This window comes from Sorghum bicolor, chromosome 10, assembly GCF_000003195.3.
Source record: "Sorghum bicolor cultivar BTx623 chromosome 10, Sorghum_bicolor_NCBIv3, whole genome shotgun sequence".
Taxonomy (NCBI): Eukaryota; Viridiplantae; Streptophyta; class Magnoliopsida; order Poales; family Poaceae; genus Sorghum; species Sorghum bicolor.
The window spans coordinates 14430019-14502107 of record NC_012879.2 but is presented as its reverse complement, the minus strand read 5'-3'; the positions used below and the strand labels follow the sequence as shown (position 1 = coordinate 14502107).

At 43.2% G+C, this 72089-nt stretch overlaps 5 protein-coding genes across 9 annotated transcripts; 1 reads left to right on the top strand and 4 right to left on the bottom strand.

Annotated features, from left to right (window-relative positions):
• On the bottom strand, positions 24536-26568 carry LOC110431099. The gene is made up of 3 exons (XM_021449797.1): positions 26311-26568; positions 26047-26098; positions 24536-24944 (listed from the first exon to the last, which is right to left on the bottom strand). The coding sequence occupies exons 1-3, from the start codon at positions 26566-26568 to the stop codon at positions 24901-24903; spliced, it is 354 nt and encodes a 117-aa protein (XP_021305472.1). The 3' UTR covers positions 24536-24900.
• LOC8072810 (nucleotide-sugar uncharacterized transporter 2) lies at positions 38041-41967 on the top strand. Of its 5 annotated transcripts, none has more exons than XM_021449534.1 (8): positions 38041-38305; positions 39332-39483; positions 39568-39776; positions 39877-39970; positions 40093-40259; positions 40413-40512; positions 41294-41325; positions 41425-41967. In XM_021449534.1, the coding sequence occupies exons 1-8, from the start codon at positions 38227-38229 to the stop codon at positions 41474-41476; spliced, it is 885 nt and encodes a 294-aa protein (XP_021305209.1). In that variant the 5' UTR covers positions 38041-38226; the 3' UTR covers positions 41477-41967. The 5 variants fall into 5 exon arrangements, with proteins under 5 accessions (XP_021305209.1, XP_021305206.1, XP_021305208.1 ...); XM_021449531.1 differs by having other exon boundaries at positions 38042-38305; positions 41396-41967; XM_021449533.1 differs by having other exon boundaries at positions 38044-38305; positions 40342-40512; positions 41396-41600.
• LOC8072809 lies at positions 43107-44744 on the bottom strand. The gene has a single exon (XM_021449796.1). It carries the CDS (start codon positions 44742-44744, stop codon positions 43107-43109), a length of 1638 nt encoding a protein of 545 aa, XP_021305471.1.
• Positions 44811-45923, bottom strand: LOC110431027. Its single transcript, XM_021449535.1, has one exon. It carries the CDS (start codon positions 45902-45904, stop codon positions 44840-44842), a length of 1065 nt encoding a protein of 354 aa, XP_021305210.1. The 5' UTR covers positions 45905-45923; the 3' UTR covers positions 44811-44839.
• On the bottom strand, positions 49704-54625 carry LOC8072808. Its single transcript, XM_002436856.2, has one exon. It carries the CDS (start codon positions 52612-52614, stop codon positions 49786-49788), a length of 2829 nt encoding a protein of 942 aa, XP_002436901.1. The 5' UTR covers positions 52615-54625; the 3' UTR covers positions 49704-49785.

The window sequence follows — 72089 nt, the reverse complement described above, 5'->3', positions numbered from 1 at the left end:
GCACTGGTGTACTCGAGCCAGTAGCCGATCGACAGCAACCACAGCTGTCCAATGGACGGACAACAACCAGGGCCGTGCCGACAAAATCTAACGGTTGCTGCACAAACTCTGACAAACTTCATGGAGCAACTTTACAAAAAATTGGAGTTTGTGGAGTATCTCTTTAGGTGCTCTCACAACTCCATCTTTTTTCCTCGAACTGAGTGTGTCGAGCTGAAACCATTTGGCTAAAAAACGTAGAGCGGAGCTGAAAAACATAGAGCAGAGCAGTCCCAAAAAGACCCTGTTCTAAACTTTAAAATAGGCCCATTAAAAAATAAAATACTAATAATATATATACAAGCTAAAATATATTACTTTTTCTAAAAAAATGTATAGCCTATGCTGCATATCCAGTACTATAGATGTACACGAACTAATGAACCTTTAACATTTAATAATAAGTAAGTACCAAAAGAAATAATTCTACCAATAATTATACTACTCTCTCTGTTCTCAACTATAAAAGACTATCTCCAACAATCGTCACCCAAAATACAAGACTCATTTGTTCTTTGGTAGCGCTACAGGTAAAAGGTTCCATACCTATTTTTAGTCTTCTCCAACAACAAGACCTAAAAGACAACACTCACTGCAAATGGGTCTCGAGGAGAAAGGATACCCAAATCTGGGTTATGCCTCTCCTGATACCCAAAATAGGTCTTCTGTATAGGTACTCTGTTGGAGGCTATAGATATTATGTCAGAGACCCATTTTAGGTTTGAGTTCCCAAATGAGTCTCGTGTTTGAGACAGCCTAAGATGTTTTTTAGCTTTTTAAGAGTATATTGCTTTTATTATGTACATAGATCTGTATATCTAAGTGCTTAGCCAAACTGTATATCTAGAAAAAAAAGTATCTTAAATGAAAGCAGTACAAGAGTATAAGACGTAGAGTTACAAATAATATAGTATAGTATGAGACAGCACAGAAGACATCTCAAAATTCACATGCATCAGCTCATTAGCGCTTCAGCACTACCATAAATCAATGGACTTTGATATTCCCTTGCCTGGCGAATCACCGAGTTTGAGCAGGTCTCTATGGAGTCAGATGAATGGAGACGTGCAGAGATGAACTGTGGAACAAGAAGCTGCGACACGGGTGACCAAGACTCGAGCTTGCATTTGCTTGTTATAGACTTAGTACATGCACATACGTTAATTGCCCCAAGATTTAAGACTATTGGGTATTAAATCTCACCTGATAGGCTGTTATTTTTGAGGCCCCTAAGAATCTGAGGCACTGTTTGGTCGCACGAATTGCACGCCCCCGTGCACGGCCCTGACAAGCTACAGGCTATTTGACCCAGCTCTGTTCCAACTCCCTAGTCCACGAAAGCACCAATGATCATCAGGAATCCAACCGCCCACATTCATTTCGGTGACATGGCCCATGCCTCCTCCCGCTGACGCCTGTGGCTCTCTTGTCTTTAGACTCCTCGGCAACCTCTTAGGTACACTTGAGAAAATATTGTGGCGCTTCTTTCTCATTCAAGTTGACCTGACTCAATAAATTATCGACTTCTAAAGTCAGTTTATCAAAACCATCATCTAAGTGTTGAAGATCATGCCAACCTTTCCGGCATATGCATTATAAAACTTGTATGCGTCTTCCTCCGAAGTAAAGATCATGCCATACTTTGGCACAAGTTCAGTTGAGAAAGTTTGTTCATTACCCTACTTACACCAAAGCGGCATATCCCATATCAATTACTTTTGCTGAGAGTATCTTTCATAGAAAATTACTCCACAAATATAGAAATATCTCACTAGCCTCCAAACGTGTTGCAGCAATTTCTTCCAATTTCTCGTTGTCAGTGGTGAAATATCTATCACCTTCCTCAAAGTTAGGACAAGAGATTTTGCCCAAACAGTCAGTTGCAACATATGGTCAGAAGATAGACATGTCAACTTTCAGCATATATGTCACATATGCACATAATAAATTACTTAGTCAAATAGAAATGTGTACCTCGCTCACCTCAAAATCTGCATTTTCTTTAATTTTCTCAACATCTTCATTCTCAACACCGGGATAAAAACTTTCACTCATATCACCATGGCCAGCTGGTTGCAACTTTAGAGCAAACCTACCGGTGATAGCTTGTGCGATGGCCCTCGGCTCCTCGACCACGGAAGACACAGGGAAACAAGAACTTGATGGCAAACTTGTGCTCGCCATCGCAGCAACATCTCCTATCCTTGCCTCCAATCCATCCCAGCTACGCATATAACAAGTGCCTGACGCTTGTTCCACCGCCGCCGTAGTCCAGGAACAGGTTGTTCAAAATTTGAGATTGTTGAGATATACGTGTCATTTGAGGAGCAAGGTCCTCCGTGATGAAGGAAGGACCGGCAATGACGCATGGACTAGGCATTTCTGTTCTTTTTAATTCCGATGAATATCGCATGATTAGAAAATCTTAGTTTCTTTCTTTTAATTGTGAGAAATTTTACATAAGAAATCCTTTCTTATTCTTTATTTTTTTCATCCTTCCACCTCCACGTTAATATATTTTTCTCTCTTATATATTTGCATCAGGAATCCTTACTTATTCTTTATTTTATTTCACACTCTTCCACCTCTATTGGGTCGAGCACGGGATCGCAGGAGAGGGGCGGACCGACGGAACGAAACAAAATCGCACGATGAAATAGTCTTACTTTTATTCTTTTCAGCTGTAGAAGATTAAGAATTCTCATTTGAGAATTATGGAAGCATTGCAATGCCTATGTCTTTGAAGGAGCTATTCCATATATGTAGTTTGTGCTTGTAGCTAACGAGGTTGTTCTTTGGTGCATGGCAGGAACCTCTGCTCTAAAGCAAATGCTTCTTTAGCTAAGCATAGAAATAGGAGTGATGTTTTAGTGTACCGAGGTGCAAGTTTGGGTTTGGGAGTTTTACTCCTTTGTTTGTAGGAGTAGACTCTTATCTCTCCAAACTTTTATTTCTTCTTAATAAAATAACACGCAACCTTCAAACGTTGTTTAAGAAAAAAGTTATATCTTACTATTTATTCTTCCGACGTCCTTCCACCTCAGATTCGCACGTCAATATATGCATATATTTTCACGCAATTGGATCGATTTTCCCAAGTGTGGAAAGAATTTTTTTAATGTTCACATATATGAAAACATTAGAACTAGAGTACATAGATTTGGAAAATAAATTCCCAATTACATTGGTGGAAACCACCGAGCGGTGCAGAAGAGAGCTATGCCTACTTCAAAAAAAATTGCATCCTAAGAGAAGAAGCTAAGCAAATAAATTTGAATATGTTCTCCAAATTTAAATCTTCCAAAGATGTCGGAAGGTCTTTTGAATGCCCCTTTGAGAAAACGGTGAACACTATCACGGGGCAATGGTGACAAAGACCACCGAGGGCCTCCCTTATGCATTCTAGCTCTAGAGGTTAGAAGTTGAGTTGAAGATACAAAGTTAGCAACATGAAAGCCCTAGTTTAGTTTTGGATAATTGATGGAACCCAAGTACTAACCTTCATGCTAAGTGTGTGAATTAGATGAGGTTGGTACAAGCCAAGTGATGGAGCAAGAGATGATCATGGTGATGATGGTGATGACCACAAGATGATCAAGTGCTCAACTTGGAAAAGAAGAAAGAGAAAAACAAAACTCTTTGGAGCTCAAGGCAAAGGTATTGCTGAAAGGTCCTTGTTTGGTTTTGGTAATTGAGTGACAACTTAGGTGGACTAATAGTGTTTATGTGAGATACACAGGAGATTAGTCCACAGGTGATGATGTGATGATGAAGGAGCTCATTGCATATGAGACATGACATGGAGTCATGTGACCAAGGTGGAGAAGATCAAGATGAGGCTTGGCTCGATGGACCGGTTGCAAGAGTGAATGGCAAGTCGAAGGCTTTGAAGCGAGGGACCGCGTGTGACGGTGAAGCTTGAGCAAAACTTTGCGTTGATGGACCGAGGCAACGGTGAAGAGCAAGTGTGGTCAAGATCGATGAACCAATACGGTCACGTGATGATATGAAGTGGATCATATCATTTGGTGATTGGTTGGTGCATGTGTTGCATCAACATTGGAGGAGATGAAATGGAAAGCGCAAGGCAAAGGTATAACCTAGGGGTATTTCTATTTCACCGGTCATAGGTGTGTAGAGAAGTTTATGACCGGATTTAGGATAGATGGCCGTACTATCAAGAGGGGCAAACTTGTTTGCATATCGATCATCTAGTGCCACTTGAGCGATCTAACTTTGCATACGTGTTAGGATCGAGTGGCGTGGCAAGTTGAGAGGCTAACTCCTTTGGGAATTTGTTTGTGAAAATTGTAACACACTTGCACGTGGTGGTGTACACTTGGTGGTGTTGGCACATTTGCAAAGGAGAAGGTGTTGGAGTTGATTTTGATCAACTTGGAGAAGAGAGAGTAGTCTTTTGGTGTTCTCCGGACATTAGGATGGCTTTCAGATTGGAATACTGCTTTGATCCATTTTGATTTGGATTGAGTATTCATTTAGATTGGATAGCACTCTAAGTAAGCTTTCTAAAATATCCAAGATCATCGAATTCGAAGTTCGGAGCTAGAAGTTAGCAACCTAACAAGATGAACTGCAGACACAGGACGCTGCGAGTCCGGTGCGCACAGGACGAGTCCGGTGCGCACAGGACGAGTCCGGTGTACACAGGACGCTGTGAGTCTGGTGTTGCTGCAAGTTTGTGTTGCTCTCTGTGTATGCGTCCGGTGCGCACAGGACGCGTCCGATGTGAAGCAGCAGAGCGTCCGGTGCTACTGTTCCAGGCGCGTGTGCGTGTTAGCCGTTGGCAGGAACGGTTGAGTTCAAATGGCTAGTGACATGTGGCTGTCTCTGGAGCACCGGACGCACTGTTCCAACGTCCGGTGGCTCCATGAAGTGAGTCCGGTGCCCTCGTGTTTTGCCCAGTGAAAGGGCAACAACTAGTTTAGCCCTTGGGGCTATAAATAGAAGTGGTGGCCGACCTTGGCTTGTGATGAGCACCCTTGGGACTTAGTGTCCATGCTTGGGGAGTGATAGGAAAGCCTCTAACTTACTTGTGCTTGCAAGAGTGCGAATCAATAGCGAGTGAGTGATTCTAGTGCGTTGCATTGAGAGATTGCATCGAGTGGTACTAGGTGTTCATGTTGCAAGCCAGTGGTGCTTGTTACTCTTGGAGGTTGCCACCTCCTAGACGGCTTGGTGGCTTGTGTCTCCGTCGAAGCACGCAAGGAGATTGTGTGGTGCTCTAGAGAAGAGATTGTGAGGGGTACGGTGCTCACCCCACGGGGATCGCGAAGAGCAACTCTAGTTGAGCGAGACATGAAGAGCGATAAGTGGTCCGGCCAAATCAAGTGCTAGAGCTTGTGGTAAGCACTCCATGTGGGAGAGTGTGACTTGCAGGTCACCACTAGCAAGAGGACCGGCGACAACCTTGGAGCTTGTCTCAACAGGGACGTAGCTTGGTGGCAACCAAGTGAACCTCGGGAGAAAATCATCGTGTCAACATTGTTCTTCCCGTTGGTTTGCAAGTCCCTAACACAAGCTTGTTCTTACATTCATATACTTGTGTTTGTGTAGTTGCTCTTGTAATTAGTTAGCTTGTGTAGCTTGCTAAGTTACCTTCTTGCTTGTGTAGCTAGAAGTAGTTCCCTTGCGTGACTAATTTGGTTTGTGTAACGTTGCTAGTCACATTGCTTAGTTTGTGTAGCTAAGTAATTTGCGCTCTCTAATTTGGCATTGGTTGCCTTGTTATTGAGCATTGCTAGTGAGCTTAGGAGCTTTGTGCTTTTGCTTACTAGTTGTGTGGGAGCTCCCCGGTCTTGCAAAGTACTAGTGGCATAGGTTTGTGTGACCTTGCTCCTAGAATTGGTTAGGTGAGCTCTTGCTAAGGTAGCACCTTGCTTGCTTGTTTAGGATCTTTTCAAGGTGCTAGAGAACTTAGATAGAGGGGTGCAGTCTTGGCTAGACCGATAGTTTTAATTCCGCACTTATTTCGGTTAGCCGGTGCGATAAGTTTTAGAAGGGACTATTCACCCCCCTCTAGTCCGCCATCTCGATCCTTCAAGTGGTATCAGAGCTAGGTCTCTCATTTGTGGTCTTTACCGACCCGAGTTGATGGCGGCTTATGGGCTAGATGTTGAGTGTCCACACATTTTTGATGGCACACACTTTGCACAATGGAGAAATTGGATGCAATGCAATTTTAAGTTTATTTCTCCTCAAATGTGGTGGATTATAGATGTGGGCTTTTCTTGTGCAATTGATAAAAAGGTTGCAACTCAAGCGCAAAAGAAATGCCTACATCTCGATTGCCAAGCTACTAACATCTTCTACTCATCCATGAAAGATAATATATTTGGTGAGATCATGGACATGAAGTCCGCCCATGAGATTTGGGTATTTCTCAATAAGAAATATGGGGTGATCTCCAAAGAAGATGTTGTGCCAAATGTGGAGGCACATGAGGATGTTGAGCATGACCACAACACCGTGGTTGTGGAGGATTGCTCCACCTCATGGTCAAGTGAAGATGATGATGATCATTCTACAAGATCACTTGACAAGGATGATGATGATGCCACAAGTGATGCAAATGATGATGCTACCTCATGCACACTTGATAATGAAGATGATGGCTATGAGAGTGATGCTTCCACAAGCTCATCACCACATTGCTTCATGTCACATGGTGACACTAAGGTATCTATTGGTGATGTGATTATTGATTGTGATGGTCCAAATTTTGAGCTTGTATGCAAACTCTCAAAAGCTTTAAGAAATGAGTTAGCAAAAACAAATAATTTGAAAATTGAAAACTCATTTCTAAAGACCGCATGTGAACAACAAAAACATCTACTTTATGTTACTAATTGTTCATATGAGGAGCTAAAATTGGTTCATGAGGAACTTTGTGTTGCTCATGATAACTTGGTACAAAATCATGCTTTTCTCACTAAGAAGCTTTCTAATGAAGAAATTAAAACTAGTGAGAGCTCATCACTTGGGTCAAATGATCAATCACATATTGTTACTAACCCTTGTGATGTAGGCAAGAAGCATGTATCCACCTCTTGTGATGATTTACTAGCTATACCATGTTCTTCACATACAAATGCTTGTTCTACTTCTTTGTCTTGTGAGACTAACCTTTTGAAGGAGAACAATGAGCTCAAAAGTGAAGTGAAGAATTTGAGCAACAAGTTAGAGAGGTGCTACTACTAAAAAGTCACCTTTGAGCATATATTGAAGACTCAAAGAAATTATGGTGACAAATGTGGCCTTGGCTTCAAGAAGAAGATGACAAAGGGCAAAAGAAAGCAAGAATAGAGGACGAAGAAGCTACTTCAAAAGAAGCTTTCTCACACCATGTGCTATCGGTGCCATGAAGCGAGACACCTTGCAAATGGTTGCCCAAACATTGAGAAGCTCAAGAAGATGAAGGAAGAAGAGAGGCTAAAGCATGTTAAGTGCTTCAAGTGTCGCACTTGGGGTCATCTCACCTCAATGTGCCCAACCAAGCAATTGGTGAGGCATCAAGCGAAGCCTCAACAAAAGCCACAAGTTGAGCATGAAAAGAAGCCCCAAGCTCAAGTCAAGATCTACCATGAAGATGGTGGTGACATGGGGATGATGAAGAAGAAGACAAGAAGGGGAGGTAGACAATCAAGATCATCAAAAGACCTCTCCCACATCAAATGCTTTGAGTGCAAGAATGATGGACACTTTGCCTTGAAGTGTCCTACCAAGCTTGAGAAGAAGGCTCAAGCAACTTTCAAGAGGCAAGGCAATGAGAAGCAACACATGAGCAAGGAAGAACAGGCTCAATCAAAGAGAAGTTGCTACTTATGCCGGGAAAGGGGACACATGGCTCATTCATGTCCCTAGGTAATAGTTCTAAGCCTATCTAAATTGATAATCATAATATGCTTAGAAAGGATTGTGATGGTACCTCTATGGTTACTATTGCAAAACATCCCGCTACTCATACTAAGGCATCGCCTAAGTATGTTGCTCCTAACTTGAGAGGACCCAAATTAGTTTGGGTACCATCAAAAAGTGGATGAATATGTGTAGGTACCATCGGCATTGGAGGCTTGATTCAATTGATCCTATAATTGTTCATCATATGATTGAGTCAAGTATTGAAGCTTAGTGCACATCCAAACCCAATGCCATGACAAGATAGTGAAGTCCAAATGTGCTACAACATACAAGTGTCATATTCAAGTTGTGGTATTTTATTGGATCATTTGATGGCTTGCAAATACATGAGTTTAAGCTTGCAAATTAGATGATCATGAGCTAACCAAGGTATATCTTTTTTTGATCACATTCATTTGGGTGCATATAAGTTGATTGAATTGGATATATATATGCAATGTTGCTTGCTATAAGATGATTGAATGGATAAAATGGTTAGTAATCAAGTTTGGATTGATTTGAGTTGGATAACTTCATAAGATGATACTTAGTAAGTGGATTGGATATATGTCTTGTGAATGCATTCAATCAAGTTGATTGCAAGTTTGATTCAAATTGAAGAAGTATAGCTCAATTGCTTGAAATCTGTCCAACATTGAGAATCTGAGCTAGCTAAGATCAAGTCTGAGTTTGAGTGATAAAATCTATTTGGAATGGCTTGAAATTTTGGTATGCATACTGTGAACTTATCATAGAAGATTCTGTAGAAATTTCATGAGAATTGGATAAGGGATACTCTAGTTTTGGAGTGGATCTTATCAGCTATAGTGCAGCAGTTTTCAGCATGTAGCAGTGGTGGAAGAATTGAAATCTGGTAGCAATCTAGAAATCAAATGAAGATCAAATTTTTACAGCTGCTAGATAACTCAGTGAATCACATCTTCTCCAAATTTCGTGGTATTTGGATCTGTACATTGTGAGATATGAATATTTCTTTAAAGGGTACAAAATCTGCCAGAAAAGTGACAATTATTAGATTGATCTAGAGTCACTTTAATTAAAAGGTCCTCAAGTTGGAAACATGATTATAAGTATTTGAGGCACATAAGTTTGGTTTTGAAGTTGATCTAGAATCATGACAAGTATTGAGTACAATGCTATTTGATTGTGGAGTGTACTTGGTGTGCACATTTTAGTACTCAAATTGAAGATCAAGATCAAACTCAAGATGAAGATGAAGTTTAAGTTCTAGTGACCATTGAAGATTATTTGGTAGAAAGAAAAGGACTTAAACAAGTAGAAAGAAAAGGACTTAAAGAAGGATTCATGGTTACTCATCATATTAAGTCCATCACTTGAATCAATCAATCAAAGGTAATTCAAGTGAGTGTCAAGAATGGTTCTTTGGAGAGAGGTCACTTCTCCCTATGTGAGGGGCGTGCCGCCCGAGGAGTGGGTAAACCAAGTGTGGTGCTTGGAAGGCTAACATGGAAGTGGTTGTCCGAAGGACATTTGAGATGCTTAGTTGAAGCAACCAAAAGGATTGATCAAGAGAGCAAGCAACACCCAAAAGAGAGCTAGTCATGCTATTTCAAGTTTTATTCTTATTAGTTCCCTCATGCAAGCAATGATCAAAAGAAGAAGCAAGCCAACCACAACAAAAGATAGTGCACTTGATTGTAAGTGGTTCTCAAATTCATGTGGGTGAAGATTTGATCTATCAATTGGTATCTATGATTGGTCTTCACCAAGCTTATCAATTGGACTTCACATTGCTATTGAAGAAATGAATTGGAATCTATGTGACTATCCTCTTCTCCAACATAGCAAAGGTATCATTGTAATGTGCATCATCATTTCATTCCTTACTAGTATGCGGTTAGTGCATATAGTACATGCTTAATAGGATCATGCATGAGAAATGAAAAGTTTTAAATTCATAACCTACCACTATTGCTTGAATGACTAGTTGATCTAGTGGTATGTATATGAGTTTGTTCATGAGCTAGTGAACCCAAGTACTTGATCTATTCTTGATTGTTCACAAGTGACAAGTACAACATTGACAAGATAACCCTAAATGTGAGGTGTGAAAAAGCTTGTCATTGGTTCAAACTGGACTTGGAAGCTTAGGCAAATCAACATAGCTCAAGTCAACAATTAGAAGCTCATGATGCTGAGAGTACAAGAACAAGACAACAATACAAATGGGTATCTAAATTCAATTGTTTCTTCAATTGGTATCCAACAAATGGTACTCATGATGATAATAGCAAATGTTCAAGATAGCAAACATGTGGTTCCATACTAGAAGACCTTAATTGGTAGAAGAATCCCATATGGTATCGGACAAGATATTTCAAGTGATATCACATTTATACATATGGTATCTATCATACAAGAAGGTGGTTTCACAAGTGATCCTCAACTTTAAGTGATCATCAAGCAAAGAAAGTTCCCTCACCAACAAGATTGAAAAGTGAATGACCCATGCTATGACATAGGGGGAGTGCCCCACCAAATGGTATCAAGGTCAAAGATCCTATGTGGTATCTCAAGAGCAATTCAAATAATGTCATTCCAACACATATGGTGATGTCCATCAAAAATGCAAGATTCAAGCCTCAACCATCTATCCCAGTGCAATCCTTTATCACAATAAGATTCACACTTTTTCAATTGGTATCAATTGATTTAATTGGTATCATACCTTTTATGGAAATTGATGACAAAGGGGGAGAAGTTGGAACAAAGATATGATTATAGGATAAGTTGGACAATAAAAGATATGTTTCAAGGGGGAGAGATTAAAGATGGATATGATCATAGGATAAGTTGGACAACAAAAGATATGTTTCAAGGGGGAGAGATCAAAGATAGACATGGACAAGGGAGCAACACTAAAAGAAAAGATGATGGATCAAAATTCTTGGACAAAAGTAAAGCACACAAGTAGGGGGAGCAAGCTCATGAACCTTGTTTGTTTGCATTTTATTTGGGCATATTCATGTGCTTGCTTGCATTGCATAAGTTTTTAAATTCAATATGCATGCTTGTGTGGTGTATGCTAGTTATAGAACTTGATTGATGATATGATAACTAGCATGCATAGGTTGGTAGCTAGACTTGTGCTTTCCAAGTAAAAACTAGACCCTTGCTTATAATGTTGATCTCACGGGGTTTCTAGTGTTTTTATTGTCTAGCTACACATGGTGCTAAGGATGGTGTACATTGAATGCTTCAAATGATATCGAATTTGGTATCAAGCTACAAAGGTTTATTCTATACACCTTAGCACTTAGTTGGGTTTTATGGTGCTTATCTAAATCTTGACATAAAGGTTAAACGTTGGATAAGTAGCATAAAATCCGAATCAAGTTAGCAATTTACACTTGTGTAAAGTGCTAGCTTGAAAAAGCTTAATTTCCATATCTTTGTAGAGTTGTCATCAATTACCAAAAAGGGGGAGATTGAAAGGTCCTTGTTTGGTTTTGGTAATTGAGTGACAACTTAGGTGGACTAATAGTGTTTATGTGAGATACACAGGAGATTAGTCCACAGGTGATGATGTGATGATGAAGGAGCTCATTGCATATGAGACATGACATGGAGTCATGTGACCAAGGTAGAGAAGATCAAGATAAGGCTTAGCTCGATGGACCGTTTGCAAGAGTGAATGGCAAGTCGGAGGCTTTGAAGTGAGGGACCGCGTGTGATGGTGAAGCTTGAGCAAAACTTGGCGCTGATGGACCGAGGCAACGGTGAAGAGCAAGTGAGGTCAAGATGGAAGAACCAATACGGTCACGTGATGATATGAAGTAGATCATATCATTTGGTGATTGGTTGGTGCATGTGTTGCATCAACATTGGAGGAGATGAAATAGAAAGCGCAAGGCAAAGGTATAACCTAGGGGCATTTCCATTTTACCGGTCATAGGTGTGTAGAGAAGTTTATGACCGGATTTAGGATAGATGGTCGTACTATCAAGAGGGGCAAACTTGTTTGTATATTAATCATCTAGTGCCACTTGAGTGATCTAACTTTGCATACGTGTTAGGATCGAGTGGCGTGGCAAGTTGAGAGGCTAACTCCTTTGGGAATTTGTTTGTCAAAATGCTAACACACTTGCACATGATGGTGTACACTTGGTGGTGTAGGCACATTTGCAAAGGAGAAGGTGTTGGAGTTGATTTTGATCAACTTGGAGAAGAGAGAGATGTCTTTTGGTGTTCTCCGGACATTAGGATGGCTTTTAGATTGGAATACTGCTTTGATCCATTTTGATTTGGATTGAGTATTCATTTAGATTGGATAGCACTCTAAGTAAGCTTTCCAAAATGTCCAAGATCATCGAATTCGGAGTTCGGAGCTAGAAGTTAGCAACCTAACAAGTTGAACTGCAGGCACAGGACGCTGCGAGTATGGTGCGCACAGGACGAGTCCGGTGTGCACAGGACGCTGTGAGTCCGGTGCTGCTGCAAGTTTGCGTTGCTCGGTGCGCACAAGACGCGTCCGGTGTGAAGCAGCAGAGCGTTCGGTGCTACTGTTCCAAGCGCGCGTGCGTGTTAGCCGTTGGCAGCAACGGTCGAGTTCAAACGGCTAGTGACACGTGGCTGTCTCTAGAGCACCGGATGCACTGTTCCAGCGTCCGGTGGCTCCATGAAGTGAGTCTGGTGCCCTCGTGTTTTGCCCAGTGAAAGGGCAACGGCTAGTTTAGCCCTTGGGGCTATAAATAGAAGTAGTGGCCGACCTTGGCTTGTGATGAGCACCCTTGGGACTTAGTGTCTATGCTTGGGGAGTGCTAGGAAAGCCTCTAACTCACTTGTGCTTGCAAGAGTGCGAATTAATAGCGAGTGAGTGATTCTAGTGCGTTACATTGAGAGATTGCATCGAGTGGTACTAGGTGTTCGTGTTGCAAGCCAGTGGTGCTTGTTACTCTTGGAGGTTGTCACATCCACTACTAGGTATGTGCTCATTAATGACACTACTCTTTCGTCACTGAAGATACCAAAATTGTCATGGAGTTTCTTCCATGACGAATTAGTGACGAAATAGTGTTTGTCATGGAATGAGCGTCATTGATTGACAATGGTGACGAAATGGCAATTGTCATCATAGATGAGGACCCATTCTATGACGAAAATACCATCGTCATAAAAGAGATTTCATTCCATGACAAAATGTTTTCGTCATTGTTGTGCCCAACTTTTTGTCATAGCATGGCAATCCGTCAGGCTACCAAACGGTGTTTGCCACGCTGGCAGCTGACGTGGCCACCACGTGGCGTGCTGACATGGCCGCCACGTGACATGGTGACGTGGCCACCACGTGGCGTGCTGACGTGGCCGCCACGTTGCGTGCTGAATGACTGCCACGTGTCGTGTTGCCATGGCTTCCTCTAGTTGCCCACGTGTCCAGGTCTCATTGCATATATTTTTTGTCATAGATTAAAATATAAATTCGTCACTGATTGAATTATAATATATAACACTCCAAATTTTTGAATTTCAAATTTATTTTAAATTTGATTTAATTTTGGCTTAGTTTGAAATTTTTGAGAATTATTAAATAATTTACAAAAAGAAATAGAATTAAATATAAGGTAGAGACGTGTTTGATTTTTTTATTCATGCTGCTGCACTATTTTTGCTTGTTTTTATTTTATTTGTTGGTGCTTGTTTTGTTGTGGAAGAAAGAAAATAAATATCAGAAAAGTCTGTTAAAAAAAAAGAGAGAAAAAAAAAGAGCTTCACTCTTCCTCTTGGGCCGGCTTCCCCCCCCCCTCGGCCCAGCGCCCCGCGCGCCTCCCCCTCTCCCGCACGGCCCAGCAGCGGCCCAGCCGCAGCGCCCCCTGCCCCTTTTGCCGCTGCCGCCCGCTGACTGGTGGGCCCCGCAGGTGAGCCTCGCCGGAGTCCGCCGCCGCCGCCGTCTCGCACCGCCGCGCGGCCAGCGCGCCCCGGCCATCCTCGGCCTCAACCCGCGTGCGCATCGGCTCTGCCGTAACGCCCGCAACCCGCCACCGCCCTCGGCTCGCCTCCCCATGCCCCGGTTCGCCGTCCCGGCGAAGTTCCGAGCCGCGGCCATGGCGCGCCGCCGCGGCCGGCCGCCCAGCCCCGCCGCCTGCTCGCCTCGCCAAGGGCGCGGTCCATCGTGGACCGCGACCCCCGCGCCCGCATGGCCGGTCCACTGGACCCGGCTCACCGCCCCGCGCCCCCCCGGTCCACCGTGGACCGGTGCACCCCGCGCCGCACCCGGTCCACCGTGGACCCGCCAGCCGCAAGCCGCCACGTGGCCAGGACGGCCACGGTCCCCACACGCCCCTGCGTTTTTGCAAAAACCCCCCTGGGTTTCTTTGAAATCAACCCGCGCTCCATTTAGTTTTAGATTTATTTAATTTATGCCCCTGCTTTTACAGTTTAGCCCCTGCACCCGTTGGTATTTATGTATTTAATCCAAAATGAGTTTTAATTCAGTTTTAATTAGTTTTAATTACGAAAAATAGTTCAGTTTATCTACAGAAATGCCATTCAACTTGTTTTAGCCATAACTTTTGCATCGTAACTCCGATTTAGGTGATTCTGGTCGCTATAGTTTCGTTTAATCGAGTAGAATACAGTAGTGCAGTTGCTTTATACTTTCGCATGCTTTGGTGTACTGTTTCTGATTAAGTTTGTTTGCTTGCATGTATTGTTCCTATGATTGATGATTGTCGCGTATAGCCAACGAGACGTTCGTGAAGGAAGAGGTTCAGGATCCCGCTGAGTTCGAGCAACCCGACTTCGATCAAGGCAAGTGCAGACACCATTTGATCATTTTGAACCTACTCATTAATGTCATTTACTTTATATGCATGTGTCCAATGAATGCAAACCCTAAGGACATGACTAGCTTTACTTATTATTCCTTGATCACCTGGGGTTATGTATTTGGGTAGTCTAGGATATACTAAGTTTGCTTAGCTGCTCTACTCATCTTATACACATGCCTAAACAAGTATTAATCTCTACTCAACTTGATGCTTAAATCGTGCTGAATCTTTGGTCACTACGGTGATGGCGATGTTGGATGCTTACGAGCATCGTGAAGATGGTGGTGACAGGGGGAGCGGGTACCGTTGGTGGTCCGGTTTGCCGGGCGTACCCGTCTCTGCTCTCCGTAAGGACTTAGTCAGGGAGCGGCCCCCTGGGACTTACAGTGCAGCTCCAAGCTATATGGCTCTGGCTTGACTAATTATCAGGACATCCGCTGGTAGGGTGTTACTTTCCGGGTAGGCGTAAGGAATGTAGCTTGGGTATTCATATTAAGAGGTCGGTCAGTTCGGGGTCCCATTGCTATGGGCACGGCTGCCGCGCGTCCCGGCAAAAACTTACGAGTGGCATCCTATTAGTTGGACCCTGTGAAAGGTCTCGTAGTGAAACCCTGCCTCCTCACCTTGGTAGTGTTTTGGGGAGTCGCGACCCCGGGCGAATGGGAATCACGACTTGGAGTGAACGTGCACACCTCTGCAGAGTGTAAAACTGATATATCAGTCGTGCTCACGGTCACGAGCGGCCCAGACCCTCACTTGATGAGCAAATTGGATTCACTGGATACTTGGAGATGGAACTTGGCGAGGTTGCTACCTCGTGTTTTGGCGGAATGGCTAGTCCGTGTTGGCAGGATTGCTATCCTGTGTTAATAATTGGGGTTAATCCCTGGATTACTATAATAATTAGGATAGTCTTTTAAAAGATGCTAATTACTACTTACACTAATTAAGGGTTGGGTTTATGCTACTCATATTTAGTAATAGGTTGTTCTAGTAATTGTCATAATTAAAAGTGATCAACTAAAATGCTACCGCAGTCAAACCAAGTCAGCTTTACCTTGTTTTAAGCGTTGCATGTCATTACTTTCCGTCTGTGCTTGCTGAGTTCGACATGAGCTCACCCTTGCTATAATCATTAAAGGTTGCTCGGACGATCAGGAGTACAATTGCGTTTTCCCTGAGGACTACCCTGAGTCTCCTAGTTGTTAGGCTCGTGTGGTTCTACCGTCGACCTTCCTGTGGCAAGGTGGTCCTGCTACGTCGACGTTTAGTTACCCCTTTATTTATGGAACAGTTTAGTTTATGCTTCCCATTCGCACTTTGATAAACTTTTGGCTTGTAAAAATGATACTTTTACTCTCATTTATGTAATTCGTTTGAACACTGTGTTTTGTACCATTGATGATGTCGGTCCATGTGTGTGAATTTGAGATCCTGGCGCACATGTGATTTGGCACCCGAATGCTCTTTTACATCCGGGTGTGACAGAAGTGGTACCAAAGCCGTGTTGACCGTAGGATCACGCAGCCTAGCTAGGAACAGCCGTTTAGATTGTCCCTTTTGGGTGGAATACACCATTGGATCTATTAACTACCTTACTAACTTATCTCATTAGACTTTATCTATTAGCCTTATCTACTTACTTTTACTAACAGTTCAGTTTATTCACTTACTTCCTGCATTTATTACCTTGTTATCATTTATTGCTTTCTATTTCTCATATTGCATTTATATTCTTGTTTCAACTTTTACTACTTGTTATTTGAACCTTTCTTTTATACCTTGTCATTTATTATCATTCTACTCATATTACCTTCTTGTTCCTTGTTTTTCATTTATTACTTGAGTTATGTTTTATTTCTGCCTTGACAATAAATTTCTTTACCTTGTTTTCACTTTATACCTTCATTACTTGCTTTTATATCTTACCATAAATACCACCAAAGTTCATATTATCCATCCATTGTATAATCTTGGTTCATCTTCATTACACATACACTTTTACCTTCATTTATGTTCTTCATTTATCTATCATTGTCATGACCTATTAACCGTTTCCTGCATGTCTATGATCTTATGCATAAGTAGATGACTCGCCACCTGACCTGCCGCAAGAGCGTTATTCGTTTCCGCCCCGTTCAAGCTGTGGAGTTCTCGTTGACTGGTCGCGTGGATAACATCGTGTTCCAGCCTAACCAGCATCTTGATGACGGTGCTAACCTCCAAGACGCGGAACCCTATGAAGGACAGCAACCACCTCAAGCTCTGGTGGTGCATGGAAGGGCGCCTTGCTGGGCACCTGGAGGAGATGATCCCTTCGGTGATGATGACATGGATGATGATGATGATGATGATGATGAAGATGCACCTGGAGGACCTGGAGGACCCGGAGGACCCGGTGGACCTGGAGGACCTGGAGGACAAGAAGAGGAAGTATAACTCCTCTCAGCAGCAGGCTGGTGCCAGTCGTCCCCGTTACAACAACCAGCAGGGCCCTCAGTCTCGCCCTGCATATCAGTCTGGTAACCAAGGACAGCAGCAGAATGTCAGGTACAGCAACCAGAGTCAGCAGACGAGCCAGCGCTACAACAACAACCAAGTGCAGCGCCCCGCTAGTCAGGCGCCTCGCCAGAATGCCCCAGCACCATCAGGCTCTCGCCAGAACTCCAACACTGTCCCAGTGAAGCCCAATGTCAACCCCGTCCCCACTGGAAATACCTGCTTCAAGTGTGGTCAGCCTGGACACTACGCGAATGCTTGCCCCCAGAAGCAGAAGAACAACAATGGAAGGGTGAATCATGTGAAGCTGGAAACTGCTGAGGAGGCTCCAGATGTGGTAGTTGGTATGTTTCTTGTCAACTCTTGCCCAGCTACTGTTTTGTTTGATACTGGAGCATCACATACTTTTATAAGTGCACAGTTTGTTGAGAAACATAGTATAGCCACCTGTACCATGCAAAACACCATGCTAGTTAAATCACCTGGGGGAAAGATGCATACTAATACTTTGTGTCCGGGAATGAGCATTAAAATAAGGGGGGTAGATTTTCCTGTCAATCCTATTGTGTTGGGTTCAGAAGGTTTAGATATGATATTGGGAATGAGATGGTTGTCCAAGTTTAAGGGTACTATTCAGTGTGCTGAGAAGACAGTGGTTCTAACAGCACCTAGTGGGAACAGAATTGAGGTCAGAGTTTCTATGTCACCTAGCAGTGAAGGAACAGTTTACCATGTGAGCAGTGGGTCAGTAGAAGATATTCGAGTTGTGAAAGAGTTCTCTGATGTGTTCCCGGAGGATTTGCCAGGTATGCCACCTGAACGTGAGATTGAATTTGTTATTGATTTATTACCTGGTACTGCACCAATATCTAAGAGACCTTATAGAATGGCTGTTAATGAGTTAGAAGAACTTAAGAAACAACTAAGGGAGTTACAGTCTAAAGGGTATATCCGTCCTAGTTCCTCACCTTGGGGAGCTCCAGTTATTTTTGTAGAGAAGAAGGATGGGACACAAAGGATGTGTGTAGACTATAGGTCTTTGAATGAGGTCACCATTAAGAATAAATACCCTTTGCCTAGAATAGAGGACTTGTTTGACCAGTTGAAAGGAGCTTGTGTGTTTTCCAAGATAGATCTGAGGTCAGGTTATCACCAGTTGAGGATTAAACCTAGTGATATTCCAAAGACTGCTTTCACCACCAGATATGGACTTTATGAATATACAGTGATGTCTTTTGGGTTGACTAATGCTCCAGCTTACTTTATGTATTTGATGAATAAAGTTTTTATGGAGTATTTGGATAAGTTTGTGGTAGTCTTTATTGATGATATCTTGATCTACTCCAAGACTGAGGAAGAACATGCGGAACACCTGAGGCTTGTGTTGCAGAAATTGAGGGAGCATCAGCTCTATGCCAAGTTGAGTAAGTGTGACTTCTGGTTGAAGGAAGTGTCTTTTCTTGGTCATGTCATTTCAAATGGTGGAGTTGTTGTTAGTCCGAAGAATGTGGCAGATGTTCTTAAGTGGAGTCCACCTCAGACTGTTGGAGAGATCAGAAGTTTTCTTGGAATGGCCGGTTACTATCGGAGATTCATTGAAGGATTTTCCAGTATTGCCAAGCCCATGACTACTTTGTTAGAGAAGGGTAAGCCATTCAAGTGGAATGAACAGTGTCAGGCTAGTTTTGAGGAGTTGAAGAAGAGGTTGACTACTGCACCAATTTTGACTTTGCCAGATGTGACTAAAAGCTTTTCTATCTATTGTGATGCTTCCAAGCAAGGTTTGGGATGTGTGCTGATGCAAGAGGGAAAGGTGATTGCCTATGCATCTAGGCAGTTGAAGAAACATGAGGTGAATTATCCAACTCATGATCTTGAGTTAGCAGCTGTGGTCCATTCACTGAAGATCTGGAGACACTATATTCTGGGTCATAAGTGTGATATCTACACGGATCACAAGAGTCTGAAATACATCTTCACTCAGAATGACTTGAACCTAAGACAGAGGAGATGGTTGGAGTTGATCAAGGACTATGAACTGGATATTCATTACCACCCTGGCAAAGCCAATGTAGTTGCTGATGCTCTGAGTAGAAAGAGTCAAGTGAATATGTTGGAAGCCACGGAGTTACCAATGGAACTACTGGCAGAATTTGAGTATCTCAACTTGGGGTTCGTTGCTAACACCCAAGGTACTTCCATGGACATAGAACCAACTCTTGAGCAAGAGATCAGAAAAGGTCAGAAAGAGGATGAAGAGATCAAAAAGATACTTAAGCTAATAGAGGAAGGTAGAGCACCTGGATTCAAAGTCGATCAAGAAGGAATTATTTGGCACAAGGACCGATTGTGCGTACCTGATATTCAGAGAATCAAGGATGTGATACTAAAGGAGTGCCATGAATCTGCTTACTCTATTCATCCAGGAGGTACTAAGATGTACCAGGACTTGAAACAAAATTTTTGGTGGCCTGGTATGAAGAAAGATATTGGTGAATATGTGGCATTGTGTGACACCTGTCAGAGAGTGAAAGCGGAACATCAGAGGCCAGCAGGGTTGTTGCAACCGTTGAAGATACCTGAGTGGAAGTGGGATGAGATCAGCATGGACTTCATAGTGGGATTGCCGAAAACTCAACGAGGTTATGACTCAATATGGGTTGTAGTAGATCGATTGACCAAGGTTGCTCATTTCATACCGGTCAGAACTAACTACCGTGGAGATCAGTTAGCAGAAAAGTATATGGAACGGATTGTGTGTCTGCATGGAGTTCCTAAGAGGATTGTGTCTGATATAGGTACACAGTTTACATCAAAATTTTGGGAGAAGTTACATGATGCTTTGGGAACCGAGCTCAGATTCAGTACTGCTTATCACCCCCAGTCCGATGGTCAGACAGAGAGAGTCAACCAGATAGTAGAGGATATGCTTAGGTCTTGTGCTTTACAGTATGGAGATAGTTGGGATACTAGCTTGCCCTACGCTGAGTTCTCCTATAACAATAGCTATCAGACTAGTCTTAAGATGACTCCTTTTGAAGCCTTGTATGGAAGGAAGTGTAGGACTCCATTGTTCTGGAACCAGACTGGTGAAAGGCAAGTGTTCGGCCCTGATTCATTGAGAATAGCCGAAGAAAGAGTTCAGTTCATCCGACAGACTCTGAAGGCAGCTCAGTCTAGACAGAAGAGTTATGCTGATGTGAGACGAAGGGAACTTGTGTTTCAGGCAGGTGATTATGTATACCTGAAAGTGTCTCCAATGAGAGGTCTAAAGAGGTTCAATGTCAAGGGAAAGCTAGCTCCAAGATATGTAGGTCCTTTCAAGATTTTGGAGAGGAAAGGAGAAGTGGCTTATGAGCTTGAGCTGCCTGTTAGTTTATCCAATGTGCACAATATTTTCCATGTCTCCCAATTCAAGAAATGCTTGAGAGTGCCTGAGGAACAGTTGCCACTAGAGGAACTGGATTTACAGGATGATCTAACTTATGAAGAGAGTCCTATCAAAGTCCTGGACACAGCAGAGAGAATTACCAGGAGTAAAACTATCAGGATGTGTAAAGTTCAATGGAAACACCATTCTGAGGAAGAGACAACCTGGGAAAGAGAAGATGATCTAATATCCAAATACCCTCAGTTATTCCCTGGTTCATCCTAATCTAGAGGACGAGATTCTTTTAAGGGGGGTAGGTTTATAACACTCCAAATTTTTGAATTTCAAATTTAGTTTAAATTTGATTTAATTTTGGCTTAGTTTGAAATTTTTGAGAATTATTAAATAATTTACAAAAAGAAATAGAATTAAATATAAGGTAGAGACGTGTTTGATTTTTTTTATTCATGCGGCTGCACTATTTTTGCTTGTTTTTATTTTATTTGTTGGTGCTTGTTTTGTTGTGGAAGAAAGAAAATAAATATCAGAAAAGTCTGTTAAAAAAAAGAGAGAAAAAAAAAGAGCTTCACTCTTCCTCTTGGGCCGGCTTCCCCCCCCCCTCGGCCCAGCGCCCCGCGCGCTTCCCCCTCTCCCGCACGGCCCAGCAGCGGCCCAGCCGCAGCGCCCCCTGCCCCTTTTGCCGCTGCCGCCCGCTGACTGGTGGGCCCCGTAGGTGGGACCCACCTGTCATCCCCGAGCTCCGTCCGAATCGGACGGGAGCAACCGCCGCGCCGCCTCCTCCTCGGCTTCCGCGCAAATCCCGCGTCCCGAGGTTCGCCCGCGCTTTAAATAGCCTCCCTCGGCCGCCCGCACGTGCCCTAGCCGCCTCCGAAGCCCTAGCCGACACGCCGAGTTCCGCAGCGCCGCCGCCGAGCTCCCCGCGCCGCCGCCGCCGTCGAACTCGCTCCGCCGCCACTGTTCGCCCCGAGGTGAGCATCCCCCGAGCTCCGCCCTCTCGCGACGAACGCGCTCGCGCACTCGGCGGGCCTTTTCCCCCTCTCTGCCGCGCGTACGGCCTCGCCGGAGTCCGCCGCCGCCGCCGTCTCGCACCGCCGCGCGGCCAGCGCGCCCCGGCCATCCTCGGCCTCAACCCGCGTGCGCATCGGCTCCGCCGTAACGCCCGCAACCCGCCACCGCCCTCGGCTCGCCTCCCCATGCCCCGGTTCGCCGTCCCGGCGAAGTTCCGAGCCGCGGCCATGGCGCGCCGCCGCGGCCGGCCGCCCAGCCCCGCCGCCTGCTCGCCTCGCCAAGGGCGCGGTCCATCGTGGACCGCGACCCCCGCGCCCGCACGGCCGGTCCACTGGACCCGGCTCACCGCCCCGCGCCCCCCCGGTCCACCGTGGACCGGTGCACCCCGCGCCGCACCCGGTCCACCGTGGACCCGCCAGCCGCAAGCCGCCACGTGGCCAGGACGGCCACGGTCCCCACGCGCCCCTGCGTTTTTGCAAAAACCCCCCTGGGTTTCTTTGAAATCAACCCGCGCTCCATTTAGTTTTAGATTTATTTAATTTATGCCCCTGCTTTTACAGTTTAGCCCCTGCACCCGTTGGTATTTATGTATTTAATCCAAAATGAGTTTTAATTCAGTTTTAATTAGTTTTAATTACGAAAAATAGTTCAGTTTATCTATAGAAATGCCATTCAACTTGTTTTAGCCATAACTTTTGCATCGTAACTCCGATTTAGGTGATTCTGGTCGCTATAGTTTCGTTTCATCGAGTAGAATACAGTAGTGCAGTTGCTTTATGCTTTCGCATGCTTTGGTGTACTGTTTCTAATTAAGTTTGTTTGCTTGCATGTATTGTTCCTATGATTGATGATTGTCGCGTATAGCCAACGAGACGTTCGTGAAGGAAGAGGTTCAGGATCCCGCTGAGTTCGAGCAACCCGACTTCGATCAAGGCAAGTGCAGACACCATTTGATCATTTTGAACCTACTCATTAATGTCATTTACTTTATATGCATGTGTCCAATGAATGCAAACCCTAAGGACATGACTAGCTTTACTTATTATTCCTTGCTCACCTAGGGTTATGTATTTGGGTAGTCTAGGATATACTAGGTTTGCATAGCTGCTCTACTCATCTTATACACATGCCTAAACAAGTATTAATCTCTACTCAACTTGATGCTTAAATCGTGCTGAATCTTTGGTCACTACGGTGATGGCGATGTTGGATGCTTACGAGCATCGTGAAGATGGTGGTGACAGGGGGAGCGGGTACCGTTGGTGGTCCGGTTTGCCGGGCGTACCCGTCTCTGCTCTCCGTAAGGACTTAGTCAGGGAGCGGCCCCCTGGGACTTACAGTGCAGCTCCAAGCTATATGGCTCTGGCTTGACTAATTATCAGGACCTCCGCTGGTAGGGTGTTACTTTCCGGGTAGGCGTAAGGAATGTAGCTTGGGTATTCATATTAAGAGGTCGGTCAGTTCGGGGTCCCATTGCTATGGGCACGGCTGCCGCGCGCCCCGGCAAAAACTTACGAGTGGCATCCTATTAGTTGGACCCTGTGAAAGGTCTCGTAGTGAAACCCTGCCTGCTCACCTTGGTAGTGTTTTGGGGAGTCGCGACCCCGGGCGAATGGGAATCACGACTTGGAGTGAACGTGCACACCTCTGCAGAGTGTAAAACTGATATATCAGCCGTGCTCACGGTCACGAGCGGCCCAGACCCTCACTTGATGAGCAAATTGGATTCACTGGATACTTGGAGATGGAACTTGGCGAGGTTGCTACCTTGTGTTTTGGCGGAATGGCTATTCCGTGTTGGCAGGATTGCTATCCTGTGTTAATAATTGGGGTTAATCCCTGGATTACTATAATAATTAGGATAGTCTTTTAAAAGATGCTAATTACTACTTACACTAATTAAGGGTTGGGTTTATGCTACTCATATTTAGTAATAGGTTGTTCTAGTAATTGTCATAATTAAAAGTGATCAACTAAAATGCTACCGCAGTCAAACCAAGTCAGCTTTACCTTGTTTTAAGCCTTGCATGTCATTACTTTCCGTCTGTGCTTGCTGAGTTCGACATGAGCTCACCCTTGCTATAATCATTAAAGGTTGCTCGGACGATCAGGAGTACAATTGCGTTTTCCCTGAGGACTACCCTGAGTCTCCTGGTTGTTAGGCTCGTGTGGTTCTACCGTCGACCTTCCTGTGGCAAGGTGGTCCTGCTACGTCGACGTTTAGTTACCCCTTTATTTATGGAACAGTTTAGTTTATGCTTCCCATTCGCACTTTGATAAACTTTTGGCTTGTAATAATGATACTTTTACTCTCATTTATGTAATTCGTTTGAACACTGTGTTTTGTACCATTGATGATGTCGGTCCATGTGTGTGAATTTGAGATCCTGGCGCACATGTGATTTGGCACCCGAATGCTCTTTTACATCCGGGTGTGACATAATATCATCATAGAATAATTATTTCATCATAGTGGCTACTGCTGATTTTATTTCAAAATGCAAGAAATATTGAATTCACCGAAAGCATACATAAAACTAAAGATCCAATACTCATAACTTAATTATCACTGCTACACTCGGTTCAGTAGCAACATAAGTGCATAAACTTAGTTCACCACACACTTGGTTTAAATAGAACATTTGCCAACCACCAGAACACAAGTCATTGCAAAATCAAAATCAGCAGGATGCCAAGCACCAGCAGCTACAGTTCCTAGTCAGTCCTACTACCAGCAGCTGAGCAGCTCTCATGTCGAAGAAGCATTGTTGATGGACAAGATACGCTTGAGCAGCGCATTCACTACCAGATCCAGGAAAATTTCTGACAGCTTCGCAATTCCTAGTACAAACCCAATGGTGGCACCATCAAGTAGAATCAGTAGCATATGCATTAGCCATGACAAAAACAAATTTACTCCCTAAATTTCAGACTGGTTCACAAGTTCAAACCAGATAAAATTTGATGCTAGTTCAAGAGTTTACACATCAATTCTAACTTACACAAAATCCAAAGTTGCATCCCAACTACATAACAGAAGCCTTTTCACTCTAACACATATATACTAGATTTCTAATAACTACACGAGAGGTTAATTTCATTCCACATGTAGTCCCTTGGAGTTTTACCAAATACACTCTAACATAAAAGAAGAGCACTTTTTATTGCACAATAGAGGTTTTACTGTCCCTTCACTATTTCAGTCCATGTTAGTGTTGTCTTTGTTATCTTCAATGCTCAGGAGAACCAGAAGCGACATTTCCATGGGATGACCCAGTACCCTACAAGGAGACAGGACTAAAAATGGTGAGTGGTTCTAACACTGAAGACTATACATCACAATTCAAGGGCACAAGCGGATGGAATTTAAATAGGCTAGGATAATTTTGGTTATCTATGTGAACTTTAAGACTGCACATCTGCTCAAATAAAAAAATGAGATGGAGCAACAAGTTGCATCAACTGAAGAGAACAAACTAGCAGAGTATCACACAACACATGTACTGGTTTATATGAATTTCAGACAATGTTCATAGTTACACAGGGTACAAGTTTACATGAAATTCAGAGAAAATTCATATTCATATACAAGGTTTACTATTATGTGTTACTGCTCCTGCACCAAATAGCTCACATACAGCTAAATGCCTCATGTAGGCTGGTTGCAGAGTTAAGTTTTATTTAAAGCCAAATATCAGTCCCACACTTCTGTTATTTCAGCTCTGTTTTTCCTTCAGTAAGTACTTGTCTGTTGTATCTTTGCTACTAGTCTAAACTGCAGTTGTGAATGGGTTACTGGAGACAGGTAAACAAGAAAGCAGGTCATACATCTAATTGATAATGCAGTCTGCTTTAGAACATTGAAATTTCAACCAAGGCATCACTATCTGCTAGAGAATACTAGATTCACTACTTTCAGTAATTATACTAGTGCAATAATATTTGATCTCTCTGAAAATTATACGTCTCAACGAATGAAAATGGTCTGAACCTATATCTTCATAAGAAAGTAAAAGGTTTCAACTAAACATATTGCAGATGTAAACTACCTTCAAATTCTCTGCATTCTTTATTTTACAAGACAATGAAATAACACAATCCTGATTCAGGAGCCATGGGCTTATTTTGTATTGTTGCAATCCTGATTTCAGTGATAGGTTCGTAACACAAAGATGAGGCAATCATAATTTGTCTGGTGCACTGCAATAATAAAATGAATTGTTTTAGTGATAAAATGAGGAAAGCCTATGAAGGATATTGGCAGTTAGGATGTAAGGCAGTGGATGTAATCACAAACTGAAGAATGTGTTATAGTGCCACTTAAGCTATATATTGAGAACGATGAATTTCTAGACAATGTAAAATTGAGGGAACCAAACTGACCTATTGGTTCTTGCATCCCATCATCAGTTTTCTGAGACGGAACATACATCCCCTGAACACAAGAAAATAGGAACAGATCTGAGAGGGAGGTTGGAGAGAGAGAGAGAGCACCACAAGATGGAAAAGTATGGGTGCCGGAGAGGCCCCTGCGGTGCCGGCGTTAGGCGAGGCCCATGGGTTGGGGGCACTGGCGTCGACGAGGGGCCGGCGGCGCGGTCATCAGGGAAGCCCGTGGGGGCAGCAGCACGGCTTGCGGGGCAACACCTGGGGAAGGAGCGCGGTCGTCGACGAGGCCCCTGGGACGGCGGCGCGGTCGGCGGGGAGGCCCCTGGGGGCAGCGGCGCGGTCATTGGGGAGGCCCCTGGGGGTGGCGTCGTGGGCGTCGAGGAGGCGGGGGCGGCGGCAGTGAAGTGGTTGCCGGAGGGGCTGGAGGTGGCGGCGTGGGGTGGGGGTGGGGGAACCGGTGCTTGGGGGAGAAATCTGAGCCTCCCGGAGCTTAATTGGGCTAGGGTTCTGCTTCATAGGACCCACAAAACAGTAGTGTAGGAGACATCAATTGAAAAAAATAGAGTGAATTCAACAAAATTGAAAAAAACATCAAACTCATGCATATATGAAAAAAATAAATAACAAATTACAGTAAATTCAACAAAATTTTAAAAAACACATCAAATATATGCATATTATATATATGTAAAAATATACCTAAACAATTCAAACCTGCAACGCCATGTAACTCACGTCGCCACATGTTTGTCACAAGCGTGCCGCCGCTACCCGATGCACCTCTACACGCGCTGCTCTGCCCGCCTCACGCTTGCCGCCGCCGCCACGCTTGCTACCGCAACAACTCCCACGCACGCCGCCACTGCACCGCCACGCTAGGTCGCTACACTGCCACGCTAGCTTGTACTCGGCATAAATTTGGCCATTTAGGAAAAAATAGAAAAGGTAAAAGGTTCTTCCTATATACATGCATGTACAAAAGAAGAATACCAAGGGACGCACACGAGGATTCAAGATGGGCCGCACAACGTCGATCACCTAGGGACGCACGGCGACAATTAGCTAGGACGCACGTGACGATCAACTAGGACGCGCGTGGGGACACACGACGTCAACGACGATCACCTCCCGGGGATGCACGGCGTCACGGCGTCGGCGGTGATCACCTGGGGACCTTATACAAACATGTAGCCACCAGGAACGAACTCACGCGAGGGTTCCTCTGCACCTCGTGCATACGTAGAAGTGTTCCACCAATGACGGATCATGGGTATAGGGCCCATCAAGTCGGATGGACTAAAAAAATAATCAGTGTACAAATAAACAAACATGTGTCATAGGAACATAAAAGCTTGATTGGTCTGGTGGTGAAGGTACTTGCAAAGGATTTTTTAATTTTTTTGTGAAATAAAAAAGGGAGTTGGGTTTAATAACTAAATAAATAAAGCAACATACAAGAATACAACACAAACGAGTAATTTTTTTGGGATTGCAACAACAAGTCATGGGATCCAAGCTCCCATGGAGCAAGTTTTTTTTGCCAAATAAAATAAAAATCAGAGAGGGAACTCCGCGCAGCAGATTTGGCCCCGCATGACCACGTCAGATGTGGGGTAGACCCGCCAATTGGACCAAGGTGGGACCATGGCGCCACGTCATGATGGTGGGACCCACTGGTAAGGACCCACTTTGTGGGACCATGACGCCACGTCAACGATGTGGGAACCAACAGGTGCCACCATGGTGCCACGTCATGCTCGTGGGACCTGTTGGTGGGACCATGCCCCACCTCATGATTGTGGGACCCACCAACGGAACCATGGCGCCACGTCACTAGGGTGGGACCCGCTGGTGGGACCGTGGCACCTGTGTCAACGACGTGGGACACAAAGGTGGGACCAAGGCACCATGTCATGAACATGGGACCCTCTGGTGGGACCATAGCCCTCCTCCTCGGGGTGGTACACTGGCCAGACAATCTATGATGATTTAGTTTCGATGATCAGTGATGTTGTTTCCATTTTTGTCACTATTCTTCGCGCCAAAGCTTCGTCACTTGTCAACTATGACGAAGCTACTAATTTTGTCATAAAATGACCTAGTTCTATGACGAAAAAAGTAAGCATCATTAGTGATTCGTCATTGATGAACACATTTCTAGTAGTGCTCCTAGACGGCTTGGTGGCTTGTGTCTGCGTCGAAGCACACAAGGAGATTGTGTTGTGCTCCGGAGAAGAGATTGTGAGGGGTACGGTGCTCACCCCGCGGGGATCGCGAAGAGCAACTCTAGTTGAGCAAGACATGAAGAGCGACAAGTGGTCCGGCCGGATCAAGTGCTAGAGCTTGTGGTAAGCACTCCATGTGGGAGAGTGTGACTTGCGGGTCACCACTAGCAAGAGGACCGGTGGCAACCTTGGAGCTTGTCTCAACGGGGACGTAGCTTGGTGGCAACCAAGTGAACCTCGGGAGAAAATCATCGTGTCAACATTGTTCTTCCCGTTGGTTTGCAAGTCCCTAACACAAGCTTGTTCTTACATTCATATATTTGTGTTTGTGTAGTTGCTCTTGTAATTAGTTAGCTTGTGTAGCTTGCTAAGTTACCTTCTTGCTTGTGTAGCTAGAAGTAGTTCCCTTGCGTGATTAATTTGGTTTGTGTAACCTTGTTAGTCACATTGCTTAGTTTGTGTAGCTAAGTAATTTGCGCTCTCTAATTTGGCATTGGTTGCCTTGTTATTGAGCATTGCTAGTGAGCTTAGGAGCTTTGTGCTTTTGCTTACTAGTTGTGTGGGAGCTCCCCGGTCTTGCAAAGTACTAGTGGCATAGGTTTGTGTGACCTTGCTCCTAAAATTGGTTAGGTGAGCTCTTGCTAAGGTAGCACCTTGCTTGCTTGTTTAGGATCTTTTCAAGGTGCTAGAGAACTTAGATAGAGGGGTGTAGTCTTGGCTAGACCGATAGTTTTAATTCCGCACTTATTTCGGTTAGCCGGTGCGATAAGTTTTAGAAAGGACTATTCACCCCCCCCTCTAGTCCGCCATCTCGACCCTTCAATTGCTTAGGATTTTAGTTTTGGTGATCAAGACACCATAGAGGATGTGATCACATTTTAGATAGATAGCCGTACTTTTAAGAGAGAAATTCTTTGGCTAAGCGTTTATCTAGTGCCACTAGGTGACATTGTTCATGTGCATGCAGTTAGGACCTATTGAACTAATTTAAATCCTTCAAAAAAATGATTGTGAAAATGCTAACACACTTGCACATGTTCGTACACACATGGTGGTGTTGGCACACTTTAAAAAGGAGGTGGAGTTTGAAGGATAGAGAGGGGTTTGGGATCCTCTCTCCTGCTCAGCCACTATACATCGCAAAGCAAGAAAAGTTTTCACAAGTGTGAAAATTGCAATCACTAAGGAAAGAATTCATCTGCACTTGTAGCTTCTTGGCATGGCTTCTTGTAAGGGGACTTTGATGTGTAGCATTTGGACTTGAACAAGCGTGCATAGCTGGGATGTCCTCATCATCCTCCCTCTCCTAAAAAGGAATCGTCCTCGACTCTTCCAATCCAAAGAAAGGAGATAAATCGATGACGTTGAAGCTTGTACTTACATTTTGTGGAGGCACCCACTCACGGACAACTTTGATATTTTCCTCATCCACCTCCACACCTTGACTTAAAACAACAAAGCCAAGAAAGACTACCTTGTTGGTGCAAAATATACACTTATCAAGGTTAGTATATAGTTTTTGCTCACATAGGACAGCAAGCACACTTTGTATATGCTTAACATGTTCATCAAGAGACTTGCTGTAAATTAATATATCATCAAAGTAAACCACAATCAAAAAGGTACTTGATGCATTAATCAATCGAAAAGGCGTTACCAACCATTCATACAACCCAAACTTAGTTTTAAAAGTTGTTTTTCACTCATCTTCTTCTCTCATTCTTATTTGGTGATAGCCACTTCTTAAGTCAATTTTAGTAAAAAGTTTTGCACCACTAAGTTCATCAAGCATATCATCAAGTCTAGGAATAGGATGTCTATACCTTTGCAAATGTGCCAACACCACCAAGTGTACACCACCATGTGCAAGTGTGTTAGTATTTTCACAAATATTTTCCCGAAGGAGTTAGCCTCTCAACTTGCCACGCCACTCGATCCTAACACGTATGCAAAGTTAGATCGCTCAAGTGGCACTAGATGACCGATATGCAAACAAGTTTGCCCCTCTTGATAGTACAACCATCTATCCTAAATCCGGTCATAAACTTCTTTACACACATGACCATTGAAATGGAAATGCCCTAGGTTATACCTTTGCCTTGCGCTTTTCATTCCATCTCCTCCAATGTTGATGCAACACATGAACCAACCAATCACCAAATGATATGATCCACTTCATATCATCACGTGACCGTATTGGTTCATCGATCTTGACCTCACTTGCTCTTCACCGTTGCCTCAATACATCAACGCCAAGTCTTGCTCAAGCTTCACCGTCACACGCGGTCCCTCGCTTCAAACCCTTTGACTTGCCCTTCACTCTCGCAACCGGTCCATCGAGCCAAGCCTCATCTTGATCTTCTCCACCTTGGTCACATGACTCCATGTCATGTCTCATATGCAATGAGCTCCTTCATCATCACATCATCACCTATGGACTAATCTCCTGTGTATCTCATATAAACACTATTAGTCCACCTAAGTCGTCACTCAATTACCAAAACCTAGGACCTTTCACACGCAACGCACTACAATCATTCGGCCACTGCATCTTGTATGGATTAGGATGATGCCTTTATTTTAGCCCTATTCTATCAACCAATTCTTGGCTGGCAATGTTGTTGTAGCTGCCATTATCAATAATAATTTTACATAACTTTTCTTTAATCATGCCTCTAGTGTGAAAAAGATTGTGTCGCTACCCATTATCTTCTTTTGCAGCAGTAACACTAGGCACACGAAGAGAAATAAAGCTGTTGTTATCACCTTCATCGGGTTGGATCTCATTATCATTGCTTTTATGATTCTCATCATATCTTGGACCTTGTTTCTCACGATCACTTTCAGATTTCCATTCACTATTCTCATTCACTATCATGGTCCTCCTACTAGGACATTGTGCAGCAACATGTCCATGACCATGGCACTTGTGGCACACAATTTCTCTACTACATGCAAAGAAAGTAGCAGTTGAAGAAGTAACAATTGGGGTTGTTGCACTTGTAGCAGGTCATTGCTGATTTGTAGAAGATGATGATGTAGAAACCACCATCTTCGAAGGAGCATTAGATGAAGTGGGCCTAGCTACAGCACCTTGTGACCGTCCCCCACCAAAAGAAGTGCCAGACTACTGCTTGCGCCACGAGGTTGCAATAGAATGACTTGCATAAGATTTTCTATGTGTCTCTTGCTGAATTTTTCTTTCAGTGCGCATAGCTTGATCAACAAGGTCTTATAAAGTATGTTATGGAAACATCTCAACAAAACCAGCAGTTTCCTCATTGAGACCACCCAATAATCTTGTCATTATTTACTCCGGATCCTCTCTAATTCCAGCTTGCACTAACAGCAGCTCTATCTCCTTATAATACTCATCAACCGATCTTTTTCCTTGCTTCAATATTTGCAACCTATTGCAAAGGTCATGCTAATAGCTTGATGGTACAAATCACCTTCTCATCACTTGCTTCATCTCTTCCCATGTGTTGATATATTCATGGTCTAACACAAGTTGATTCTCCTGTATCAGATTCCACGAAGTCAGAGTATAACCAGAGAACTCCACTGAAGCGAGATTGACATGCTTTAGATTAGAGAGATTATGCACTCTGAAAATTTGATCACACTGCTTAGTCCACTCAAGATATGCATATGCATCCTCTCTTCCAGTGAATTTTAGGATACTCAACTTGACATAAGCAATGCTATCCGGGTCTTCTCTATTACGATGACCACGATGATGCTCCCTATCTCCATGATCAGCACACCGCCGATGATCATGGCGCCGCCCATGCAGTCCATCATTTGCAAAGGGATTCTCATCAGACTCCTCTTCTTGATCAAAGTCATCAAATTCTTCATCATCAAAATACACACAGTGGCCACGACCACGCCCATTAACTCGTCCTCCATCTTGGCCATGATGACCAGCACTGGCGGCGCTTAGGCCAAGCCAACCTGGGCCTTGGCCCCCCTTGCTATAGGCTAAGCACTAGTTATATAGGCTAAATAATCATTGTTTAATGTTTTTTCTTCTAGTTTTCATACTCATCTGCAAAGTTATTTGCTATATGACATACAAATATTAAACGTGACTTATAAATGATAATTGATAATCTGTACTTAATAGTCTATTTGATATTTTTGTTGGATTTTTACAGTATTAATTAGCAACAAATTTGTGATTAGTGGTTATTTGCTCTAGCATCTGTGTACAAATTGATCTCCATAAAGCAAAATTGGCCCCACCTTAAATTTACACCTAGCTCCGCCACTAATGACCAGCTTGCCTACCACCACCATGACCATCTCTGAAATGGTCATGTCATGCATTAGAATTTTTAGCACCAGATTCACCATATTGACACTGAGGAGCCCTCCGCCCATCTGCAGGTATGCGTGCATCAAGCAACCTCTCCATGGCCTGCAAGAGTGAGTCTACCATTTGACACAACTCAGACCATGCAACATGAGGTTCTTCTTCTCCATGATGACCACCACGAATACTTGAATTTGATCCTGACATGTTGAAGGGTCGAGATGGTGGACTACAAGTGGGGGTGAATAGTCCTTTCTAAAATTTATCGCGTCGGCTAACCGAAACAAATGTGGAATTAAAACTATCGGTCTAGCCAAGACTACACCCCTCTATCTAAGTTCTCTAGCACCTTATAAAATATCCTAAACATGCAAACAAGGTGCTACCTTAGCAAGAGCTCACTTAACCAATTCTAGGAGCAAGGTCACACAAACCTATGCTACTAGTACTTTGCAAACCGGGGGAGCTCCTACACAACTAGTTGACACGATGATTTTTACCGAGGTTCACTTGGTTGCCACCAAGCTACGTCCTCGTTGTGGCGATTCACCCACTTAATAGATCACGAGCTAATTGGCAATCCGAAGCCAAACCCTCAGCGGGTGCCGCACATCCACTCTCAGGATGGGGATCCTCCAAGCCACAAGCAATCCACTAGAGTTGCTCTTCGCGATCCCCATGGGGTGAGCACCGCACCCCTCACAATCTCTTCTTCGGAGCACCACACAATTTCCTTGCGTACTTCGATGGAGTCACAAGCCACCAAGCCGTCTAGGAGGTGGCAACCTCCAAGAGTAACAAGCATCACCAGCTTGCAACACGGACACCTATGCCACTCGATCCAATCTCTCAATGCAACGCACTAGAATTGCTCACTCACACAATCGAATGATCACTATCAAGCATATGTGAGTTAGAGGCTTCACTAGCACTCCCCAAGCATGGACACTAAGTCCCAAGGGTGCCAAGCACCAGCCAAGGTCAACCACCACTTCTATATATATAGCCCCAAGGGCTAAACTAGCTTTTGCCCCTTCACTAGGCAAAACACGTGGGCACCGGACGCACTGCAGGGACCCATCAGACGCTCAACGTCAGCATCCGGTGCACAGACGACAGCCACATGTCACTAGCCATTTGAACTCGACTGTTGCCGTCAATGGCTAACATGCGCTCGCACCTAAAGCAGTAGCACCGGACGCACTACTGGTCCACACCGGACGCGTCTGGTGCACACCAGACCTATATGTAGAGAGGGTGTAAAGCATGCGGGGTCACCAGACACAACCACCAGACGCTCTCCTGGACATCTGATGCTCTCTATTAGAAACACTCGCAAACTTACTGCTGACGTCAGCATCACCGGACGCGCGAACAGTGTCGTACCCGCGTCCGGTGCTGAGCATCGGATGCTCAGCTTTCTCCTGAGCCGGAAACCGAGAGGGCACCGGACGCTTAGGCCAGCGTTCGATGCCTCCACGGCCAGCATCCGGTGAGTGTTTTTCCAGTGAAAAACACTCCCGCGACTTCTCCAAATTTCCCACTGGTGCAATAGAAAATATACACTTAATTTTCTCAAAAGCGCTCAATCCCGCCTCGCACGCTCGGCGGGGGGGGGGGGGGGAGGAGAGAGGAACCTAAACCCCTCTCTACCCTAGGAACTCCACCTCCTCTGCAAATATGCTAACACCAACAAGTGTCCACCATCAAAGTGCAAGTGTGTTAGTATTTTCACAAACATTTTCTTCAAAGGAGTTAGCCTCTCAACTTGTCATGCCACTCGATCCTAACACGTATGCAAAGTCAGATCGCTCAAGTAGCACTAGATGACCGATATGCAAACAAGTTTACCCCTCTTGATAGTACATCCATTTGTCCTAAATTTGGTCATAAACTTCTCTATACACCTATGACCGGTGAAATGGAAATGCCCTAGGTTATACCTTTACCTTGTGCATTCCATTCCATCTTCTCTGATGTTGATGCAACACATGCACCAACCAATCATCAAATGATATGATCCACTTCATATCATTACGTGACTGTATTGCTTCATCGATCTTGACCTCACTTGCTCTTCATTGTTGTCATGGTCCATCGGCGCCAAGTCTTGCTCAAGCTTCACCGTCACACGCGGTCCCTCGCTTCAAAGCCTCCGACTTGCCCTTCACTCTTGCAACCGGTCCATCGAGCCAAGCCTCATCTTGATCTTCTCCATCTTGGTCACATGACTCTATGTCATGTCTCATATGCAATGAGCTCCTCCATCATCACATAATCACCCGTGGACTAATCTCCTGTGTATCTCGCATAAACACTATTAGTTCATCTAAGTTGTCACTCAATTACCAAAACCAAACAAGGACCTTTCACATATTAGCACTAATACAAGATATAGTGGAATGGGTAAATATGTGGAATCACACAACCTCATATCTTACTTACCAATGTTGTTTCCGGTTCTCAAGGACAGTAAAATGTCTAGTGTAGCAGCTCAACAGAAGTGATTCCAAGGTTGCAAGGATTATGAGTCAAATGTCCCGGTTTCATTTTTGGTGGAGCTATAGGTGGCTAAAAAGGGAGGCTATGGTACAGAAAATCAAGTGAGTTGATGTGCTCAAAAGAAATAATATTGCTGTCATAGAAATCACCAAGAATCTGAATATGTAAACTGATTTTTTTTCAATAAGCGAACCGCAATACAACCCCTTTTCTCTTCTTTTACTTCTCTTTTGGATCTTTCTTTTCTTCTTATTTTCTTTTCTCTAAACTTTTTTTCTTTGATTTTTCTCTTTTTTTATACTAATAGGGGTGTGGATAACAAATGAAACACGACACAATATATGTAAAGATGGCGACTAACAACTTGATGAACACAAAAACACAAGATAACCGTACTATCAAAGGGCTATAGGATTTTTTTTGGCTTTTTCAGTGGACTATGGGTAATGAACAAATTAGTAACAAATAATAGATAAATTAAAGGTAAATATGTGGATTTTTTTTGGCTTTTTCAGTTGCCTTGTTATTGAGCATTGCTGGTGAGCTTAGGCTTTATGCCCTTTGCATCACTAGTTTGTGTAGGTGATCCCTGATTTGCTTGAAGTACTAGTAGCATAGATTTGTGTGACCTTGCAAGCTAGAATTGGTTAGGAGAGCACTAGCTAACCTGACATCTTTGTTGTCTCTTTAGGATCCTTTTAAGGTGCTTGAATTTTAGATAGAGGGATAAAGTCTTGGCTAGACCGATAGTCTTAATTCTGCACTTATTTCAGTTAGCCGACATGATAAGTTTTTACAAAGGAATATTCACTCATCCTCTAGTCCGCCATCTCAACCCTTCAACTTCTACCGTGACTATATTCGGCTATAAATTACTAGTACAATTAAGATGTGTGACATGTAGGGATGAAAACGGATCGGATACAGACGAATATCACCGATATCATATTTGTTTTCATATTTATGGTCAGATTCAGATTTGAATATGGATAATATCAACCCTGTCGGATAAGATAAATTGGATGTCGACATAATAAATATATGAATTAAATATGTGGATATGGATACGGTATCGGATGTTGAATATTCAAACTCGGATACGGATATATCGAAACCTCTCTAAATGAATTCAGTCTCAAATACGGTCAGAAAATATCCGTACCATTTTCATCCCTGGTGGCATGTATTCATTGATCTACGTGCATTTATGTACTAGATGTAGATATGGGATATGGAAGAATGAAACAAAACACAAAAGTTGTGCGTTGGAATTACTCCCTCCATCTAGAAAAGAATATAATTATGGAATACATGTTGGTCAAGTTAGCTTAAATTTAACTAAGTTTATAGCAAATAGTATTAATATTTATGTCTCTAATTAAATTTATTATGAAAATATATTCTATGACTAACCTAATGATACTAATTTTGCATCATGAATGTTAGTACTTTTTATATAATTTTGATTAAATTTTCAAATTGTTTGACTTATGGAAAAGTAAGAATTAGTGGATGGAGGGAGTACAATGAATTTACATTATTGGGTCAAGTGGGAAGGCTACATAGACTTATATTTTTGGAATAAAAGGTAGCGCTAATACCTAGGATAATTCTAAAAATCCACGATGTAGAGGCAAAGTGAATTCTTCCTCTGTTATGCAACACTATCTATTAAGCGTGTGGTAAAAGATGTATGATATTAATTTATTCTAAAGTGTAAGTCTTTTTAGATGTGTCTTAAGTCAAACCTCTTTAATTTTCATCATTATATACATAGAAAATTTATAATTTTAGTTAAAAATTGAGAAGTTTGACTTAAGCTCAAAATACTCCATTTGACCACAAAAAGATACAATTCTCACTTTTAAGAAGTCAAACAACTAAAACTTTAACTACAATTATATAAAAACTATTAACATTTATGATAAAAAATAAATACCACTATATTAATTAGGAATATTTTTTTGTAACAAGACAAAATATTAATGTTGTTTATTATAAATTTATTCAAATTTAAATTAATTTAACTGACACAAATTTTAGAGTTGCATCTTTTTTTGACAGAGAAGGTAATTAAATATTTGTTTTTTATGGATGGAGGGAGTAATTAAATATTATTTTTTTATGGATGGAGGGAGTAATTAAATATTATTTTTTTGGATGGAGGGAGTAATTAATATTAATTATCTCTATTTTGAGATACTCGGCATTGTTAAACTATTGGCCTTATCTAAGGTCTTGTTTAGTTCACTCTAAAAATAAAAAACATTTCAAGATTCTTTGTCACATCTAATCTTGTTGTACATGTATGGAGCATTAAATATAGATAAAAATTAAAACTATTTGCATAATTTGCGTGTAAATTGCGAGACGAATCTTTTAAGCCTAGTTACTCCATGATGGGATAATATTTGTCAAATAAAAACGAAAGTACTACAATGTCAAAATCCAAAAACTTTTTGATCTAAATAAGGCCTAAAAGCAGGAAATTTATACTCTTCGTTAATATATCAGACACATAATAACGAGGTGGAAAAGGATTTTTTTTTTGTGACTGAGGTGGAAAAGGAATTGTGATAAGTTTAGTGCACATTTTTTCAGTATAAAACATGGAATGTTGTGCAGAATAAACAGAAGATAGAACCCTGACACTAGCAAAAAAACCACCAGATATCCCATTCCCATGTGGGGCTTGTTTAGTTCTGAAAAGTGAAAAGTTTTCGGTACTGTAACACTTTTGTTTGTTTATGACAAATATTATCTAATCATGGACTAACTAGGATCAAAAGATTCGTCTCGTGATTTACAGCTAAACTGTGTAATTAGTTTTTGTTTTCATCTATATTTAATGTTTCATGCATGTGCCATAAGATTCGATGTGACGGGGAATCTTGAAAACTTTTTGGTTTTCGGGGTGAACTAAACAAGTCCCTGGCCATCTCCTCACCGGCTGACCCATTGCCTACTAGTCTGCAGTCTGCATCTGCTCAGCCCATCTGTATCCCAATTCCCAAGAGCTCGAGCTCCAAGTACCCACTACCCGCCCCGGCCCAGGAACCGCCGTTCTGCGGCACCGGCGGCGGAAGAAGAGACGGATAGCGTGGGGATCCGGCTGATGCGCCGGCGGCAATGGGCATTTGGGATTCCATTCTCCCCGGCGGCAGCCGGCGCTTCATCAAGCGCAAGGACAGCGACGCCGGCGAGGCAGGTCAGGACTACCCCAGCCCCTCTTGTTCTCGTGCTTGTCATGAGAGGGCACTTATGGCATGTATTGGTACGAAGGAGGTTGTTCTTGGAGATGCTGCGCCGATGTGGTTTCCTGTAATCCTGTTTCACTTGCTCCTCTCACGAACTACTTCATTTTGGCCGTTGCTTTATGTTTTGAGCGACATTGCGATTCGGGACATTGTGACTCAATTGTCCATGCCTTTCTGCGGGATCCATTCCCCTGCTCACAGGCAATTATGTTTTGGAGATTGCCTCCAATCGTTTTCTCTTTAGGATAACGTTAACATATGATTGGCTGGTTGATTTTTGGTGGTTGATGTGTAAACCATCCCAAGAGAACAAGCAGATGGAATGCTGAAGTTTACTTGCTATCTTTGTCCTCAGCATTTCTCAGGTGTTGGTAAATCCCAGTGTTTGTTGCTTCTCCTGGTCCCCAGATCAGTTCATCACTTCATCCCTTGTGGCCACTTTCTCCGAGCGTGATGATATTGTTTCCGCCTTTCCAGTGGCTGCAAGGTTTATGAAATTGATGGTGATAGCTTTTGGGTTCCATTGCGAGTTCACTTGTTTGATTGTATATAATGATCTCTTCCTTTTCGAATGAAGATTTTTGAAAGTTTGATTGCACATGATAGCTATTCCAGCACTTATTAGCTACCTCAGGAAAAGAGTTGAGCTTGCTAATAGTTTCATGGCACAATAAATGTATTAATTGAAAATCATGCTTTTAAATCATGAGAATGTTTAAATTTCATTAGTTACAGAGTTTTTTTCCCCGGTGTAACAGACATATTTTGATGCCATTGAATATGTTCCATATCATTAAGTGCTTGTTAGGCCCGACTTTATGACTAGTTTTCCACTGCCCTGGTTTTAATTAAATTCTGGGTGAAGATATTGCATTTTAAGAATGTTTTTAATGGTGATATATACTCCTATAACCATCTCATTGGAAAAGGCTGCTGCATTAAGTCTTGTCTCACACTCTCTCACTCATACTTAACAGGTCGGGCACTAGAGGAACTGAGGGGCTCACTGTACAATGACTTTCATACTTCAGAAGGGGCCAAGCGTCAGCAGCAGAGACTTTGTGGCCCTATTGTTGCGCTGACATTCAACTTTGTGGTTGCTGTTGGGATCATCATGGCAAACAAAATGGTATGGCTGACTTTTCAATCGTTTTAAACTTTCACTGCCTGTCTATTTGCATTTCTTTTATAAATGGTATGCCTTTCCTTGCAGGTGATGGGCACTGTTGGATTTAACTTCCCAGTCGCACTGTCGTTAATTCATTACCTATTTGCTTTGGCTTTAATGGCTGTTCTCAAGGCATTATACTTGCTGCCAGTTGCTCCTCCTTCAAAATCCACTCCTTTCTCATCATTATTTGCTTTAGGTGCTGTCATGTCTTTCTCCACTGGGCTTGCCAATATCAGCTTAAAGCATAACAGGTGACATGAATAATACATTCCCTGTTTAACGGATACAAAATGCCCTTCCTTTTCCTCAATGAGTATATCTCATAATGTACTCAGTGTTGTTTGTCTTCAGTGTAGGTTTTTATCAGATGGCTAAGATAGCTGTAACTCCAACCATAGTAGTAGCAGAATTTATTCTTTTCAAGAAAAGAGTTTCCCTTCGAAAGGTAAATTTCTTAGAAATTTCATGCTTCATATACTGCCCCATTCTTCAATTGATCTAATTGTTATCAGAGAATTTTCAAACTGCAGTCTTAAAGAATTCAAGAAATATGTCTTCTGGATGTAGGTTATCACGCTGGTTGTTGTCTCATTTGGTGTGGCCATTGCAACTGTTACTGATTTGGAGTTCAATTTTTTTGGTGCTTGTGTAGCACTAGCTTGGATTATTCCTAGTGCTGTAAACAAAATCCTGTGGTCAAATTTACAACAGAGTGGAAACTGGACAGCTCTTGCGTAAGTTGTTATTGTGTTTTATCTCTTCTGTGACAGCAAGTATTCCTTATGTTTTATACTAACTTCCAGGTTGCCTGATCAGGTTAATGTGGAAGACAACCCCAATTACCATATTTTTCTTTGTTGTTTTGATGCCACTGTTGGATCCTCCAGGCCTTTTATCTTTCAATTGGGACTTGAAGAACAGCAGCGCAATTATCACATCTGCTTTGTTCGGTTTCCTTCTTCAGTGGTCTGGTGCTTTGGCACTTGGGTGAGTCATAAAAATTGATATACATGATTGGCTCTGCATTTCATGGAATCACATATCTTTTTCTTACCCCCCTCCCCCCCCCCCCCCTCTCTCTCTCACACACACCCACGCACGCACACGCACACGCACACACAAGGACATGGAGATACATTTCAATGCAAGTTTTCACTAGTTTTTATATTTGTGTTTAAATTCCATATGGTGGATATTTGTGAAAAAAAATTCCTGGTTATGCATGTCAGATATATTTACTTTATAGACCAGGAGATATGAACACATAGGAAGCTCCTTTTTCGAACCTAGAGAAGCGATCTTATTGATTTTAATGTTACGATACCAACTTTGGCATCGGGTACATGAACATAATTGAAAGGCTGGGGCAATCGCCCTTAAACTCTAAAAAAAATATATAATAGGATCTGTAACCTAGAGAAACAAGTAGAACGCCTTTTTAATTGTTAAACTTACAGCATTATTTTATATGCCATATTTCCATGTCCCAGCTATGGTGAAATATTGCTATTATGCCCAAGCTTGAAAATAGAAATATATTAGTTAACTTTACGTTGCTAAGGCCTTTAGAATTCAACTGACAAGATTTAAGAAAACCAAGAATCATTTTTTGTCTATGTGATACCCTTTTGGTCTTGAAGGTTCACGTATTTTGGGTTTCGGAAACGACAGCGTAAAGTATTTGGTCATTCATTCTCTTCTGTGTCTAACGAATTTGCAAAATTTCTGGACCTGAACCTAATTTCTCAATGTATTTTGGATGCTGCAGGGCAACCTCGGCTCTCGCTCATGTTGTGCTAGGTCAGTTCAAGACGATTGTTATAATGCTCTCTGGTTATCTGGTATTTAAATCTGATCCTGGATTCACCAGCCTCTGTGGAGCTGTCATTGCCCTTGCAGGGATGTCAGTGTATACTTACCTAGGGATGAAAGAGTCAGCCACCAGCAGTAGGAGAAATTCCTTAAATTCAAGGCAGAATTCTCATGTGATGAAGTCCAAGGTTATTGTAGATGGAGAAAAGCCAGAAACAAAGCCCATGGATTTTGTGTAAATTGAACAATTGCCATCCTCCTGCTAGGTTTAAGAGAGCCCCCATTGGAAGCAATGAGGTTTGGTGAGCACACATGGAGTTTCCTTCACCAACCAGTTCATCCGAAAGCTTAAGGTTGTACTTGAAAGTAGTGTTCCTTTGATTCTGCTTTCTGTAGTTCTTGCTTAAAGTGCTATTATTCTTTAGGCAATATTGGTCAAAATTGTTTTTATCGTTGACCACATTCATTGCATGTAGGAATTATCATTGATTCTAGTTTTAGGCAATTTTGGTTACTGTTCTACCGGTCATGCTTTATTTGTCTTGTGGATTCTGTTTCTCAGAAAATAGACGAAAGATGGCTGAAAATGGGTCCTGATTGAATATGACCTTGTGCTCATGATACTGCCTTTATGTAATCTCACACTTAAAAGACTTTGGGTTCAACAATCGTTCATAAAAGGAAAGAACGCACCCATAGGGCATGAAAAAAGCGCATGCTATCACGATTCACGAGGAAGATATAAGGTGCAAAACAGGAAATGTGCAAGCATGTCAGAGCAGGACAAATAAAGGGTCAACTCAAAGCTCAGATCCTGAAAAAATATGCAGCAGTCCACGGAATTACTGAATCAGGCAACGGAGCAAGCAGCAAAGCTTTGGCACGTTTGAAGCACCCCCAGTTTATAATTCTACACAAATATAAAACCATGAATTTCTGAAACAAAGGGCAAAGATTCGAAATGAAAGTTTACAAGAACAATTTGCCCAACATATCATGTTCAACTATTAGGGTTTATTTGGATGTCCATGTATTTATGTCAATACACATGTGGATTAGGGTAAAAACTAAACTAATTTCCACTCTAATCCACCTCAACATATGTTGATTAATGTGAATACATAGTTATCTAGGTTCTAACTATTGAAATAACCTGCACTAGCCCCTTTTTCTCCAAATGGAACTTGCCTAGCTTACAAATAGGTAACTCCGTCCGTCCCAATGTTCGTTTCATTGCCAAATGGCAACATGTAAGGGAGTTTCATAAGAAACAATATACTAAGCTGAACTCGAGAACTTAGGAGCTTGGACCTTTGTGGAATCACCAAAACAGATGTGTGTTTGATGGAGCTACTCCTAGCTTGGATGATGCTTTGGGTTTTGCTCTATGGCGGAGGGCTCGGGGGCTATCTTTCTTGGCTTCCCAGCCTCTCCCTCCCCCTGTAGCTCTGTAGTCTAGAGGTCGTCTAATCCTGGCCGCCTCTTTGTTTTCACAGGCACGTATGTACTTTTATTTTTGAGTGGTGTGGTATGTGTTGTAATTGGGGTCTCTCCCTCTTTTTTCTTCTTAATATAATGAAGCGCAGTTCTCTTACATTTGAGAAAAAAACACTCATGGATGAATACATCTTATCTTATAATAACGAATTGTGCGTGAAAGATTACAACACTTCAACCTTAAACAAGTAGGAAAAAATATTGATTTTAAGGTACATATCAATTGAATTATTTATGTAATAATAATACAAGCATACAGCCAGTCTTGTCTCTCATGGTTCCTCTGAAGATAGCTGATGGTTTGGAGGTTCAGTTTCAATGAGTGCCCACATCTTCTTCAGACATGGAATCCACTGTTCTCCAGTCTTCTTCACCAGCCGTGCCATTTTATCGAAGGACAGCAGGATGTGAATGACGATGTACATAAAAACAGCAATGACGAGAGCGAAAACGTATATAGAAGTCTTCAGTTTCCTGCAGCTGCCTGCAGCATAAGCCCCAAGCAGAGCAAGCAGGTCCAGCACCATTGCTGTTTTCATGGGAAGTAGAGACCTCTTGTACTTGCTTATTGTGCTATTGAGCAGCAGGATGACTATGACCACCGATGCCATGAATGCAGTGGCGTTGCAGTAGAAGAATGCCTTGTACCGTGGTGGATTAGTATCGTGGAGGATTGGGTCGCCGGTGAAATGGCCGTCCCGATCATCAGGCCACAGCCCTCCTGGCGGGAGCAGCCCAGCTTGGTATGTAACGCTCACTGCGAGGGTTCCAATCAGAATCAGATCTTTTCGCCATTTATACTCAGACTTTCGGTTGACCATGATGCTTCGCTTGCCATTCTGGGATGGATGTGGACTCTTGAAAGGAGTGGCACGGAGCACCCACTCAAAGAAATAACTCATCTTATCTTTTGCAAAGGTTAGCACCAGAACTTGAGCCATGATATAGGCAAAAACAAGAGCAACAACTAGGATGGCATACACTGATGTTGATACTTTCCTGCAGCTTCCGGCCGCAAAAGCACCCATGAGACTGACCAGATCAAGTAGCATGCATCCACGCAGTAAGTAGCCATTGATTCCACTCTGGCATAACCTTTTGCTAACAAGCAACATGATCACAGCCAAGGATGACATAAAAGCGGTGGAGTTTAGGTAGAAGAATGCCATGTAACGGCGTGGGAACTCATCATGGAACATTGGATAACCTGCTCGGTGCTCATCGTTGTTGTCGGGCCAGAAACCACCTGGTGGGTTTATGCCTGCCTGATATGTGCTCGATGCTGCCAGAACAGCAAGCAACACAAGAAACTTGCGCCGCTTCTCCAAATCTTTCAGTTCAGGGTTATCATCTATTTCCTTAGCTGGTCCATCATCAGAGCTTCTTGTGCACACAAAGAGCAGGACGTGAACCATAACATAAGAGAACACAAGAAAGACCAAGATTATCACATACAAAGATGTGGAGAAAGTCCGGCTGCTGCCAGCAGCATATGCTCCCATTATACCAAAGAGATCGAAAATCATGGCTGTCTGCAGTACATATCGTTTCAAGGCACCAACAGTGATCAAGTTGCTCTGGAGTAGGGTGATGATGACCAAAGAAGACACAAATGCGGTGGAATTACAATAGAAGAATGTGTTGTACCGCTTTGGACTGATGGCCTCCAGGATAGGGTTTCCAGCACGATGTCCATCCTCATTGTCTAACCAAAACCCACCAGGTGGATTCAACCCAGCTTGGTATGTAATGGTGGCTGCTAGGATGCCAAGTAATAAAAGGTATGTGCGCAACTTTCTCATATCATCCTTAGTATCACTAACAGTGTCTGTTGAAACATGACTGGATGTATGTTGTTGATCCAATGCTAATGGCATCTCCTGCTCGTTGGTTGTACTGTTACTCTCCATAAGGAACGATTTTAGCTTCAAAATCAGCTTATCCTTTTCTCCTTTTATCCATTTTATGCACTCGCTGACAAACTCTGGTCTGGGCAGAATAGGTGCTATCCACTGAATGACGAGGTATAGTAGGATAGCAGCGACAAGGGTGAACACATATATAGATGTATGGACTTCCCTGCAGCATAAGCAGCCATAAGGCCAAATAGGCTCACAAGAACACACAGACGAAGTGCATTCGACTTTACAACATGATCCACTGCCGTGTTGCTGAGAAGCATGATGATAATGACAAGGGATCCAGCGAAAGCTGTGTCATTGCACACCATGAAGGCCTTGAAGCGACTGGGGTAGTGGTCTCGGAGTGCTGGGTCACCAGCGAGATGGCTAGCACTGCTGTCAGGCCAGAATCCACCTGGTGGGTTTAGCCCTGCAGCATATGTTACTGTCGTTGACAATGTGGCAAGAACCAGCAACAAGCTGCGTTTCTGCTCCAGTTCTTCCTTTTTTTCTTGGACAGAAGCATCTGGCTCATCATCTTTTATGCTCTGACTTTTGCTGAACATGCGTGCTAGAGAATCATTGCAGGACCTCTGAACATCCATCAAAGTTTGTTGAAGCCATGGAGATGCTAGATGCCGGAAGAACACAACATGAAGTACAATGTATGTGAAGACACCAACAAGCAGCACCCAAGTATACAAGGATGTTCTGATTTGCCTACAGCTGCCTGCAGCGTAGGCCCCCATAAGCCCGAGCAGGTTGAGTAACATCGCAAAATGCAGCGAGCGGAGCCAAATTGCATTGCAGCTGAGCTTCCTTACTAAGAGCAAGATCAAAACAATCAGAGATGCCATGAATGCTGTCGAGTTGCAGTAGAAGAATACCTTATACCGCTTTGGATAAGTAGATTGCAGGACAATATCGCTGGCAAGATGGCCATGCTGGTTATCTAGCCAGAGGCCACCTGGTGGGGCAAGTCCTGCCTGGTAGGTGATAGTTGCAGAAAGAATTGCCAGTAGCATCAAGTACTTCCGCAGCTTCCACACAAGCTCTGCCTCATCAGTACCGCTTGGCGTTTGGTCTCCTTGTTGCTGCGGTTCTTTCTGACTCATGGTTCTTTCAGCCACATGACCGTTTCCTGGCTGCAGTTCAACCTCCATGCCCATAAGCTCAACGAACAAAAGCAAATCTTTGGGTGCCTAACTCTGAAGATTTCAACACTTGCTCTATTTATAGGGTTGCAGCAATATTTCAATATATGCCGATATACTGGGCCTTGTATGTATCACTGAATGTTAGACAGATGTGTATGTAGAAAATAAACAATGGTGTTGAATCCAATGTCACATTTGCAGGCATAAAGGGCTAAAGGATATATGGTGGGCATTATCAGAATGATAGAAACTTTGGTTTCCGCCACCAAGGAAGAAAGAGTGCTTGTCCAAAAAGGAAAACAAAACAATGGTTCATTCTATTCAGTCGGTACCCACCTTTATTGAACATAGGAAGTATCTCCTGCAGTGGTACAGAGTGAACAAGTTAAAATCCAGTGTGTGCCTTAGGTTCATATTATAGTGATCTGCATAGGATTCTCAGAACAATATCTATTCACCACAGAAGGGGACAATGGTATGGGACTTGATTCTAATGCAGCTTATACAGTGTCCGCAGGATACCAAACTTCTTTTCCTTTATAATAAGTTATATGTTTTATTTTCTGTTGTGTATTTTGAATGGCTTGAATACAACTCAAGTACAACCATGCATCTAAAACCATCCAATGCATTTATGAGCTTTTCATCCAAGTAATTTTAACTGTAAGATCTTGGGTTGAACTCAAATGATTGTGTGTAGTACACATTTTGAAACCAATGATTTACATGTACAGTTTGACTATTTAATATCTTGGACTACAAACGTGCACAAAATCACTGGCCCATGGCTATTGTCATTGCAAGTGGTTGGCTTTCTTGGCCTTATTCTTTTCTACAACAGCTTTTTTACCCTCAACCACTTGGGACTTCAAGCCTATAGATGAGCAACCGGGCCGCCCGGCACAGGCCCGTGCTAGGCACAGCCCGACAAGGCCCGACACGGTAGGACCCGACGTGCCGCAGGGCCGTGCCACCCTAGTCCTCCATGCCTGGCCACTGGCCCAAGCATGGCCTGTCAAGCCGCTTTCCGTGCCGGGCTAGCCTAGAAAGCACGACCCTTTTAGCAGGCCAGGCTGGCCCGAGGCCCACGTCCCTGCCACCTTACATTGCCGCCGCATCGCAAAGGCGGAGGGAGGAAGCAAGTCACCACGTCATGCAGGGAGCTTGAGGCCGCCATGTCGCGAAGGAGGAGGGAGGGAGCTCGAGACCGCCATGTGGGGCCGAGAGGGAGGGAGCTCGAGATCCGCGTGCAATGACGGGGCTGCGGCAGCGCCCATGCCGGAGGGAGAGGAGGGAAGAGGAGATGGTGGGCTGGCGGAAAGTCCGCGTCTCGAAGGCAGCATCGCGCGAGGGGCGAGCACGGACGTGTCATCTCGCGGAGATGACGTGTGAGGGGCAGGCGGGAGATTGGTACTAGTACAACGGTGTGAGGCGAGGGGCTTTGAGTGAGGAGCATAGGCGATGCGGGAGGAGGAGTACCGAGGGATGGGGATTAGGGTTAGGTGCTCCACATTATATATCCTAGGCAAGTTAGCGGGCCTTTGCCGGGCCTGTGGCCAAAAAACGGTCGTGCCGTGCTTGAGTAGTGGCCCATGCACAGCCCGGGTCCGCACAACACTAGGCCGTGCCATGCTTGGGCCGGGCCAAAAAACCATGCTTCGGACTGGGCCACCGGGCTGCGGGCTGCATGCACATCTTTATTCAAGCCCTACCACCAAGAGCGCATCCTTTTATTCTCTAGTGTTGATCTTCTCTTAAAGTACAAGACTATGCTTCCAAATTATATAGAGAGTCTAACATGATGGATTAACATTTAGGTGTATTGTGTTGAACTGTAAAAAAAACATACATAATCCTGTGCTAAGTTACACGGATACTTCAGTGTACACGCGTATCCCGTATCCGATACGTATCCGATACGGATACGCTGCCGATACGCGGCCAGTACGTACTGGAGAAGTATCGGAATTTTGTTTTTTTTTAAATAATGCGATACGTTTGCCTGATACGTATCCAGCACTAGACACGCGTATCAGGCAAGCTGGATACGGCCCAGCCCATTAAGAGGGCCATATGTGTCGCCTGGGACGGACGCGCAGTCGCCCGACTCGCGCCGCCTCTTCCGCGACGGGTGAAGCACTGAAGCCGCGAGGCCCCGACGCCCGCCGGCCGCCAGTGCCGTCCCTGCTCGCCGGCGACGAGCACCGTCCTTGCTCAGCCGTGGAGCCGCCTGTGGAGTTTCTGCGCGCGTGCTCCTCTTCTTCAGTTCTTCCCGATCCAGATCCCGTGACATCGCATCCGCGCTCGCCGGCCGCGGACCACCTGCGACGAGCCTCTGCTCGCCGGCGACGGGGCCTGCTGGCGCGGAGGCAGCGGCGTGGTGGGAGCAGTAGGAGGCCCGCATCCCCTGCTCTCGCGCCCTGATGTTGGGAGAGATATACGAAAGGGAGAAGGGCGGGTGGCGGAGAGGCAGCAGTGTGGTGGAAGCGATGGAGATGTTACGGGAGAAGTGTCTGGATTGGAGAGAGGACATGGGAGACGTGGGCTGTTGTTGGGAGGCTGGGAAGAGGATAAGATCGACAGCAGAGTGGGGCAGCCAGGTCGACAGCTGTATTCTTTTGTCCTCTTCCTCCCCTTTCTATTTCAGAGTTCAAGGTGATGTAGAACTGCTACTTTCAGAATTCTAATATGTGTCATTATTTATTTATTTTAAAAAATAGTAAAACGTATCCGCGTATCGGGTTTTTTAGAAAATTGCCGTATCCACGTATCCGTATCCTTCCGATACCGATACGCGTATCCGTATCCGTGCTGCTTAGATCCTGTGAGTGCACCAAATGATGGGTTTGGATCCATCCATATTCCAGCCCAGGTATCAGTGGGCAGGTACATCCTGGTAGGGATTTGAGCTCACATATCTACTTGGGTCAAAGACATAACGTTGACCATCTCCTGTCAGAATCGTGCAACATTGCACTGACCTAGAACAGAGCAATTAAATCAGTAGTGCAAGTCCACAGATCATGTTATAGGTGAATTGTATCCACACATTAGTCCTGCCAAAATATCTACTCCCTTGGTTTCCAACCTCTGAATGGGCAGTTAAAGAACAAACACAGTTGCAGTGTGCAAAAAGAAAACCACAATACAGTGTGCAAAAAGAAAACCACAACGGATACAGTAAAAGAAAGAAAACAATGTAGGGGAAGATGCAAAAGTAACAACACACAAGAACCTCAAGAGCCCTTGAAGGCTGAAGTCATCAGAATTAGTGAATTTTGGTAGCAAGATGGAACCACAGCCCATCCATGATCCACTTGATTGCTTCATTTCAAAAGAGATTTATCAAAATATCTACATTTACTCAGTGATCTTTGGAAGGCTCATCAATTTCTCTATTTGCATAAGTTGTTCCAATTAATAAGTTAGTTGTGAAGGTTATTTTGTCCCAACTCACCAGGTGGGCTACTGTCAATTAGACCTACTCCCTCTGTCCCTTTATCTATGTCGTTTGGGCATCTTAGTAGATACAGTTGAATCTCGGTGAATGTAGACATTAGGTCTGTCTAGATGCTTAGCAGGGGTTGTGAATCTAGACATTGAATTTCACTGCCACAGCGACAGTCAAACAGGGACAGAGGGAGTACACATTACATTACCCTGTGGCTCTGATCCATTACTCATTTAACAATTTCCATTAAAAGGTAGTGTGCAGATGGTTAACTGAGAAAGAACTACCTTCAAACCTCAATACTGATTTTTGCAAATGTGAAGATAAAACATCACCAAGGGAATAATGCTATACAATGACTTTATGAAAACAGAAACATTGAGATAAAATCTTTGTATATATCAGGCACATCAATTCAATAAATGCCACATCAAGAATACAATTACACAGGCATCTCCCCCAGTTGCCCAGCATATGGCTGAAGGCTTAAAGGATCAGTTTCGATAGGTGCCCACATTTTTTTCAGGCAAGGAATCCACTTTTCTCCCTTCTTTCTGACCAATAAAGCCACCTCATCGAATGACAGCAACACATGAATCACAATGTAAATGAACACAGCAATGACAAGTGCAAAAACGTATGCAGATGTCTTGAACTTTCTGCAGCTGCCTGCGGCATATGCTCCAAGGAGACCAAACAAGTCCAATACCATTGCTGTCTTCATAGCAAGAAGAGATCTCCTGTACTTGCTTATTGTGTTGTTCAGCAAGAGGATGACCATGACCATTGATGCCATGAATGCTGTGGCATTACAATAGAAGAACACTTTAAACCGTGATGGATGGGTATCATGGAGGATTGGGTCACCTGCAAAATGGCCTACCTGATCATCAGGCCAAAACCCACCTGGCGGGAGCAGCCCAGCTTGGTATGTGACAGTGACTGCGAGAGTCCCGATCAGCATCAAATCTTTGCGCCATTTGTGTTCAGGTTTCTTTCTAGTCCGGATGCTTCTTTTGTGATTCATGGATGGCTGTTGGCGCACAGAAGACACTGCAACAAATTGTGCACAGATGTTGAAACTTTCCAACAAATTGTTCACCTTGTCTTTTGCAAATGTCAGAACCACAACTTGAATCATCACATAAGCAGACACCGCAACAACGACAAGGATGACGTACACAGATGTTGAAACTTTCCTGCAGCTTCCAGCAGCAAAAGCACCCATAAGGCTGATCAGATCAACCAAAACACATGTGTGCAGCGCATAGACCTCAAGACCCTTGTGACATAACCTTTTACTAACAAGCAACATAATCACAACCAAGGATGCCATGAAAGCTGTTGCATTGAAGTAGAAGAAAACCCTGTAGCGGGTTCGGAATTCATCATGGAAGACTGGATCACCTGCTTGGTGGCCATTATTGTCATCCCAGAATCCACCTGGTGGGCTTATGCCAGCTTGATATGTGATGGAAGCAGCCAGAATTGCAAGCAACATTAGAAACTTACGCCGTTTCTCCAAATCTTCATCTTCATTCTCCATAGCATCATCTCTTCTGGGTCGTGTCATAAGAGCCAAAGATAGCAGAACATGAATTACAACATAGATGAAAACAAGAAGGACCAAGACAAACACATAAAGGGATGTCGAGAACTTTCTGCTGCTTCCAGCAGCATAGGCTCCCATAAGTCCAAAGAGATCCAGTATCATGGCTGTTTGCAGTATGTGACGCTTCATGGCACTAACAGTAATCAGTTGGCTCTGGAGTAAGGTAATGATCACCAAAGATGCTACAAATGCTGTGGCATTGCAGTAGAAGAACACCTTGTAACGCCTTGGTTGCATGGTCTCCAAGATTGGATCCCCGGCAATATGCCCATCAACACTGTCTGTCCAAAATCCACCTGGTGGATTTAGTCCAGCTTGATATGTGACAGTGGCAGCAAGGATACCAAGCAATAGGAGATATGTGCGCAGTTTTTGGATGTCATCTTTAGCATCACTAAAATTGTTTGATGTATGTTGTGTATTGGGCCCTGACAGGGTTGTACGCTTGCCATCATCTGGATTCCCACTCCCCTTCACAATGAAAGAGCTCAGTTTCTGGAGCACTTCGGTCTTCTTCTTTCTCATCCATCCAATTGACTTCTCTATACACTCTGGTTTTGTCACAATAGGTTCAATCCACTGAAGAGCAAGGTAGAGCAAAACTGCACCAACGAGGGAGAAGACATAGATAGATGTACGGACATCCCTACAACTCCCAGCAGCATAGGCCCCCATAAGCCCAAAGAGGCTCACCAGCACACACAACCGCAGAGCATTTGACTTGACAACATGATCCACTGCTGTGTTGCTGAGGAGCATAATGATGATCACAAGGGATCCAGCAAAAGAAGTTGCATTGCAGACCATAAAAGCCTTGAATCGACGGGGGTAATGATCTCGCAGAACTGGATCACCGGCAAGGTGGTTAGGCTTGTCATCATCAGGCCAGAAGCCACCTGGTGGGCTTAGCCCTGCAACATATGTCACTGTCGCTGCTAATGTGGCAAGAACCAGCAAGAAACTGCGATTCCGCTCCAATTCTTCCCCCTCATCATGAGCCTCCCGATCATTCATTGGAGTTTCTGGCTCATTGCTCTGTGTTTTCCTGAAAATGGTTGCAAGGATATCCTTCCAGTATTTCCGGATATTCATGAATATATCCCGCAGACATTTAGGTGCCAGATGCCGGAAGAATATGACATGGACTGTGATATATGCAAATATGCCAACAAGTAATACCCAAATGTAAACTGAGGTCCTCACCTCCCTGCAGCTCCCTGCAGCATAGGCACCCATGAGCCCAAGCAGGCCCAGTACCATTGCAAATTGTAGTGCCCCAAGCCAAACCACATTGCGGCTCAATTCCCTGACCAGGAGCAGTATAAGGACAATGAGTGATGCCCCAAACGCTGTTGTGTTGCAGTAGAAGAACACATAGTAACGCTTGGGGTAGCTAACTCTTAGCACAATATCACCAGGGATGTGACCATTCAGGCTGTCTTGCCAGAACCCACCCGGCGGAGCTAACCCTGCTTGGTAGGTGATGGCTGCAGCTAGGATAGCCAGCAGCATCAAGTACTTCCTCAGTTTCCATAGGAGGTCAGCCTGAACCTGAAGTGCGCTAGGATTCTGGACAGCCTGGCCTTCCTGCAGCTCGTGTTGTTCTTCAGGAGATTTGCTAGCCATATGGCCAATGGTAGGCTGCTGTTGAGACTCCATAGGCTTGATCTTGGAGCAAAGCAAATCTCTATTTCGTCTCTGAAGATTCTAACATCTGAAAAAAGAGCATGAGCTATATGCAGAGCTCGCTCCGTTTGGATACACCTCCACTAGGTAGAAGGAGAAGGTGAGGAAGATAAGAAATAAGAGACAGTGGAAGCTCTGTAGTCATATAAAGATTCCAATGTCCAAGACATGGGCCGCTTCAAACAGACAGAAGTGCCAGGCTGCCAGCAGCCAAAAAAGACACAGTGAAGTGAAGCCTCATCTAGTAATTGAAGTTTCTTGCAGTGGACCACACAAACAGCTTTTACTCCAATCAATTATGTTAATTAGGTTCACATCACAAATTTCCACATGTCCACTTAACTCTGTGGGGGCATTGTCTAATTATGACAACGACCTACAGGTTACAGAAACATCCAATGAAGTTTCCAACAAGGGGAGGAAAGAACTAGTCCAACATATGCTTAGAGCACAATCTGCGTTGCTTCGTAGGTTTACTAGTCAGGTTATTTTTTACTCCACTTTCTTCTATTTTGTCATTTCATCTTTAACTGAACTTCAATGTAGTTTCCTGATTTGCCATTTTCAATTAGTAAGTGTGAAAGCTGATAACTGCTTTAGTTTTCAATAAATGCACGAGGTATGCGTGAAGACTTGTCTTTGTCCTTTAAGTTGACCCGGTTTTGGAGACTTGGTATTGGTCTTTTTGTACTACCACAGGGCATTGTCTTAAATAAAACCATGAATTACTCTTTTTGGCAACCTTTTAAAACTGTAAGTATGCAATAACCATGACATTGTTTGAGTTCGAGGTTCAGTCACCATGCATCATGATAGATGAACTTGCTGCCATCCACCTCCCCAGGTATGTTTGGTGGCAAGGAAATACACGCTGAAAATGATAACAAAGCATGAAGAGCTATCTAAGTAAGGCCTGAACTGGTGTCAGCTTAGCCCAAAAAATTATAATAATTAACTACGTCAGTTGGGTATATAGTTAGTTGATAACTTTCTTACAGAAATATATAATGAACATGTGTCACTGGTATGTTTGTTCAATCTTGATCCTCCAGCTATTCTATTATAGAACTGTAGTACATTGGTTGTTGTAGTAGTAGTTGGTGGGTCCTACCGGCAAGACTCATGCTGATATTTTTCTAAGTCAATGGTGTACTTTTCATAAGTTGGCCAATTGTCCACATCACAACGAACTCAAGTTGCATTATTTCATAGTAAGTTAATGCCATTTGAAGTAGGGCTTCTCTACCAGGATGTAGGCTGAATTGTTTTATACTGGTGGAACGAAGTGGACAAGTGGTGACCAATCACAACTTTGCGCTAAGAACATTCTATTCCAAAACTCGTCCTTTTCCGTCCCTGGAATAGACATTCTAACAAGAAACCCACGTCTAGTTTTCCGTATTCTCCGAGTCCGAGTCGATCCACCGCACAAAAATTACAAGTTTTTCGCACTGTTGAAATTACAAGTTTTCAACTCGGCAATGTAAGTCTAAGCAACACCATCAGCATCAGAAGAACACGCAGAGAAATAACTAGGCAAGATGGTAGCTGGTCAGTGGGCACGACGAACCTGGAACAGTCCGCCATGTCGGCATGGTATGCGCCTGCAGGTCGCATCGCGCCGCCAGGAGTGTAGGCCCGCGTGCCGCGGCCTCCGCAAGTCGCGACCTGGGCTCGGGCTGCAAGTGCACACCGTCGCCGCCCATAGACGGCGCATCCTTACGCACGCATTTTGTCGAACACCAGCCGGGCAGCGCAGGCAGGGCACCGCCGCTTGAGCCCACGGCGAGCACATCCCGCCTGGAAGGGTCTCTACTCTCTGGGACGAGCCAGCGACGGCGTCGTGAGTTTTCACTGTTCAATTCAATGGGTGCGGGCGCACGCATCAGGTACGGGTACGGATCAAGCGACTGGCTTGGAACGGCCCAGATAATTGGCCGGAAAACTGTATCCACCGTGCCTTACTTTTTTTTTGTAATACAGTAGTATTTTTTTCTAAAAATCTGAAAGCAATTTTTGTGAGACTGAGTGAAGAAAGATTAAGATTAGTCTAATAGTATTTTTTTTCTAAAAATCTGAAAGCAGTATTTTTTTTTATAAACAGCGTGTGAATTGCTTTTATTTTCCCCTGAAAATCCTGAAAAGAATATAATAAGTTAAGTGCCACCAAAAGTAATTCACATTTGACATCAAATTTCTAGTAAATAATATTCATATTTATGACTTTAAACAAATTTATTATGAAAATATTTTTTATAATCAATCTAATGATATTTATTTGATATTATAAATATGGATATTTTTTATTTATAATTGGTCAAACTTGATGTACTAAAACATGACACTGTGCTAGAATTGTATTTTTTTTTGGGGGGATGGAGGTAGTACATGTCATAAATAGTTACTACGTATACAGGTTGAACTTATTAGCCGAATCTACCAGTCATTTAGAAATGTTTTTCTCTCACAACAAATCAGTCAACGATACTTTCTGCTATGGAGATTTCGGCCTTGTTTAGTTCCCAAAAAATTTTACAAAAAAATTCAAATTCCCCGGTGCAAGAGTATTAAATATAGATAAAAATAATAACTAATAACACAATTTGCCTGTAATTTACGAGACGAATCTTTTGAACCTAGTTAGTCCATGATTGGATAATATTTATCAAATACAAACAAAAATGCTACAGTATCTATTTTGCAAAAAAAAAAAAAAAGACCTTCCTTGCAGGCTCCCGCATGCTGCTTCGCTGTCTCCCGTGGCTTTTTTGCCTCCACCATGCGTTGTTGGATCTTATTGATTATACACGTGACAACTATCTATGACATAGGTGTGGTGGATATAGATTTCACTAGGGTTTTTCCGTTAAAACAGGTGCGACAGTTCGGTATGAATAATCAACCATACAATTTTTTCTAGTTAGAATGGGCACGACAATCCAACCCGTACAGTCTTTTGTTCTCGTCCCTTATAATTGCTCCATACGTGTAAACAAACATTTCTTTTTCAGGGCTAATTGTTATTCCTCTTCCAAATTACATGACATTTTGTCTAGACAGTATATATCTAAGTGTATAGTAAAACTACTAAAACAGCATACAATTTACTTTTATAGCACATTCTAGCCATTTTACACAAAATAAGAAAGAGTGCAATAAACACATGTACCCCTCATTTATAACTTCCTAATTTATTGTAATTTAATTATATTCCCCACGATTAAAGGGTGGACTCTCAGTTCCGTTATGTATTTCTAGATTCATAGCTTTTATGTCTAGATGTATATTAAAACTTACGAATCTAGAAATATAGAGACGTATTTGGGATGGAGGGAGTATCTTTTTCATTCCAAATTCTCTATATTTTAGGACAAATTTTAAATACTAGAATGCGCTAAATATGGCAGAGGGAGTGGAATGGATGAAGTAGTTAGGTAACTTTTAGTCATAGCTCATCCAAAAAGAGGTCTAATATATGCTAATTTTTTTAGCCAAATCTTCGAGCCCAAGGACTGTTTGGTTGGCTTCCAAAATTTGTCATGCCAAATATTTGGCAAGCCAAAAGTTGGGCAAAAAAATTGCCATAGATTTAGCAAACCAAACTTGAGAGTTTGATAAGTTTTGGTAGCAAACCAAATACTATTCAAAATCATGGCTTGACAAATCGCTGGCATGACAAATTTTGGAAGTGAGCCAATGGCTTCACGAATGATTTTTCTGCATTGATTCTTGTAACCCGAAGATGAATGATGCTGAGTACCGACAGAGTAGCTAGGCAGAGGAAGCGACAATTGCACTATAAAATGTATGTATATTACGAATTATGAACTGATGAGAAAGAACTGCTTAACAGTACTCCATACAACAGGTCACATTTCTGCAAACGCTAGAACCATGAGATTTTGCATTGGAAATCAGGTGTCCAACTACAATAGTCTTGTCCTGTTTTTCTTTCCTTTTCTGTTTTTCTCTCTTAATTTCACCCCTTTTTACTTGTATATAACTTGTCGTTTCCCTTTTAAAAAAAGCCTTACCGTTTCTAAGGAATCAGAACTTTTCAAGATGTAAATATCTGACATATCATTTCAACAAATGCCACATAAAGACTAGAACTACACTACACAGGTGGAGGCACCTCTCCCAGTTGCCCAGCAGATGACAGATGCTCCGAAAGTTCAGTTTCAGTAAGAACCCACAGTGTTCCCACCTGCACCCTGGACCTTGACATATCCTCTATGTTTCCCACTGACCCGGTGGTCGAGCCACCTTTACCAGTGTTTCCTACAGGTACTGCTACGCCGTGGCCCTTGATGGAGCCGTGCCCCAGCTCGCCGATCGCCCGTCACACCCCGGAGCCTATACCCTACCCGGGCCTCGAGGGGTCGCCTTCCAGACTGATCCCTGCACACGACACGGGTCCCGAGTCGGCGACTCCGACTCTGGCCCCACCGGGACGCTTCGCCTAGCCGGTGCGCGTCTACCAGTGACGTGCCCAGCTGGCGCCGCTGCCTTCGTCGGCACCGGTGGCCCCCTCGTCGCCGGGGTCACCTACGCCACCGGCGGCGTCTTCTCCACCGGCGACACCGACACCACTGCCGAAGCCCCCTGGTACCAGTGTTGCGACGCCGGTGTACCACCCGTCGCTTCTTCACCGACACCCGCGTCATGTTCACCCTATGGTGATACGACACGCGGCTAGTAGTAAGCCTGGGCAAATTACCCGATACCCATTACCCGGATCCGGACCCGAATTACCCGAACTCGAGGTACCTGATTCTAAATTCGGATAGCAATTTTGATTATCCGAAATTAGTTTGGGTAATTCGGGTAGTATCCCCCGGTACACCCGAATTACCCAAATATTTGTCTATACCTTTGTATTTATCATGTGTTATTAGTTAAATATTAGAACTTATCAATTTATTAGAACATAATTCTCTTTGTTTGAACAAGTGATAGTAATATATTATTCTCTACAAAATGCTATTGAAATTCTATACAAATTGCTGCTGAAATTATATATAAATTGCTATTGAAAATTTATATAGTGTGTTGTTTTTTGAAAATTCGGGTAAATCGGGAATACCCGAACCCGAATTATCGGGTACCCGAAATTGCGGGTAGTGATTTTTCGGGACTAATATCGGGTAACAATTTTCATTACCCGAATTTTGAATTACCCGAAATACCCGACCCGAAAAAATCGGGTAACCCGAATGCCCAGGCTTAACCCTGCAGCCCCGGGCTCTTGCGACGATGCCCGGAGACTCACAGGTCTACACGGTACCCTTTTCTATCCGCGAGGCCTTGCTGGACCCTCACTAGCACCGCGCGATGGAAGAGGAGTACACGGTACTCCTCGCCAACCAGACATGGGATCTGGTACCTCGTCCGTGGGGCTCCAACATTGTTACCGGCAAGTGGATCTGGACTCACAAGCGCCGGGCTGATGGCACTCTTGAGAGGTACAAGGCCCGCTGGGTTCTCCGGGGCTCCACTCAGCGCCCCAATGTCGACTACGACGAGACTTTCAGCCCAGTGGTGAAGCCGGCTATCGTCCGCACGGTGCTCTTGCTGGCTCTCACTCGCGGGTGGCCCGTGCATAAGCTAGACGTCAAGAATGCCTTCCTGCAAGGCGTTCTCACTAAGACAGTCTACTGCAGCCAGCCGGCAGAGTTTGTTGACTCTTCTCGTCCCGACATGGTGTGTCGGCTCAACAAATCTCTCTACGGCCTCAAGCAGGCCCCCTGAGCGTAGAACCATCGGTTTGCTACCTTCCTACCGACTCTGGGGTTTGTGGAGGCCAAGTCAGATACCTCTTTGTTCATCTATCACCATGGCGCTGAGATTGCATATCTGCTGCTCTATGTTGATGACATTGTCCTCACAGCCTCTAGTGAGTCACTCCTTTGGTGGATCATCGCCTCTCTTCAGCAGGAGTTTGCTATGAAGGATCTGGGTGCACTACGTCACTTCCACGGGGTCACTGTTGAGCCTCATCCTACCGGATTACTCCTTCACCAGCGGCAGTACACTCTTGATATCCTGGAGAGAGATGGGATGACTGACTGCAAGCCCTGCTCCACTCCGGTTGACACACAGGGCAAGCTATCAGAGGCCGGGGCACCCCAATGACCTATCCTACTGCATATCGGAGTCTTGCCGGTGTACTTCAGTACCTCACCTTCACCCGTCCCGACATCACCTATGTAGTTCAGCAGATATGTTTACATATGCATGATCCCCGGGAGCCACACCTCACTGCTCTCAAGCGGATCCTTCGCTACCTCCGTGGCACGGTCGACTTCGGCCTCCTCCTTCACCGAGCTCGTCTACACTGACGCCGACTAGGCCGGGTGTCTGGACACTCGCCGCTCCACCTCCGGCTACGCCGTCTTCCTAGGCGGCAACCTAGTGTCCTGGTCGTCCAAGCGCCAGCCGGTCGTCTCCCGCTCCAGTGCCGAGGCGGAGTATCACGCTGTTGCTAACGGTGTGGTAAGGCTTCCTGGCTCCGGCAGCTCCTTGCCGAGCTCCATAGCCCTCTCTCCCGAAGCGCGCTGGTCTACTGCGACAACGTCAGTGCGGTGTACCTCTCCACCAACCCGGTCCAGCACCAGAGGACCAAGCATGTGGAGATCAATCTACACTTCGTCCGGGATCGGATTGCCATCGGCGATGTTCGGGTCCTACACGTCCCAACCACCTCCCAGTTCGCCGAATCTTCACCAAGGGTTTCCCGTCCTCGACCTTCACCGAGTTCCGCTCCAGCCTCAACATCACCAGTGGCTAATTGCGTCTTTGGGGGGCTCGTGTGTTGTGTGTTGTTCTTCTTTTCATGTCCAGTCTGCAAACTCCGCTGCGCCGGTAGTTCAGACTGCGGGGGGGTGTTGGATTATAGGTTTGAGTTTTGGCCCATGTGGCTAGGCCCATGAGACCCATGTATGCTCTACTATTGCTACCCTCTTAGGGTTAGCCTAATCAATCAATTACTGTTTCTAACATTGACAACATGATCCACTGCTGTATTACTGAGGAGCATGATGATGATCACAAGGGATCCAGCAAAAGATGTTGCATTGCAGACCAAGAATGGCTTGAACCTGCGGGGGTGGTGCTCTAGCAGCACTGGGTCACCTGCAACATATGTCACTGATGCTGCTGATGTGGCAAGAACCAGTAAGAAACTGCAATTTCACTCCAATGCCTCCATCTTGTCAGAAGGCTCTTGCTCATCTGACCTGCTCTGCATTCTTGAAAATTTTACCCAGGAAATCCTTCCAGAGTTTCCGGATACCCATGAACATATCTCGCAGCCATTTAGGTGCCAGATGCCGGAAGAATATGACATGGAGTGTGACATATGCGAAGATCCCAACAAGTAATACCCAAATGTAAACTGAAGTCCTCACCTCCCTGCAGCTCCCGGCAGCATAGGCCCTCATGAGCCCAAGCAAGCCCAATACCATAGCGAATTGTAGTGCCCGAAGCCAAACTGCATTGCAGTTCAGTTCCCTAACTAGGAGCAATATCAGGACAATCAGTGATGCCGCAAATGCCGTTGTGTTGCAGTAGAAGAAAATATGGTACCGCTTCGGGTAGCTAACTCTTAACACGATGTCACCTGCAGTGTGGCCATCCTGGTTGTCTTGCCAGAATCCACCTGGAGGAGCCAACCCTGCCTGATATGTTATGGCTGCAGCTAGGATAGCCATCAGGATCAAATACTTCCTTAGCTTCCATAGGAGCTCAGCTTCATCAGCATCTGGATTATTGTCACATTGGCCTTGGTGTGGTCTTTGGATACACCTCCACTAGATATTAGGGAAAGGTTAAGAAGATAAAGTAAAGGGACACAATAGAAAATCTGCGGTCACATAAAGGTGCCCCAACTCCTAGTCATGAGCAATTCAAACTGATAGAAACTTTAGTATTAACAATCAAAGAAAAATAATATTGGTTACTCTATGAAGTAAGTGTTATCTACTCATCTATTGAAGTTCTTGTAGTTGACCGCATAAGTTCTTTTTATAAGATTTAGGTCATGAATTTCTGCATTCACACCCAATGATAAGAAGGAATTTTCAAATTATGACACAAGAATAATATATTTCATACAAGGACCTATGAATCAATCAAACAATATATTTCTTTTATGGTGCAGTGTTTGCGTTGCTTTGTAGGATGGGCTTCAAGAATATACAATTACTTCATTTCTGCCAGTTTCTTTTGTGCTCCATTTCATTCTGTCTTTTCGTGTTTTAACTGAACTTGAACAAAAATCCAAAAGATAGTTTTCCTGCTATGGAACTTTTAGTCAAAAAGAGAGTACTTCAGTTTACAATAATGCATAATGCATGCCCTTTTTACATGGGAGACTTGACCTTGATTACATGGTAATACTGCCATAAAACCCTTATAAATATTCTTTTTGACAGCCTTTTAGAACCACCATATGGTCACCAAGAGAATTGTACCATATTCATTTGGTATGTAGTTACTTGACAATTCTCTTAAGGAAATACGTAGTACATGTGTCTCTACAGGGTTTCTTGAATCTTTATCCTCTAATTGTTTTTAGCACGGCAGGTAGGTTAATGGAGCAGTTGGTGAGTCCTGCTGAACTCATGATGATATTTTAAGCCCACGGATATTTGCACCAGTTGCCCCATCGTATTTAGCATAAGAAACCCAAGTTGCATAAAAGGATAATGTCACTGAGTACAAGAGGGACGACAAGTGACTTGTTTTTATATAGTGGTTGTGAACAGAAGCGCGCTTTGCATGACAGATTTTCAAACACAAATTCTTTTCTTCTGTCCTCCCAAGTTGTAACATGAAAATCAAACACGTTTATTTGGCAATTTCATACTAGTAAGTAGTAATGGAATAATCTTTTGGCTTAAGGTTGTGGCCATGATAAGAAGCATGTTCATTTTGGCATTTGTTGACAAAGGATACAGCAGGGCAGTTGACACATACCTGTTACAGTGGCAAGGTGGCTACCCGTAGTCCAACTTGTCAGCATGGCATTGGGATGCATACCCTGGCCTGGTATCCAGTATTGCACATCGCCCAGGTCAGCTCGGGCAGCGGCCTCTGCCTCCATCATTGCCGCGCCTCGCTAGCTTGGCTCGAACAGGAACGGCACACCATCAAGCTTGCGTGCATTTCGTTGAACACCTGTCAGGCATGCTACTCGAAGGGGGTTCCTGACTGGGCGGGGCGCTTGCATGGTCATTCCGCCAAATACCTGCCGGGCAGAAAGATCTCTCGTCCCCATAACGCAGGTGCAATTTCTCTGTTGACGGCGAGCACCGGCCGCGCGCTCCCCTCCGCCTGCGATACGTCCCCGAGCACCGTCGCCACACCCCCCAGGCGGTAGGCCGCGAGCCACGAGCAGCAACGACCTCTTCCTGCACTGCACTGCACGAGACGAGCCCGCGCCAGCACCGTGAGGTGTAGTACGGTGTACGCCCTCGCGCGGCGATGCTCTTTACCAATTTACCATTACCGCCGGCAGCGAGCAATGTCGCATTCCAAGTTGAAAATCGCATCGGACAAGGATGGATTGCACTCCGGCAGCGAGCAATAGTGATCTTGGACGCCAGCCAATTTTTCCTTCCGATGGCCCGTTTAGTAGATAGCATCATCATCATGGGCCGAATTTTTTCCATCTATTTTGTCTTAATTTCTTTCGTGGCGAGTGATTAATGCGATATTTTTTTATTTTCTACCTTGTTATTACCTTTCTCTAGTTTTGTTATTTTATTATTTTCTCCTTTTTATGATCTGCCGTACATTTTTCATGGAATTATCTTCTAGTCCTCGTAAGCTTTTGATAACATACGTCAATTTTGGATTATTTAGTAGTATATAGCAATTAAAATGGTTCCATAACATTATTTTCTTGTTCTAGGAACCTAATTGGTTTCTTTTGTTGATTTTTTAGGTCCTTTTGGTACAGCTATTTTATAGATTGCAAAGCCGTTTACAGCTATTTTTTTTGCTAAATAAAGTATAATGAAACAGTCTATCACGTGAAGCTCCTAAAAGACTACTATCTGAGTAGATGGGTGCTGGATGTTTCTTAGAGAAGCTGTCTTTTTGCACTAGTGGCACGTTTTTATTAAGCAAGAGTTAGAGAAGTTGTTTTAACATATATATTTTTTTAAAAAAAAACAGGTTTAGCTCCACTAGCTAGTAGAGCTGCTCGTGGAGCCAAAGCAAAAGAAAATGCTACACTAGTGAAGTAGAGTTATACTAAACATGGCCTGAGATGCTATATAATTGTCCTTTTATATTGTTCCGGCACCAAAATCTTATTGTTCTAATAGTATAATTTAATTTTTGTGTACTGTTTTTGAGATTTTTTTGCTATATTTTAGATTGTTTAAATCATGAAATCTCATTGTTGGCTGATAGTATTGTTCTTCTATTTCTCTTATGTACTACTTTGATAACTTCTTTAATACTTTAGGCTATATATTGTTTCTATATTTGTCTTCTATTTTTATACTATTTGCCACTAGTACGGGGAAGGACTTTAGCCCCGGGCCGTAAGGGCCTTTAGTCCCGGCTACGGAACCGGGGCTAAGGTTTCGGGACTAAACGTCCCATCTTTAGTCCCAGTTTCGAGGACCAGGACTAAAGGTCCACCTTTAGTTCTGGTTGGTAACAGCAACCGGGACTAAAAGGTGCGCCAGGGTGTGCCACCTGGCCTCCACTTTTAGTCCTGATTGTTGCTACCAACCGGGACTAAAGACTTTTTTCTTTTTCTTTTCATTTGGTTTTCCATTTAGGGTTTACAATTATGTTATTGTTATTTTCGAATGCGTATTGTTTGCTGGTAGTTTATGGAACGCGCACCTATAATTTATATAATTTAAAGCATTACATATAAATATACTATAAAACACTATATATATATAAATAATATGTATCTATAGGTCCATAATATAATATTTACACATATGCTTCACGGACAAAGTATTTACAACACAATTTATCTCCGCCACTCAAGCATCGTACAAATGATCATCGTTATTTGGTTTCATTGGCTCCTGAGGGTTGAAGTAGCACTCGCCGCCGGGATTCAGGACTTGGTCGTTAAGAAATCCTGCGATTGTCTCCTGAATTCCTTTTAGGCGCACCGCATCCAACACCTGCTCCTTCAGCCACATCTCCTTTAATAGACATTAAAGAAAAAAGTTAGAGGTATGAATAGGATTTATTAAATAGCAACAAATAAATGAAATAAACTTATTATATATACATGTTACATACTTTTAGGTGCTCAAGATTAGTTCTTTTGGCATAGACCGTCATAAACTCGCACACATAGTAGCCACACAAATTGTTGCCTAGTGTGTGCCGTAGAACCCACTGAAGTAAGATGGGCTTTAAAAGTGCTGCATTCAACTCTAGACGGTGTTTCTGCACGAACCCAGCCTAAACCCTAGCAATAAAACGATCATTATTAATTATCTATTACCAAGTTAAAAGAGCAGAATTTAATATATAGAGATCGGAGTTACCCTTGGATAATATCTATCATTTCTTGGTAATCGTTCTATGGTTTTCTCAATGAGTCATAGATTACCAATTGACATTGCCAGAGATCAATGACAATTAGTATCCAATGAAAGCTGCATCTGTGTGCATATGTAGGCAAAATTAGTATATATCTTCATATTGATCTGATTAATTAGTTAAATAGAATGTACACACGATAACGACACTTACTTAAAGTTGTAGGGAAAGAGTATATATCTTTTATCTTTTTGGTTGATCAAGAACCTCCGTAGATTTCTCTCCGTTTGAGTTCTCCGTAAGACATACGGGGTCTTTGTGGTCTTTGCATACAACATTTGGATCCACAAATCCAATCTCCTTGTCATTTCTAACTCTGAGGTCCCTCATCATGTTTCTGCATATGTATAGCGGGTTTCTATAATTAGTTATATATATATATACATGATAAGTTACAGAGACATTATTGAAAGGAAGAATCACTTACAGACAAAAGCAACTCATTAGAGATTTGTCAAGAGCGTCCATGTGGCATAGTTGGTGTAGCTCATTAAATTGAACATAAATAATATCATCACCACTGAAGTAATGATAGTTTCTAATTCAGACACAAAGATAGTCATCTGCTTTTCTGACACACGCTGTCATGTACCATTTGTTTAGCATGTACATTTGCGTTCCAAGCTTGCTGAGGGCCGCAGGGTTGTATAAACTCTTGCCATATGGCATACATTGCTGGAAAGCTCTTCGAGTCTAGTTTCACACCCAAGAAACGGTTTGTCATTTGGACTTCCCAATAAAGAGTTATGGTCAGTTTATTGGAAACTGCTCTGGCAGCCAACAGTCACGCGAAGCCAGTTCGGGAATCCATTCCGAGGGGTCCTTTCACATTGCCTTCACCCAAAAACTCTATTTCGTTTTCATACCTATCTAGGAGGGTTGTTCCTAGTATAAATATCCCCTACCTCTAAGCTATCAGAAACCTTTGATTATTTGATAAACTATATGATATTGCAGCCGCGCTGCTGAGTGCCTTACTTCCTTGTTCTTCATGGACTTGTGAAGTGAATCCTCTGGGTTCCCCTACTTCGTGCTCTACGGCTTCCGTTCGGCTGCGCCGTATTGTGTGGATTAGTTCCGGATTGTGCTTCTGCAGTCGTTCGGAGATCGAGTTGAAGTCTTCGTGGTTTCGGTGCCTCTCTCCCCGTCGCTTGGTCGCTCCAACCTTTGTCAGGTATAAAGCTAGTTACCCGCTGTTCGTAGCAAGTTATCCTTGTTCTTTTGATCTACTGTCGTGAAGATCGGGCCATCCTCGTGCCGATTCATATCGGTAACCTATCAACTGGTCCGTTTTTGACTTCCACTGGTCCGTTTTTGACTTCTTCTAGAACTTGCACTGGTCCGTTCTTCAGGGTCCGATTCATCCTTCTCTTCTTCAATATACCTGAGTACAATCAAGGTAGAACACTTAGGTAGTATATAATTCTCATTGGTGTTAAAATGAATCTCACAAAGTAGCGTGTGAACCTCTTGTTGTAGCTTCTTTGCACGACTACGTGTAACCGGTCCATCGATGACTTGGGCTGGTGTCGGTGTAGGTAAAACTTGAGTGGTTGTAGCTTGACTTGGAGCTTGTGACATCTTGCTTACTGGCGTGGTCATATCATATATTCCTTATGCCAATGATCAATTTATGGAGGACTTTCAATTGGTGCCCCAGCTATCATTTGGGCTAAGCTAAGACCAGTTTTCGCAAAAAAATTTCAAGCTCATCAAATTTTAAATCTGCCGGTATCTGCTAGTCTAGCACGTCAATGTTTGAACCATATTCATTTCCAATGACTAGCGGGGGCACTGATTGGTTTGATTGTTCCCCGAGCTATGCTACACCCTTGCGTGCTCTTTTCTCTTTCTTCTTCTCTTCTTCTATGGATTTCCTTAAAGTGCGATCATAGTCCGATAAAGATGATGATTCTTTCTGAGCTTCACGCCTCTTTTTTTGTTCAGCCTCAACCCTTTGTCGTAGATCTTCTGGCCATAGTAAGAGGTATGGCTTCTCAGGGTTTTGCTTGGCTTCTCTTTCAGTCTTAAGTTTCTTGAAGAAACTATCCACGTCTGATTTTACTGAAGCATTTAGTTCTCCATCAGTCTTCTCATAGGACAACTTCTTAGGAATGATAGCTTGTTTCTTTTCGGAGGCTTTCTTTTTTGGCAGCGGGGCGGCCGACATATTTGATTGTGTGGCCGGCCTCTTCTTTCGTGCTGGAGCCACGTGTGGAGGCGATGGGGCGGCCGGTGGCGGTGTTGGAGCCCGAGGAGGCGGCGTTGGAGCCCTAGGTGGCGGTGTTAGAGCCTGAGGTGGCGGTGTTGGAGCCCTAGGTGGTGGCGTTGGAGCTTGAGGTGGTGGCGTTGGAGACCGAGGCGATGCAGCCGTGTCTTGCACTCCCTCGTCATCACCCGCAACACTATGACATGTTGGTGACCACCCGTGAAACCAAAAGGTATATGAGTAAACCGCTAACTAAGAGAATGCAAAATAAAGTTAGTGAACAAATGTATAGTCAATTTTCATCCACACCTAAGATTAGATTCATGACGAGGAGGTGGTGGTAGACTACTAGGTGATGCCCCAAGAATAATGATGTAGCGCTTGCGCCAACAAATAAAAGTCTTCTCTGCTTCTCCTAGAGTCTTCTCTCCATCACCTCCTTCTATCTCAAGCTGCACATTACTAAAGCCTTTGACAACTCTATCCACCGAGACACTAGCATATCCAGGTGGAACTATCGCCCCATGGATTCTTGGTGTCCTCGTAGGGTCGACAGGAGTTACAACAGCGACAGTAACCATGACTGTGGCAGTCCCCTGTGGAATGTGCAGCTCACATGTTGTCAGAGGTTCAGTGATGTCATCCACCGGAAAGTGCAGCCCCACACCGTCTTGAATAGTTGGCATATCCGTGGAAGCGCAACTACTTTTGAACTGACCGGGGGGGCTAATGTTGACTCTAGGCTCTGATACAGTTTGCCCTTGTATAGAACTTACTGCAATCTGCACTTGTCTTTTGATCTCCTCGTTCATTCTCTCTTCAAGCGCTTTCTCTCGCGCTATCGCTTCACGAGCCGCTTCGCGTGACTCCATCACCATTGCCTCCAACCTATGCAACCGCTCTGCTTCCTCTTCCTTCTTTCGTTGGCGGCTTCTATAAGTTGGTCTATCTTTAGGGAAGCCATGCTCCCATGATACCTCCCCATAGCCTCTGGTTTGCCCACCGTGTTCAGCAGTCTCCAGGGCGTATGTCAGCTCATCCTTTTCTCTATTTGGTTGCTAGGTGCCGCTTTCAACTAATCCTCTAGCATAGGCCATTCTCTGTCCTACTCTCTCGAGCTTTTCGCCGTACACTATCTTTCCGGTCTCTAGGTCTATGGTTCCCCCGTGACCAAGGAACCAATACTTGGCGCTCGGGCTAGTTCATTGATTCTGGTTCGATCTCTCTCTCAAGAATCTCCTGTTCTAGCTTTTGCCACTTAGGAATAGCAGTCCTGTAGCCACCTGAACCCAAGTGATGGTGGTATTGCTTTTGTTTAGCATTTTCCTGATTCTTGATTATCCGTGCCTGACCCTCTTTTGAGTTCTTAAACTCTACAAACTCATCCAAAAAGACCTCAACTTGACGTAGGCCTTGTTGGTGAAATCTGGTGTCCGGCCTTGTGCAACAAAAGTCTTGTATAATGTCTTCTTCCAAGCTTGAAATTGTTTGGCCATCTTCTGCATAGCCCAGATTTTAGCTTCTCCTTCAAAGCTTCATCCTGTGTATCGAGCGTGAAATGTTGAAGGATATCTCGCCAAATCAATTCCTTGTCATGATCTGAGACAAAACTAATATTAGGGTTATCTTTCTGTTGCCTCCATTCACGAGCACTGACCGGGAGCCTGTCCCTTACAAGGTAGCCACAGTGCGCAACAAATTTTTTAGAATTAGCCCCAAGTACTTGTCCTGTACCCTCATCGAATTCTGACAGAATGTACCGACCCTCCAACGGCTTCTTCGGGCCGCGCACTTTTCTACTCTTCTCAAAAGTTGTCGCCGATTTAGAGGGCTACACAAACAAGTATAAATATATTCGTATAAATGTCATTTATTTTAATTTCATATATATACATATATACTAGATTGTAGATAGACCTCATCAGGATTGTCTCCCACAAGTTCTTCATAATCAGCAAAGTACTGACTCCCATCATCTTCACCTTGGGGATCTGGATTGGCGCCGCTGTTGATTAGGTCCATCATTGCATCATCCATGTTGTCATTCGGATTGGCCATTTCTGTAAATTTAATCAAGTGTTAAAAGTTTTTGTCACGATCAACAAAAATTATTTGGATAGGCTAAACTTAGACAATATTTGGATACAATATTTGTCATTGCGAGACAAATTTTTTGCAAGTAAACAAGGCCCTCCATATATATGTTTACAGCATGTAATTAATTTGCGCGATAAATATGATAAACGAAACAAGTTTAATTAGATAAACCTTTTAAGCTTAATTAGTCCATATCATTCCCTACTAAATCCATGTCATCCCATATTAAATACAAAAAATGTACATCATGTGAAATACTTGAAATCTTTATTCTATTAACATACAAGTCATGTACATACACTATTTGTTTCATCACCAATTAATTCCTCTATAATGTAATCAAATATTAGTTTTTTTCTATTAGCTTAGCGATTTTTTTACTACATTTAATATAATACAATACATACAAGTTAAATTCATACGTATACATACATAATGCACTGAATACCATATAGTTATAATATATATAATAATTTATTTTTAATAAAATCCCGCAGCAACACGCGAGGAATTCACAAAATATTGGCGTCTAGTACAAATATATTGGAATTCACAAAATATTGGTGTCTAGTACAAATATATATATATTGGTGTCTAGTACAAATAATAGGTATTAATTTGTTAAAAAATAATAGTTCCATTTCTTTTTGTCTAATTGCTTACATAATAAATTTGGAAACATAAAATCTTTCTATCTCTTATATTAGCAAACTTAAATATGAAAAATAATTAATATTTTTTTAATGCAAAAATGTATTATTTAATTTTAATATCTTAAAGTAGGTGTTTTTGATAGAAAATTTGTGCATTATTTAAACATAAATTTTGTTTATTTATCATCATTTATCTCCAAAATCATGATATACGTGATATTCACCATTACATCGGATTATTTTTTAAAGCTTTTTCTGTATTTCTTATTTATTTATGCTTACAACAATATTCACCATTACATCAGATTATCTCTAACAACTTTGTATTCAATTTTTTTTATTTCAAGTCATCAAATGGGTCATTTGACCAAGTTTGACCAAAGTCAAAGCATTGGTTTTTAGAAACACACACTTTGACCGAACCCTATATGGTCCCAAATGGAAAAGTAATGAATACAAAGTTTGTTGCACTCATCAAGTTCTACATTTTGTCTAATGGTCAACTTTTCTTTTGGAAAAGTTTGAACCACTCAATTTTGAATTTTGAAAGAATTCATAGCCACGCATCGGTTTTCGGAACCCTAGATGGTCTCGAACGGAAAAGTCATGAATACCAATATTGTTCCACTCATCAAAATCTACATTTAATATATAGACCATTTTTGCATTTGACAAAGTGTTGGGAAGGTGTAGTTCAAAATCCACAATTGACACATATAGTTTCATATAGTTTGTGTGAGATTAAAGAATTGGTGGGTATTGTGAACTTAAACTTTCTCTACTGGAAAAATTGTCTATATAAAAGTTTAGATCTTGATGATATCTAACAACTTGGTATTCAAATTTTTTTTATTTTAAATAATTTAGTTTGTCATTTGACCAAGTTTGACTATTTTTGCATTTGACAAACAATTGACACATCTCTTATAATAGCAAACTTAAATGTCATTTCATTATTTAAAATGATATAAAATAAGAAAAACTAATATAAACATCTTAAGTTACAATTGTCACATACACATACTCTATTGCAATCTATTTATTAGGCGGGCACAATAGTGATCTTCTTTTTGACGTATGTTCCTTGGTCGTGATCTTGACGTAACCATGGAGTGTCCTCAGCATTTATTAGTATGCTCGGATCTTTGGTCACATTGAAAGGCGTGATTCGGTCATCCCTTTCATAATCTTCTGAAATATCTGACTTGTCCTCAATTCCCACAATGTTTCTTTTCCCTGAGAGAACTATATGGCGTTTTGGAATTTATTGATTTGTTGTCATTTTTCCCTCTCTTCTGTTTTGTAGACATGTCTTTCACATAGAACACCTGATTCACATCAGCATCAAGGACGAATGGTTCATCTTTGTAACCAACATTGTTGAGGTCCACTGTTGTCATTCCATAGTCTTTGTCAACTGTCACCCCGCCTCCGGTAACCTTCACCCATTGGCACCGGAACAAAGGGATTTTAAAATTAGGTGCGTAGTCTAGTTCCCAAATCTCCTCTATACGGCCATAATATGTTTGTCTGTTTCCATTTGGGTCTATGGCGTCTACGCGAACTCCACTATTTTGATTCGTGCTTCTTTTATCTTGGCCTAGGGTGTAAAATGTATTTCAATTTATCTCGTACCCTTTGTACGTGAGGATGTGCCATGATGGTTGCCTAGCCAACAAATACAGTTGCTCATCAATCTGGTCATTACCCTGACATTCTTTTCGTAACCAATCACTATAAGTGTCTATGTGCTGACGCATAAACCAAGCTTCATTCTTCTCTGGGAATTGGGATCGTAGGAAGTCCTTGTGTTTCGTGACATACGGCTCCACCACGGATGAGTTTTGAAGAACTGTGTAGTGTGCTTTATTAAAAGAATCGTCCCCCGTACCGATGTATGTTTTCTTTCCTAGTGTTCCCTTTCCACTCAGTCTCCCCTCGTGTCGCGATTCAGGAACACCAATTGGGTCAAGTTTAGGAATGAATTCAACACAGAACTCAATGACCTCCTCTATCCCATAGCCCTCTGCGATGCTTCCTTCTGGCCGAGCACGTTGGTGAACATATTTCTTCAGAACTCCCATAAACCTCTCGAAGGGAAACATATTATATAGGAACACAGGACCCAGAATATTGATCTCCTTGACCAGATGAACTAGGAGGTGTGTCATGATATCAAAGAAGGATGGAGGGAACACTAACTCAAAGCTGACAAGACATTGAACCACATCATTCTGTAGAGCAGCTAGTTCTAGTGGATTGATTGCCTTCTGAGAAATTGCATTGAGGAATGCACATAGCTTTACGGTGGCCAGACGTACATGTGGAGGTAGAATTCCTCTTAATGCAACTAGAAGCAATTGCGTCATAAGCACATGGCAGTCATGCGACTTTAAGTTCAGAAATTTCTTCTTAGGCACATTAATTATACCTTTTATATTAGAGGAGAATCTAGATGGGACCTTGATGCTGCTTAAGCATTCAAACATGATTTCTTTCTCTTCATTGCTAAGAGTGTAGCTAGCAGGTCTTAAATATTGGCGTCCATCATCTGTCTTCTCTGGATGCAGGTTGTCTCGTTCTTCCATGCGTTGCAAGTCTTGTCATGCTTCAAGTGAATCCTTAGGCTTACCATATTCACCCATGAATCCTAGAAGGTTCACACAAAGATTCTTTGTTAGGTGCATGACGTCGATCGCATTCCGAACCTCTAGGAATTGCCAATAGGGTAGCTCCCAAAATATTGACTTTTTCTTCCACATGGGTGCATGATCCACTGCATCTTTTGGAACTGGTTGGCTGCCTTGTCCCTTACCAAAAACTACTTTCACATCCTTAACCATCTCAAATACATCTTCTCCAGTTCTATTGCGAGGCTTGCATCGGTGGTCTGCCTTACC

What these genes read in the sequence shown, in the direction of transcription:
- LOC8072809 (XM_021449796.1), bottom strand. Translation starts at nt 44,744, where the DNA reads ATGGAGAGTAACAGTACAACCAACGAGCAGGAGATGCCATTAGCATTG.
- LOC8072810 (XM_021449529.1), top strand. Translation starts at nt 38,227, where the DNA reads ATGGGCATTTGGGATTCCATTCTCCCCGGCGGCAGCCGGCGCTTCATC. An exon ending in GGAAACTGGACAGCTCTTGC is followed by an intron (nt 40,260 to 40,341) that starts GTAAGTTGTTAT and finishes TTGCCTGATCAG; the next exon opens with GTTAATGTGGAAGACAACCC. An exon ending in TCTGGTGCTTTGGCACTTGG is followed by an intron (nt 40,513 to 41,293) that starts GTGAGTCATAAA and finishes TGGATGCTGCAG; the next exon opens with GGCAACCTCGGCTCTCGCTC.
- LOC110431099 (XM_021449797.1), bottom strand. Translation starts at nt 26,568, where the DNA reads ATGAAGCAGAACCCTAGCCCAATTAAGCTCCGGGAGGCTCAGATTTCT. An exon ending in CGACCGCGCTCCTTCCCCAG is followed by an intron (nt 26,099 to 26,310) that starts GTGTTGCCCCGC and finishes TCTTGTGTTCAG; the next exon opens with GGGATGTATGTTCCGTCTCA. An exon ending in TGGGATGCAAGAACCAATAG is followed by an intron (nt 24,945 to 26,046) that starts GTCAGTTTGGTT and finishes GTCTCCTTGTAG; the next exon opens with GGTACTGGGTCATCCCATGG.
- LOC8072808 (XM_002436856.2), bottom strand. Translation starts at nt 52,614, where the DNA reads ATGGAGTCTCAACAGCAGCCTACCATTGGCCATATGGCTAGCAAATCT.
- LOC110431027 (XM_021449535.1), bottom strand. Translation starts at nt 45,904, where the DNA reads ATGGGCATGGAGGTTGAACTGCAGCCAGGAAACGGTCATGTGGCTGAA.